The sequence below is a fragment of the Salmo salar genome, chromosome 09 (genome assembly GCF_965601325.2).
Source record: "Salmo salar chromosome 09, fSalSal1, whole genome shotgun sequence".
Lineage (NCBI taxonomy): Eukaryota > Metazoa > Chordata > Actinopteri > Salmoniformes > Salmonidae > Salmo > Salmo salar.
In genome coordinates this window covers 46,559,228-46,631,316 of record NC_138299.1, presented here as the reverse complement: position 1 = coordinate 46,631,316, position 72,089 = coordinate 46,559,228, and the positions used below count along the sequence as shown (strand labels likewise).

The 72,089-nt window shown below is 44.2% G+C and overlaps 3 protein-coding genes across 3 annotated transcripts in view; 1 reads left to right on the top strand and 2 right to left on the bottom strand.

Moving 5' to 3' along the window:
• The window catches only part of LOC106570739 (uncharacterized), a 37,776-nt gene extending 30,365 nt beyond the window's left edge, over positions 1–7,411 (top strand). The window contains exons 4-5 of the mRNA XM_045723714.2: positions 5,579–5,674; positions 5,877–7,411. Of these exons, the coding sequence (XP_045579670.1) occupies positions 5,579–5,674; positions 5,877–7,146 (1,366 nt within the window). The 3' untranslated portion in view covers positions 7,147–7,411. The remainder of the gene's footprint in view (positions 1–5,578; positions 5,675–5,876) is intronic.
• A 6,151-nt stretch (positions 7,412–13,562) lies between these two features.
• si:ch211-132f19.7 (adenylate cyclase type 8) lies at positions 13,563–35,489 on the bottom strand. Its single transcript, XM_082955496.1, has 20 exons — positions 35,287–35,489; positions 32,719–32,964; positions 29,120–29,348; positions 28,725–28,874; positions 28,430–28,560; positions 25,930–26,041; positions 25,677–25,804; positions 24,570–24,969; positions 23,893–24,081; positions 20,879–21,019; positions 20,035–20,214; positions 19,375–19,464; positions 19,122–19,288; positions 18,700–18,781; positions 17,997–18,155; positions 17,736–17,882; positions 17,460–17,552; positions 16,828–16,942; positions 16,626–16,750; positions 13,563–16,518 (listed from the first exon to the last, which is right to left on the bottom strand). The coding sequence occupies exons 1-20, from the start codon at positions 35,397–35,399 to the stop codon at positions 16,234–16,236; spliced, it is 3,282 nt and encodes a 1,093-aa protein (XP_082811622.1). The 5' UTR covers positions 35,400–35,489; the 3' UTR covers positions 13,563–16,233.
• A 10,125-nt stretch (positions 35,490–45,614) lies between these two features.
• On the bottom strand, positions 45,615–68,496 carry LOC106611405 (dnaJ homolog subfamily C member 27). The gene is made up of 7 exons (XM_082955807.1): positions 68,073–68,496; positions 62,118–62,200; positions 59,454–59,523; positions 56,713–56,877; positions 56,334–56,456; positions 52,788–52,948; positions 45,615–49,491 (listed from the first exon to the last, which is right to left on the bottom strand). The coding sequence occupies exons 1-7, from the start codon at positions 68,157–68,159 to the stop codon at positions 49,359–49,361; spliced, it is 822 nt and encodes a 273-aa protein (XP_082811933.1). The 5' UTR covers positions 68,160–68,496; the 3' UTR covers positions 45,615–49,358.
• Between the last annotated feature and the right edge of the window lie 3,593 nt (positions 68,497–72,089).

Here is a 72,089-nt window from a genome sequence, read left to right as displayed (position 1 = left end):
GGCTAGTTAGCTGCTGAACATAGTCCACCCAGGTGGATAGGGCTAGTTAGCTACTGATCATAGTCCACCCATGTGGATAGGGCTAGTTAGCTGCTGATCATAAGCCACCCAGGTGGATAGGGCTAGTTAGCTGCTGATCATAGGCCACCCAGGTGAATGTAGACTAGTTAGCTGCTGATCATAGGCCACCTAGGTGAATGTAGACTAGTTAGCTGCTGATCATAGTCCACCCAGGTGGATAGGGCTAGTTAGCTGCTGATCATAGTCCACCCAGGTGGATAGGGCTGGTTAGCTGCTGATCATAGGCCACCCAGGTGGATAGGGCTAGTTAGCTGCTGATCATAGGCCACCCAGGTGAATGTAGACTAGTTAGCTGCTGATCATAGGCCACCTAGGTGAATGTAGACTAGTTAGCTGCTGATCATAGTCCACCCAGGTGGATAGGGCTAGTTAGCTGCTGATCATAGTCCACCCAGGTGGATGTAGACTAGTTAGCTGCTGATCATAGTCCACCCAGGTGGATAGGGCTAGTTAGCTGCTGATCATAGTCCACCCAGGTGGATAGGGCTAGTTAGCTGCTGATCATAGTCCACCCAGGTGGATAGGGCTAGTTAGCTGCTGATCATAGTCCACCCAGGTGGATAGGGCTAGTTAGCTGCTGATCATAGTCCACGCAGGTGGATAGGGTTAGTTAGCTGCTGATCATAGTCCACCCAGGTGGATAGGGCTAGTTAGCTGCTGATCATAGGCCACCCAGGTGGATAGGGCTAGTTAGCTGCTGATCATAGTCCACCCAGGTGGATAGGGCTAGTTAGCTGCTGATCATAGGCCACCCAGGTGAATGTAGACTAGTTAGCTGCTGATCATAGTCCACCCAGGTGGATAGGGCTAGTTAGCTGCTGATCATAGTCCACCCAGGTGGATAGGGCTGGTTAGCTGCTGATCATAGGCCACCCAGGTGGATAGGGCTAGTTAGCTGCTGATCATAGGCCACCCAGGTGAATGTAGACTAGTTAGCTGCTGATCATAGGCCACCTAGGTGAATGTAGACTAGTTAGCTGCTGATCATAGTCCACCCAGGTGGATAGGGCTAGTTAGCTGCTGATCATAGTCCACCCAGGTGGATAGGACTAGTTAGCTGCTGATCATAGTCCACCCATTCGGATAGGGCTAGTTAGCTGCTGATCATAGTCCACCCAGGTGGATAGGGCTAGTTAGCTGCTGATCATAGTCCACCCAGGTGGATAGGGTTAGTTAGCTGCTGATCATAGTCCACCCAGGTGGATAGGGCTAGTTAGCTGCTGATCATAGGCCACCCAGGTGGATAGGGCTAGTTAGCTGCTGATCATAGTCCACCCAGGTGGATAGGGCTAGTTAGCTGCTGATCATAGGCCACCCAGGTGAATGTAGACTAGTTAGCTGCTGATCATAGTCCACCCAGGTGGATAGGGCTAGTTAGCTGCTGAACATAGTCCACCCAGGTGGATCGGGCTAGTTAGCTACTGATCATAGTCCACCCAGGTGGATAGGGCTAGTTAGCTGCTAATCATAGGCCACCCAGGTGGATAGGGCTAGTTAGCTGCTGATCATAGGCCACCCAGGTGAATGTAGACTAGTTAGCTGCTGATCATAGGCCACCCAGGTGGATAGGGCTAGTTAGCTGCTGATCTTAGTCCACCCAGGTGGATAGGGCTAGTTAGCTGCTGATCATAGGCCACCCAGGTGAATGTAGACTAGTTAGCTGCTGATCATAGTCCACCCAGGTGGATAGGGCTAGTTAGCTGCTGAACATAGTCCACCCAGGTGGATAGGGCTATTTAGCTACTGATCATAGTCCACCCATGTGGATAGGGCTAGTTAGCTGCTGATCATAAGCCACCCAGGTGGATAGGGCTAGTTAGCTGCTGATCATAGGCCACCCAGGTGAATGTAGACTAGTTAGCTGCTGATCATAGGCCACCTAGGTGAATGTAGACTAGTTAGCTGCTGATCATAGTCCACCCAGGTGGATAGGGCTAGTTAGCTGCTGATCATAGTCCACCCAGGTGGATAGGGCTGGTTAGCTGCTGATCATAGGCCACCCAGGTGGATAGGGCTAGTTAGCTGCTGATCATAGGCCACCTAGGTGAATGTAGACTAGTTAGCTGCTGATCATAGTCCACCCAGGTGGATAGGGCTAGTTAGCTGCTGATCATAGGCCACCCAGGTGAATGTAGACTAGTTAGCTGCTGATCATAGTCCACCCAGGTGGATAGGGCTAGTTAGCTGCTGAACATAGTCCACCCAGGTGGATAGGGCTAGTTAGCTACTGATCATAGTCCACCCAGGTGGATAGGGCTAGTTAGCTGCTAATCATAGGCCACCCAGGTGGATAGGGCTAGTTAGCTGCTGATCATAGGCCACCCAGGTGAATGTAGACTAGTTAGCTGCTGATCATAGGCCACCCAGGTGGATAAGGCTATTTAGCTGCTGATCATAGGCCACCCAGGTGGATGTAGACTAGTTAGCTGCTGATGATAGTCCACCCAGGTGGATAGGGCTAGTTAGCTGCTGATCATAGTCCACCCAGGTGGATAGGGCTGGTTAGCTGCTGATCATAGGCCACCCAGGTGGATAGGGCTAGTTAGCTGCTGATCATAGGCCACCCAGGTGAATGTAGACTAGTTAGCTGCTGATCATAGGCCACCTAGGTGAATGTAGACTAGTTAGCTGCTGATCATAGTCCACCCAGGTGGATAGGGCTAGTTAGCTGCTGATCATAGTCCACCCAGGTGGATGTAGACTAGTTAGCTGCTGATCATAGTCCACCCAGGTGGATAGGGCTAGTTAGCTGCTGATCATAGTCCACCCAGGTGGATAGGGCTAGTTAGCTTCTGATCATAGTCCACCCAGGTGGATAGGGCTAGTTAGCTGCTGATCATAGTCCACCCAGGTGGATAGGGCTAGTTAGCTGCTGATCATAGGCCACCCAGGTGGATAGGGCTAGTTAGCTGCTGATCATAGTCCACCCAGGTGGATAGGGCTAGTTAGCTGCTGATCATAGGCCACCCAGGTGAATGTAGACTAGTTAGCTGCTGATCATAGTCCACCCAGGTGGATAGGGCTAGTTAGCTGCTGATCATAGGCCACCCAGGTGAATGTAGACTAGTTAGCTGCTGATCATAGGCCACCTAGGTGAATGTAGACTAGTTAGCTGCTGATCATAGTCCACCCAGGTGGATAGGGCTAGTTAGCTGCTGATCATAGGCCACCCAGGTGAATGTAGACTAGTTAGCTGCTGATCATAGTCCACCCAGGTGGATAGGACTAGTTAGCTGCTGAACATAGTCCACCCAGGTGGATAGGGCTAGTTAGCTACTGATCATAGTCCACCCAGGTGGATAGGGCTAGTTAGCTGCTAATCATAGGCCACCCAGGTGGATAGGGCTAGTTAGCTGCTGATCATAGGCCACCTAGGTGAATGTAGACTAGTTAGCTGCTGATCATAGGCCACCCAGGTGGATAGGGCTAGTTAGCTGCTGATCATAGGCCACCCAGGTGGATAAGGCTATTTAGCTGCTGATCATAGGCCACCCAGGTGGATGTAGACTAGTTAGCTGCTGATCATAATCCACCCAGGTGGATAGGGCTAGTTACCTGCTGATCATAGGCCACCCAGGTGGATAGGGCTAGTTAGCTGCTGATCATAGTCCACCCAGGTGGATAGGGCTAGTTAGCTGCTGATCATAGGCCACCCAGGTGAATGTAGACTAGTTAGCTGCTGATCATAGTCCACCCAGGTGGATAGGGCTAGTTAGCTGCTGAACATAGTCCAACCAGGTGGATAGGGCTAGTTAGCTACTGATCATAGTCCACCCAGGTGGATAGGGCTAGTTAGCTGCTGATCATAGGCCACCCAGGTGGATAGGGCTAGTTAGCTGCTGATCATAGGCCACCCAGTTGAATGTAGACTAGTTAGCTGCTGATCATAGGCCACCTAGGTGAATGTAGACTAGTTAGCTGCTGATCATAGTCCACCCAGGTGGATAGGGCTAGTTAGCTGCTGATCATAGTTCACCCAGGTGGATACAGCTGGTTAGCTGCTGATCATAGGCCACCCAGGTGGATAGGGCTAGTTAGCTGCTGATCATAGGCCACCCAGGTGAATGTAGACTAGTTAGCTGCTGATCATAGGCCACCTAGGTGAATGTAGACTAGTTAGCTGCTGATCATAGTCCACCCAGGTGGATAGGGCTAGTTAGCTGCTGATCATAGTCCACCCAGGTGGATGTAGACTAGTTAGCTGCTGATCATAGTCCACACTGGTGGATAGGGCTAGTTAGCTGCTGATCATAGTCCACCCAGGTGGATAGGGCTAGTTAGCTGCTGATCATAGTCCACCCAGGTGGATAGGGCTAGTTAGCTGCTGATCATAGTCCACCCAGGTGGATAGGGCTAGTTAGCTGCTGATCATCCAGGTGGATAGGGCTAGTTAGCTGCTGATCATAGTCCACCCAGGTGGATAGGGCTAGTTAGCTGCTGATCATAGGCCACCCAGGTGGATAGGGCTAGTTAGCTGCTGATCATAGTCCACCCAGGTGGATAGGGCTAGTTAGCTGCTGATCATAGTCCACCCAGGTGGATAGGGCTAGTTAGCTGCTGAACATAGTCCACCCAGGTGGATAGGGCTAGTTAGCTACTGATCATAGGCCACCCAGGTGGATAGGGCTAGTTAGCTGCTAATCATAGGCCACCCAGGTGGATAGGGCTAGTTAGCTGCTGATCATAGGCCACCCAGGTGAATGTAGACTAGTTAGCTGCTGATCATAGGCCACCTAGGTGAATGTAGACTAGTTAGCTGCTGATCATAGTCCACCCAGGTGGATAGGGCTAGTTAGCTTCTGATCATAGTCCACCCAGGTGGATAGGGCTGGTTAGCTGCTGATCATAGGCCACCCAGGTGGATAGGGCTAGTTAGCTGCTGATCATAGGCCACCCAGGTGAATGTAGACTAGTTAGCTGCTGATCATAGGCCACCTAGGTGAATGTAGACTAGTTAGCTGCTGATCATAGTCCACCCAGGTGGATAGGGCTAGTTAGCTGCTGATCATAGTCCACCCAGGTGGATGTAGACTAGTTAGCTGCTGATCATAGTCCACACTGGTGGATAGGGCTAGTTAGCTGCTGATCATAGTCCACCCAGGTGGATAGGGCTAGTTAGCTGCTGATCATAGTCCACCCAGGTGGATAGGGCTAGTTAGCTGCTGATCATAGTCCACCCAGGTGGATAGGGCTAGTTAGCTGCTGATCATAGTCCACCCAGGTGGATAGGGCTAGTTAGCTTCTGATCATAGGCCACCCAGGTGGATGTAGACTAGTTAGCTGCTGATCATAGGCCGCCCAGGTGGATAGGGCTAGTTAGCTGCTAGCCATGTGTTTTCCATGTATTTGTTATGTCCTGCATTGGCCGACACCCAGGACCACATTGGAAATAAGTGTTTTTACACTTTCATGTGTCATCCTCTGGGTTCCTTTTGTACTTTTAAAACTGTATTTAAACCATTCTAATTGTTTTAACCCAAAAATAAATATCCATCAGGAACGCCCGACTGGCCCTGATCCTCACCTGGTGTCTGGCCCTACTCTCTGGTTCCATCCCTCTGATGGGCTGGCACGGATCACTGCCACCTTCTGGGTACGTATCATCATATTGTTGAACCTTTTTCATCTTTAAATCTGTATTTAAATGTTAATCTTACAATCTGTAACTACTTGGTTGTCACCAATATATGGTTTACTTGAACTTTCAAATTTAAATGATACGCTAACTAATTTCTATCAAAAATAATGTATTAAATTAAAATTAAAAGTGTAATGTCTTCACTATTTTTTTGCAGGGCCTGTCTGTTCCCTTGTGTGGTCGATTTGAGTTATATGGTCTACTTCAACTTCTTGGGCTGCGTGCTGGTTCCCCTGGTGGTTATGTTTATCATCTACGGTCACATCTTCCTCACGGTCAGACAGCAGCTCAGACGCATCGCAGCCGGAAGGGGACCAGCCAGGTCTGATACCAGGGATGGAGAGAGTGGACCAGCCAGGTCTGATACCAGGGATGGAGAGAGTGGACCAGCCAGGTCTGACACCAGGGATGGAGAGAGTGGACCAGCCAGGTCTGATACCAGGGATGGAGAGAGTGGACCAGCCAGGTCTGACACCAGGGATGGAGAGAGTGGACCAGCCAGGTCTGATACCAGGGATGGAGAGAGTGGACCAGCCAGGTCTGATACCAGGGATGGAGAGAGTGGACCAGCCAGGTCTGATACCAGGGATGGAGAGAGGGAACCAGCCAGGTCTGATACCAGGGATGGAGAGAGTGGACCAGCCAGGTCTGATACCAGGGAGGGAGAGAGTGGACCAGCCAGGGCTGATACCAGGGAGGAGGAGAGTGGGCCAGCCAGATCTGATACCAGGGATGGAGAGAGTGGACCAGCCAGGGCTGATACCAGGGATTGTGGGTCTGGGGCTGGGAGCAGAGAAGATGAGGCTGGGGCTGGAAAGAGGACTAGGGTTGAGTTTGGGTCTGGAAAGAGGACTAGGGTTGAGGCTGGGGCTGGAAAGAGGACTAGGGTTGAGGCTGGGGCTGGAAAGAGGACTAGGGTTGAGGCTGGGGCTGGAAAGAGGACTAGGGTTGAGGCTTGGGGTGTTAGTGGGGTAGCAGTGTGGGGAAGAGCTGGGAATAAATGGCCAGAGGGTGAGAGTTGGAGTGGAAATGCTGGGGAGATGACTAGCCATGCTAGTGGGTGTGTTAGAACTGATTCTGGGTCTGTGGTAGCCAGTGAATCCAAGTCTGAGTCTCGAGGTCCAGTAAAGGCCAGGTGTGGGTCCGGCGGCAGCGAGTATAAACGAGCGGTGCGTATGCGTCGTGAGGTGAGGAAGGCCACCTCTCTATTCCTGGTGTTGTTCCTGTTCATGCTGTGCTGGCTGCCTCTCCACTTCCTGAACTGTGTTACGTTGATGTGCCCGCGCTGTCACGTGCCCCTGCCCCTCACCCTGGCAGCCATACTGCTGTCCCACGCCAACTCTGCCCTTAACCCGCTGCTCTACGCCTATCGCATGAGGTCCTTCAGACACACACTGAGGGCGCTCTGCTGCACACACACTGCATGATACACACACACACACACACACACACACTTAGGGTGCTCTGCTGCACACACACTGTATGATACACACACACACTGAGGGCGCTCTGCTGCACACACACACACACACACTGCATGACACACACACTGCATGACACACACACACTTAATGACACACACACACAACATTACACAATCAGATACCTCATCCAGAGGATTGTAATGTTTATTTAGCAGACAAGCTCTGTACATTATGGCAAATTAAAATAAAAGCTAATTCTTCAATGACAACAACGCTTCATACTCTCTAATTTCTGTGTCAGTCTCATCAAGTAGTTGAATTATTCTGGGTCAGTCAAGTAGTAGTCTCTCGTTGCCATGTCGGGGGGGGGGGGGGGGTGACATTAACCAGGCCTCTCTCTCCCCCACAGAGGGGAGTGGGGGAGCTGCCGGATCATCGACCGTTCACACCCTATCGTATATTACAAGTGAGGGAGACTTTTTCTCTTTACCCTCCAGTATTGGCTCAAGGAATGTCCCTTGGATAATGGAACAATAACTCTAACATAAAGAATGTGGGGAATGGTCAGTGGGGAGATATGGAAAACTAATATAATATTGCTTTTCATTTTGAGATGTTATTAATAACTGTATGGATGAAAATACTGTAACTTAGAAAGAAAAACCCCTTTATCTGTCAAGTTTCCATCGAATACATTGTGCATAGAATATGAAAAATGATTCAAGCATTTTTGTTAAGGTAGGAATGTGATTTTATGAGGTATAAGAGAATCCATCTCCTATGAACTGTTCGTAAGTAAGTAGCCACGCCCCGAGTGAAGTTGGAGAGCGTGTCAGACGGACGGACGGAGCCGTCTCCTTTGATGAGAGTGCATAAGAAGCATTGCCCATGAAATTAACATTAGACCAGGAAACATGAGGCGGAGAGCTGCACGTTTTGAATGGTTGACGCTTTCAACCTCAACACGAGGTGAAGAAATTAACTCACCTTCCTTTGGATCAGAGAGACGAAGAGCTTCAGCTCATGTCCATCGTGGTCTGAATCCTGAATGCCAACATGAGGAGGAAGAGGCGAGAAGCTCACCTCAGACAATCACTGGTACAGCTGATTAGTTGTTCTGAGGAATGAACACCCATGGAGACCAGACAACTAAGAAGGAGGACATTGTGCCCTCTTGTGGACAATCAGAGCCTTACACCCACAGGAAACCCCACTAAAACCCTTTTCCAAGAAGGATTGGTTCCGAAAGTGATAAATGATGAACAAAGGCATTTCACACGTAAATACATTCATGATTTCTTACACCAAATGGGCAGCGGTTTATGTGCAAAGTGTATGATTCATGGGAGAATAGTTATAGAAAGTGTCCATAATAAGTGTCCCTTTTTCTCCCTCTCTCTTCTCCCCACCCCTCTTCATTCATTGTGTATAGCCACCATATTTTGTCAGTCCATTAGGGACCTTTGTCTCATGTAAGTGTGTGTGTGTATTCTGTATTATTATTTAGTTAGCTAGTAAATACACAATTAAACCAATTTGTGTGTACTGAATAATGAACAAGGCTGGGGGTTTTGCAAATCCAAAAAGGTTTCAACTGTTCAGAATGATATGATAAGAGATAATGATTAATCAGATTACTGTTCAGAATGATATGATAAGAGGTAATGATTAATCAGACTGTTCAGAATGATATAAGATGTAATGATTAATCACTGTTCCGAATGATATGATGAGGTAATGATTAATCAGACTGTTCAGAACGATATGATAAGAGGTAATGATTAATCAGACTGTTCAGAATGATATGAAAGGTGGTAATGATTAATCAGACGACTGTTTATCGATGTAATCGATATACACCTTATAGAGTTTAATTCAGGAGATAGTAACTTGTTAAACAACTTCCTCCGTGGTGCCACAAATCCTAATTTATTTTAATTTCACCTTTATTTAACCAGGTAGGCTAGTTGACAACAAGTTCTCATTTACAACTGTGACCTGGCCAAGATAAAGCAAAGCAGTGCGACACAAACAACAACACAGAGTTACACATGGAATAAACAAACATACAGTCAATAATACAATAGAGAAAAGTCTATATACAGTGTGTGCAAGTGAGGTAAAATAAGGGAGGTAAGGCAATAAATAGGCCATAATGGCGAAATAATAACAATATAGCAATTAAACACTGGAGTGATAGATGTGCAGAAGATGAACATGCAAGTAGAGATACTGGGGTGCAAAGGAGGGAAAAAATAAAGAACAGTATGAGGATGAGGCAGTTGGATGGGCTATTTACAGATGGGCTATGTACAGGTGCAATGACTGTGAGCTGCTCTGACACCTGGTGCTTAAAGTTAGTGAGGGAGATATGGGTCTCCAGCTTCAGGGATTTTTGCAATTCATTCCAGTCATTGGCAGCAGAGAACTGGAAGGAAATGCGGCTAAAGGAGGAATTGGCTTTGGGGGTGACCAGTGAAATATACCTGCTGGAGCGCGGGCTATGGTATGGGTGCTGCTTATGGTGACCAGTGAGCGAAGGTGGGGCTTTACCTAGCAAAGACTTATAGATGACCTGGAGCTAATGGGTTTGTGCGACAAATATGAAGCGAGGGCCAACCAATGAGAGCATACAGGTCGCAGTGGTGGGTAATTTGTAAGTCGCTCTGGATAAGAGCGTCTGCTAAATGACGTAAATGTAGTATATGGGGCTTTGGTGACAGAACGGATGGCACTGTGATAGACTGCATCAATTTGCTGAGTAGAGTGTTGGAGGCTATTTTGTAAATGACATCGCTGAAGTCAAGGATCGGCAGGATAGTCAGTTTTACAAGGGTATGTTTGGCAGCATGAGCAAAGGATGCTTTGTTGCGAAATAGGAAGCCGATTCTAGATTTAATTTTGGATTGGAGATGCTTAATGTGAGTCTGGAAGGAGAGTTTTTACAGTCTAACCAGACACCTAGGTATTTGTAGTTGTCCACATATTCTAAGTCAGAACCGCCAGAGTAGTGATGCTAGACGGGCGGGCAGGTGCGGGCAGCGATCGGTTGAAGAGCATGCATTTAGTTTTACTTGCATTTAAGAGCAGTTGGAGGCAATGGAAGGAGAGTTGTATGGCATTGAAGCTCATCTGGAGTTTAGTTAACGCAGTGTCCAAAGAAGGGCCAGAAGTATACAGAATGGTGTCGTCTGTGTAGAGGTGGATCGGAGAATCACCAGCAGCAAGAGCTACATCATTGATGTATACAGAGAAAAGAGTCGGCCCGAGAATTGAACCTTGTGGCACCCCCATAGAGACTGCCAGAGGTCTGGACAACAGGCCCTCTGATTTGACACACTGAACTCTGTCTGAGAAGTAGTTGGTGAACCAGGCGAGGAAGTCATTTGAGAAACCAAGGCTGTTGAGTCTGCAGATAAGAATGTGGTGATTGACAGAGTCAAAAGCCTTGGCCAGGTTGATGAATACAGCTGCACAGTATTGTCTCTTATCGATGGCGGTTATGATATCGTTTAGGACCTTGAGCGTGGCTGAGGTGCACCCATGACCAGCTCGGAAACCAGATTGCATAGTGGAGAAGGTACGGTGGGACTCGAAATGGTCGGTGATCTGTTTGTTAACTTGGCTTTCGAAGACCTTAGAAAGGCAGGGTAGGATAGATATAGGTCTGTAGCAGTTTGGGTCTAGAGTGTCTCCCCCTTTGAAGAGGAGGATGACCATGGCAGCTTTCCAATCTTTTGGTATCTCAGACAATACGAAAGAGAGGTTGAACAGGCTAGTAATAGGGGTTGCAACAATTTCGGCTGATAATTTTAGAAAGAGAGGTGTCCAGATTTTGCAGCTCTTTCAGAACATCAGCTATCTGGATTTGGGTGAAGGAGAAATGGGGGAGGTTTGGGCAAGTTGCCTTGGGGGGTGCAGGGCTGTTGACCAGGTGGAAAGCATGGCCAGAAGTAGAAAAATGCTTATTGAAATTCTCAATTATTGTAGATTTATTGGTGGTGACAGTAATTCCTAGCCTCAGTGCAGTGGGCAGCTGGAAGGATGTGCTCTTATTATCCATGGACTTTACAGTGTCCCAGAACTTTTTGGAGTTTATGCTGTAGGATGCAAATTTCTGTTTGAAAAAGCTAGCCTTTGCTTTCCTAACTGCCTGTGTATATTGGTTCCTGACTTCCCTGAAAGTTGCATATCGCGGGGGCTATTTGATGCTAATGCCGTACGCCACAGGATGTTTTGGTGCTGTTCAAGGGCAGTCAGGTCTGGAGTGAACCACGGGCTATATCTGTTCCTGGTTCAGATTTTTTGGAATGGGGCATGCTTATTTAAGATTGTGAGGAAAGCACTTTTAAAGAATAACCAGGCATCTTCTACTGACGGAATGAGGTCAATATTCTTCCAGGATACCCGGGCCAGGTCGATTAGGAAGGCCTGCTCGCTGAAGTGTTTTAGGGAGCGTTTGACAGTGATGAGGGGTTGTCGTTTGACCGCAGACCCATTATGGACGCAAGCAATGAGGCAGTGATCGCTGAGATCCTGGTTGAAGACAGCAGAGGTGTATTTGGAGGGCAGGTTGGTGAGGATGATATCTATGAGGGTGCGTGTGCTTACGGATTTGGGGTTGTACCTTGTAGGTTCATTGATAATTTGTGTGAGATTGAGGGCAACAAGCTTAGATTGTAGGATGGCCAGAGTGTTAAGCATGTCCCAGTTTAGGTCACCTAACAGCATGAGCTCTGAAGATAGATGGGGGCAATCAATTCACATATGGTGTCCAGGGCACAGCTGGGGGCAGAAGGTGGTCTATAGCAAGCGGCAACGGTGAGAGACTTGTTTCTGGAATGGTGGATTTTAAAAAGTAGAAGCTCAAATTGTTTGGGCACAGACCTGGATAGTAAGACAGAACCCTGCAGGCTATCTCTGCAGTAGATTGCAACTCCGCCCCCTTTGGCAGTTCTATCTTGTCTGAAAATGTTATAGTTAGGGATGGAAAGTTTGGGTTTTTTGGTGGCCTTCCCGGACATCCGGGTTGTCAGAGTGTGCTAAAGCAGTGAATAAAACAAAATTAGGGAGGAGGCTTCTACTGTTAACATGCATGAAACAAAGGCTTTTATGGTTACAGAAGTCAACAAATGAGAGCACCTGGGGAATAGGAGTGGAGCTAGGCACTGCAGGATGTGGATTAACCTCTACATCACCAGAGGAGCAGAGAAGGAGTAGGATAAGGGTACGGCTAAGGGCTATAAGAACTGGTCGTCTAGTACTTTCGGAACAGAGAGTAAAAGGAGCAGGTTTCTGGGCGCGGTAGAATAGATTCAATGCATAATGTACAGACAAAGGTATGGTAGGATGTGAATACAGTTGAGGTAAGCCTAGGCATTGAGTGACGATGAGAGAGGTTTTATCTCTATTGACATCAATTAAACCAGGTGAGGTCACCGCATGTGTGGGAGGTTGGACAAGAGGGTTAGCTGAGGCATATTGAGCAGGGCTGTGGTACTCTCCACTTTGGAGACTGGAAACAAAGGGTCATGTGCTCTGTCTGCACATGTAGAGCTCTGTCTATGCACGGTCCCTCTATATCTCTGTCTGTGCACGTGCATGGTCCCTCTATATCTCTGTCTGTCTCTGCACGTGCACGGTCTCTGTCTGTTTGTGCACGGTCCCTCTATATCTCTGTCTGTATGTGACTAGAAGCCAATGCTTGTGGTGATATAAGCATCATAAAATGAGAAATGTATGCTTCTGCTGGACACAGGTTGGCATTTACTGGGATGAATCCTGCCCTGGAGGCAGCTCTGCAGAGTGCTCACTAGACGGCACAGCCAACATGTAATTACAATCCTATTTTAAACCAAACCTTAACCCTAACCATACCGCAAACTCATATTTTTATGAATGTTTATGATATAGCTAATTTTGAATTTGTAGCTGGCTCATCTATCGGAAATCGCTAAATTCTGCCTCCAAGGCAAGATTCATGACAAGAAATGTAATTGGTATTTGTAGCACGGCATGCCCAAATTACGCATGCTGCCTTTCCTTCCGAATGTAGGCAATGCAATTTAAAACATAAAAAAAAGTTCATGATCCTCTGTCCTCATGCTTTAGTAGCCTATTTTGAATGATTTTATATATTTCTGTATAGACAGGAGTGGGCTAATTAGGTTTTATCATTTTGGCAATTAAATTGACTTTAGGGACAGCAGCTTAGTCTTATGGCTAACACTGAAAAGAGCTAGGCTTGGTGAGAGATGCCAATGGTAAGATTAAGATGAAGTAGAACATGGCGTATTCTTATAAATAGATGAGTGAGTGAATGAGTGAATGAATTAGTGAGTGAGTGAATTAATGAGTCATATGCCAAAAGAGAGAGTGAGAGTCAGCGACGTCAACATCATTTGTCAGACAGAGTGTGATAGTTTTAAAATTGTATTTAATAGATTTGTAGTTGTATCAAGAGTTACTGTTCATATGTACAAAAAATTCATGTAAATAAGTATACACATCTTAATTTGACCAGTTTCTCACAGCAGGGAAATAATCCTGCAGCAACAGGAAATGTACATTATTATGTAGGGGTTGATATATTTTTTTGTTAGAGCAAATCAAGTATGATATTTTAAAATGGATAATACAAACTTAACCATTTTTAAACCTTAAATACACTAAAAGTTAGCATTACTGCTGTGCAGGACATTTCCTGCAACAACAGGGTAATCAAATTAAGATTACAGTTACTTTAGTTCCTTCTCTAAGGCAATGCAAATCCACTTGTTACTCAAAGACAGAGGTCTAGGATCAGGGCTCGTTTCCACAAAGCATCTCAGAGTAAGAGTGCTGATCTAGGATCAGTTTAGCCTTTTAAATATGAACAAAAAAAGATTATAGACAGATCCTAGATCATAATGAATGAGGGTATATGGACAGATCCTAGATCATAATGAATGAGGGTATATGGATAGATTCTAGATCAGATTGAATGAGGGTATATGGACAGATCCTAGATCAGATTGAATGAGGGTATATGGACAGATCCTAGATCATAATGAATGAGGGTATATGGACAGATCCTAGATCAGATTGAATGAGGGTATATGGACAGATCCTAGATCAGATTGAATGAGGGTATATGGACAGATCCTAGATCATAATGAATGAGGGTATATGGACAGATTCTAGATCATAATGAATGAGGGTATATGGACAGATTCTAGATCATAATGAATGAGGGTATATGGACAGATCCTAGATCAGAATGAATGAGGGTGTATGGGCAGATCCTAGATCATAATGAATGAGGGTATATGGACAGATTCTAGATCAGAATGAATGAGGGTATATGGACAGATCCTAGATCATAATGAATGAGGGTATATGGACAGATTCTAGATCATAATGAATGAGGGTATATGGACAGATCCTAGATCAGATTGAATGAGGGTATATGGACAGATCCTAGATCAGCACTTCTACTCCAAGATGCTTTGTGAATATAGGCACAGTTGACCTTCCCCAGGTCCTAATTTATTCATAAACACAGATTTAGGGTCAGTTGACCTTCCCCAGGTCCTATCCTTAACAGACATACACAGTAAAGCTCTGACTGTAACCATTAAAGGGGGAAAAAAGCAACAAACACGAAAGCAGCAGTGCTTTAGAATGTCCTGGATAGATATGTCCCATCAGCCCTTGAGTTATTAAAGTCCATGCCGAGTAAATGCTAGAGATAGTTTATGACTGTTGAGGTTAATTAAAAGTAAATTCAAATCAAACTGTATTGCTGTTGGTGGCAGACGGTGGTATATAACCCACAGTATTGCTGTTGGTGTTCAAAACATTAAGAACACCTTCCTAATATTGAGTTTCCCCTCAAAACTTCCTCAATTCATCAGGACATGGACTCTACAAGGTGTCAAAAGCGTTCCACAGGGATGCTGGCCCATGTTGACTCCAATGCTTCCCGCAGTTGTGTCAAGTTGGCTGGATGTCCTTTGGGTGGTGGACCATTCTTGATACACACAGGAAACTGTTGAGCAAGAAAAACCCAGCAGCGTTGCAGTTCTTGACACAAACCGGTGCACCTGGACCCTACTACCATACCCCGTTCAAAGGCACTTAAATATGTTGTCTTCCCCATTCACCCTCTGAATGGCACATATACACTCTCAATTGTCTCATGGCTTAAAATCCGTCTTTAACCTGTCTGTGGATTTAACAGGTGACATCAATAAAGAGTCATAGCTTTCACCTGGTCAGTCTATGTCATGGAAAGAGCAGGTGTTCTTAATGTTTTGTACACTAAATATATAATCCACTGTATTTCTGTTGGTGTCAGACAGCAGTATATAATCCACTGTATTTCTGTTGGTGTCAGACAGCAGTATATAATCCACTGTATTTCTGTTGGTGGCAGACAGCAGTATATAATCCACTGTATTTCTGTTGGTGGCAGACAGCAGTATATAATCCACTGTATTTCTGTTGGTGGCAGACAGCAGTATATAATCCACTGTATTTCTGTTGGTGGCAGACAGCAGTATATAATCCACTGTATTTCTGTTGGTGGCAGACAGCAATATATAATCCACTGCATTTCTGTTGGTGGCAGACAGCAGTATATAATCCACTGTATTTCTGTTGGTGGCAGACAGCAGTATATAATCCACTGTATTTCTGTTGGTGGCAGACAGCAGTATATCCAACTGTCAACTGGTCCGTTTTCTGCTCTGTGCTGTCGTCCATGTGATTCCCAACCAGGGGGAACTTGGCCAATACACCGAGGGTACTTGAGAAGACCCATGACGTACTATAGGGGTACTTCGGGCAGAGCAAAATTCAGTTGGTCGGTACAGTAACAGAGAAAGGTTGGAAACCACTGCTATAGAGTACTCTGCTCTGTCCTGCCGTCCAGAAGAGGAGCTTCCGTTCCCCTCCTCTAGTGTCTCTCTTGTAGCCTGTACCCCCCCCCCCCCCCCCCTCCACTCTCCATTTTAGGTAATCCACCATAGAAAGCAGTTTTAATCCAACAAACGAGGAGAGGATATGCTGAATTGTCTCTCTTTCTCTATGTGATATACAGCCCCAGGTCTATGAGACCTCCAGCAGATGGAACCCTCCGTTAGCCTCTCGTTGTGTCTCTCTCTTCCTGGTCTGGACCAGGGTAAAGACCAGAGCAGACAGAGTGTTCCTTCCCAGGCCCAAACCCCCGCGGTTCACACTGCGTTCCACGTTGCTGGAACACGACTCGCGGCTCCTCACGAAGTACGTCTTGACGTTGCCCTGCCGCTCGCTCACACCTTTCACGTAGATCTCCCCCCTCAGCTCGCGAACAAAGCCGCGCTCCACCAGGACATGACTGGTACTCTCTGGGACCTGGGATACGCACACGCAAACACAAACACACACACAGCACCGCACATTAACCCACATATTAACACGCCAAAGCCAAACCTCTGTTACCCGCCCACACACAGGCCTACCTGTATGCGTCCACTGACCCCGGTGCTGTCCATACGGCTGGCCAGGTTGACGGTCATTCCCCAGATGTCATACTGAGGTTTAGTGGCCCCTATCACTCCAGCCACCACTGGACCATGGGCTATGCCTACACAAACAGGTCAGAGGTAAAGGTGTGTGTGTGTGTGTGTGTGTGTGTGTGTGTGTGTGTGTGTGTGTTCTCACCAACACGGAGCTGAAAGCTGTTTCCAGAGTGTGTGTTGATTCGTTTGAGCGTCTCCTGCATTTCCAGGGCAAACAGCACCAGCTCACTGAGGTGACGCCACTCATCACCACACTGCTACAACACACACACACACGCACACACACACACACACACACACACACACACACACACACACACACACACACACACACACACACACACACACACACACACACACACACACACACACACACACACACACACACACACACACACACACCATTTTACTATTCATACTTAATTCTACTCAAATGTAAAGTCAAAGTCCTACTTCGAACAGAATGAAGCCAGGTGAATAGAAGACACTAAACAGGTCGAATTGAAGGCAGTCTATTCAGGAAGTAAACTGAAATTCCAATTCAATAATTGAAAAAAGGACATTTATATTCAATAAACTGAAAACTACACTCTATTTCTGTATTTTAAATTCAAATCACTTTGAGCCCAACCCAGATGAGCCCAACCCAAAGGAGCCCAACCCAGATGAGCCCAACCCAGATGAGCCCAACCCAGATGAGCCCAACCCAAAGGAGCCCAACCCAAAGGAGCCCAACCCAAAGGAGCCCAACCCTGTGACACTAAGAGGGCTGACCTGTTGGTCAGGGGAGAGGCCAGAAGCAGCCATGTAACAGCTGCCAATGGTTTTGATTTTCTCAATGTCCTGGAAATATGTCTCATCTAATAACTAGATACAGAGAGACAGACAGAGACAGAAACAGAGAGAGAGAGAGACAGAAACAGAGAGAGAGAGAGGCAGTGAGAGACAGAAACAGAGAGAGACAGAGAGAGAGGTGGATATTAGAAAACAAAGTAATTGTACGCTGGTAACCTATCACAGAGAAACGGCGTGTGTAGATTTGATTCTAACCTCGTCGAAGTCAGCTATGATCTCATTGAGAAGCCGTAGACACTCCACATCCTGATGGATCAACTCTTTCTGTTCATAGTAGTCTGTAAACCCGGGGATGGACGCAAACAACACCCCCACACGCGCATAGGACTGGGAGTACAGATCCTACACACACACACACACACACACACACACACACACACACACACACACACACACGTTAACATCAAGATGGCCTGCTCTAGAACTGAAAACAGAGACTTAAACAAAACAAAACACCTCATTGTTGCGGTCTCTCTCTAGGAAGTGCTGTGCGACATGTGAAGGCAGAATGTTGAAGAGTAAACACTCATTATGTTCCCTCAACTCCTTCATGTCCTCTACTTCCTGTCTGGCCTGCAGACGCCACAGGAAGTCCAGCCGCGCCGTCGCCTCCAACTGGACAGGAGGGGAACAACAACCATCACATGCAGTAGTGTAGGTGAAGGGAGGGGTATGGAGGAGAGAGGAAGCGTAGGGAGGAGACAAGAGGAGGAGAGAAGAGGAGCGTAGAGGAAAGAAGATGAGTAGGAAGGTGTGAGGGAGAGGAGGAGAGGGGAGAGAGGAGGAGGAAGAGGAGTAGGGAGGAGAGAGGAGGAGGAGGAGGGATGAAGTGTAGGGAGGAGTAGGGAGGAGAGAAGAGGAGTAGGGAGGAGAGAGGAGAGAGTAGGAGTAGAGAGGAGAGAGGTGTAGGGAGGAGGAGAGAGGAGGGACGAGTAGGGAGGAGAGAGGAGGAGTAGAGCGGCGAGAGGGATTAGGAGGGAGGAGTAGTAGGGAGGAGAGAAGAGGAGTAGGGAGGAGAGAGAGGAGGGACGAGTAGGGAGGAGAGAGGAGGAGTAGAGCGGCGAGAGGGATTAGGAGGGAGGAGTATTAGGGAGGAGAGAAGAGGAGTAGGGAGGAGAGAGGGAAGATGGAGGAGTAGAGGACAGAGCCCATGTCCTACCTGTCTACTGTTGTAAATTACAGCCACCACAAACATGGCCATGAGCAGGACACACACATCCTTCCTCCTCAGGTACTGCTGCCTGCAAGGGACATACACAACCAGACAGTCACCACACACACTACACACATCCTTCCTCCTCAGGTACTGCTGCCTACAAGGGACATACACAACCAGACAGTCACCACACACACTACACACATCCTTCCTCCTCAGGTACTGCTGCCTGCAAGGGACATACACAACCAGACAGTCACCACACACACTACACACATCCTTCCTCCTCAGGTACTGCTGCCTACAAGGGACATTCACAACCAGACAGTCACCACACACACTACACACAACCAGACAGTCACCACAAACACACACGCACACTACACACAACCAAACGGTCACCAGTGTGTGTGTTTATTCAGTACCTGGTGTTTTCAGAGGTCTGGCGTATAAACAGCGAGTGGTAGCTGACTTCTATGAGGTACGTGTAGACAGTTATGGCCAGAAGTAACACAGCTAGCTTCAGTAGACAGTGCAGCCTGAAGAACACAGCACACGACACCATGGCAACCACCCCACTGAAAACCAGGAACTACAGAAGACAGAGACAGTCAGAAAATGGATCAAAACCTTCTTGACCAATCAAAATCTAAGCGTGTGTGTGTGTGTGTGTGTTACCTCAGGGTGTGTACAGATGTTGACAGGCCAGGTGTGCTGCTGGGAGCTGCTTCTGTTATTAGGGTCCATCTCAGACTCTACACACCACAGCTAGAACACACACACACACACACACACACACACACACACACACACACACACACACACACACACACACACACACACACACACACACACACACACACACACACACACACACACACACACACACACACACACACACACACAATCAAACCGCAGCTACTTCAAAACAAGTTTATAGCGCAGCAGAGAGGCAAACCTTCATGAAACAACAGATCGGATAATGGTTTGAGATTACAGAACATATTGGTCGTTGTGTGTTATCGTTGAGGATACAGAACATATTGGTCGTTGTGTGTTATTGTTGAGGATACAGAACATATTGGTCGTTGTGTGTTATCGTTGAGGATACAGAACATATTGGTCGTTGTGTGTTATCGTTGAGGGTACAGAACATATTGGTCATTGTGTGTTATCGTTGAGGATACAGAACATATTGGTCGTTGTGTGTTATCGTTGAGGGTACAGAACATATTGGTCATTGTGTGTTATCGTTGAGGATACAGAACATATTGGTCATTGTGTGTTATCGTTGAGGATACAGAACATATTGGTCATTGTGTATAACAATAAACTCACTATATCAGATGAGGCCACTCCAAAGTTGATGATAATGGCGGTGAGCGTGAGTAGTGTTCTGACAGTCTTGGTCTCGTTGATCCAGCAGCACAGGAACTGCAGCGCTAGAGGGCTCTGTTTAAACTCTTCAGCTAGGACCACCACCAGCAGCAACACATACACACACACACACACTCCAAACTGAACCAGCATAGGACACAGTCTGAGAGGGGGGTGAGTGTGTCGGTCGGAGAGATTGAGGATGGAGAGGGGAAGAGAGAAACAGGGAGGAGGAGGAGGAGAGGATCAGACGATGAAGAGAGAGAAACAGGGAGGAGGAGGAGGAGGAAAGGATCAGACGATGAAGAGAGAGAAACAGGGAGGAGGTAGAGGAGAGGATCAGACGATGAAGAGAGAAACAGGGAGGAGGAGGAGAGGATCAGATGATGAAGAGAGAGAAACAGGGAGGAGGAGGAGGAGGAGGAGAGGATCAGACAATGAAGAGAGAGAGAAACAGGGAGGAGAGGATCAGACGAAGAGAGAGAAACAGGGAGGAGGAGAAGATCAGACAGTGACGAGAGAGAAACAGGGAGGAGGAGGAGGAGAGGATCAGACAATGAAGAGAGAGAAACACGGAGGAGGTGGAGGAGGAGAGGATCAGATGAAGAAGAGAGAGAAACAGGGAGGAGGAGGAGGAGAGGATCAGACGATGAAGAGAGAGAAACAGGAGGAGGAGGAGGAGAGGATCAGACGATGAATAGAGAGAAACAGGGAGGAGGAGGAGGAGAGGATCAGATGAAGAAGAGAGAGAGAAGCATGTGAGCGGTTGAGAAAGATTACTCTAAATATCTTTAATAAATGAAGTAAAAGATAATCTCATACTTCTAATTAAATAAAGAACACACCTTGCGGCGGGGACGAGGGTCTGTGCACCCATGAGGCAGAGGAGCATGATGAAGGAGCAGACCAGGTTTGACTTGAACATCTCATCACGCATCTGGGAAAACTGAGAAGAGAGAAACATTCCTCAATTATACCACCCATCATCCCACCTTCCCACCCACCCATCAACCCACCTCCCCACCCACCCATCAACCCACCTCTACCTAGGAGTGGCCGTCCTGCAAAGATGACTACAAGAGCACAGCTCAGAATGCTCAACGAGGTTAAGAATAATCCTAGAGTATCAGCTAAAGATTTACAGAAATCTCTGGAACATGCTAACATCTCTGTTGACGGGTCTACGATACGTAAAACACTAAACAAGAATGGTGTTAAATGGGAGGACACCACAGAAGAAGCCATTGCTGTCCAAATAAAACATTGCTGCAAGTCTGAAGTTCGTAAAAGAGCACCTGGATGTTCCAGTAGCACTGGCAAAATATTCTGTGGACAGATGAAACTACAGTTGAGTTGTTTGGAAGGAACACACAACACACACAACACTATGTGTGGAGAAAAAAGGCACAGCACAGCAACATCAAAACCGCATCCCAATTGTAAAGTCATCGATGGGGAAAAATGAATTCCCAAGTTTATCAAGACATTTTGCAAGAGAATGTAAGGCCATCTGTCCATCAATTGAGTGTGTGTGGGCCCCTACCTTGCCCTCTGTATGTGCTTCTGTTGCGGGCCCCTACAGTGGTTCCCCCTTTAAAAGTTGCGTCATACTGCAGCACACCTTGCGGGCTGCCGCAGAATTCTATGGCAAGTTATTTAATTGTCACCCATTGTTGCCATTAATGCTAGTTTGACCACCAGAGGGCATTTTTGAGAAGCATTTGATAGCCTTACATTTTTTGTAAGAACATAGTATATGAGATTGATTTTGCTTAATTAATTTGCTTAATATTATGTTTCTATTCCAAGAAAAACGACACCCTTAGGGTTTCCGTTAGGATTGAATGGAAAATATGGCGCTCTACAACGTGACGGTCGGGAGTAGGCTACAGTACTAAGAGGATAACATCTCCACACCCTAATTGTAGTCTAACCAATACCCAAATGGTGATTCAGTGAAAATAAAAATCTCATTGATTTATCAAGACCAGTCCCCAGCTTGTCTCAGAGCAGCGCGAAACGGCGCTGAAATAGTTGACCACAGCGGGTATTGCTTCTAACTTCAATATGCTTTTTAAATAAATAAGACCTACACCACTTTTAACAGCACATTACTCCACACTAGTGAGACTCATGTCTCCTACAGTAGACCTACAGTATGTCGAAAAAGATTATTTTCAATAACGTGACTCTCCGCCAATAATTACATTTACAGGATTGGAGGATTCTAATATTAATATCTAAGGGGAATTTTAGCATCTGAGAGAATATCTAAGGGGCTTTTATATCATTCTAAATGAATTAATAATAATAATCGCTTTGTTAAAAAAAAACTATATTATGGAGATTTCGTTTTCATTTAACCAAGAGTGAGTGAGAAAAGGCCATTCTTGAACATGGGGTGAGACATTCTCACTAATTTGTAAATAAAGCTAGTTTGTTATTTAGAATGATATATTTCTGTTTTTAGAGGGAGAGAAACCAAAAGCCACCTCATGGGTCTTCCGGTGGTGGCCGGCACGGGTATCGAACCGGCATCTGCGATGCAGTGTCTTAGACCGCTGCACCACTCGGGCACTGTACAACGTGACCGGTCGGGAGTAGGCTATAGGACTACAGTAAGAGCAAAATAATCCTAACATTTCCACACCCTAATTGCAGTCTAAGTTTCTCTTAGAATAAAAACCTTAGTGTAACAACAGTTTTAGTAAGTAATACTGAAGTCGTGTACAATTATCAGTCTTATTTGGTTTATGTCGCCCATTCATTGTCAGTTAGAGACAGAGTAGTGCCTTGGGACCCAAAATCATAATTAGTTCTCTAACTCCCCCCCTTGCGCTTGTCTGGAGCAATGAAGTACATTTACGCCATTTAGCAGACGCTCTTATCCAGAGCGACTTACAAATTGGTGCATTCACCTTATGATATCCAGTGGAACAACCACTTTACAATAGTGCATCTAAATATTTTTTGTGGGGGGGGGTTAGAAGGATTACTATATCCTATCCCAGGTATTCCTTAAAGAGGTGGGGTTTCAGGTGTCTACGGAAGGTGGTGATTGACTCCGCTGTCCTGGCGTCGTGAGGGAGCTTGTTCCACCATTGGGGTGCCAGGGCAGCGAACAGTTTTGACTGGGCTGAGCGGGAACTGTGCTACCGCAGAGGTAGGGAGGCCAGCAGGCCAGAGGTGGATGAACGCAGTGCCCTTGTTTGGGTGTAGGGCCTGATCAGAGCCTGAAGGTATGGAGGTGCCGTTCCCTTCACAGCTCCGTAGGCAAGCACCATGTTCTTGTAGCAGATGCGAGCTTCAACTGGAAGCCAGTGGAGTGTGCGGAGAAGCGGGGTGACGTGAGAGAACTTGGGAAGGTTGAACACCAGACGGGCTGCGGCGTTCTGGATGAGTTCTAGGGGTTTAATGGCACAGGCAGGGAGCCCAGCCAACAGCGAGTTGCAGTAATCCAGATGGGAGATGACAAGTGCCTGGATTAGGACCTGCGCCACTTCCTGTGTAAGGCAGGGTCGTACTCTGCGAATGTTGTATAGCATGAACCTACAGGATCGGGTCACCGCCTTGATGTTAGCGGAGAACGACAGGGTGTTGTCCAGGGTCATGCCGAGGCTCTTAGCACAGGGTAACGTACTAAACCACAAATTACCTCTAAGTCCCGCAGCATAATCGCAAAACTTTTAGTAGAGCAACCACTGTACCTTGCCCTCTGTATGCGTTTCTGTTGTGGGCCCCTACCTTGCCTCTGTGTGTGTTTCTGTTGTGGGCCCCTACCTTGCCCTCGATGTGTGTGTTTCTGTTGTGGGCCCCTACCTTGCCCTCGATGTGTGTGTCCTTGAACTCCTGTGTGAAGGTGGTGATGTGTTCCTGTCTCATGCGTTCGCTGCTCCGGACCTCGATGGCCCGGCGGATCCTCTTGTTGACTTCACGCGTCCCCGTCCGCTGAGCCGCCAGCTGGTTAGGTAACTGGGCCAGAGAGCCGTTACTGAAGGTCGCCAGGATCTGGTCAGGGGTGAGAGGTTAGGGGTCAAAGGTTAGGTAAAGGCCAGACAAAGAGGATCTATAACTGACAATAGACTCTCTAACAATGAGAATAAATGTCAGCAAAGGCGGAAGGCAGGTGGGAAGAGGCTGGAGGCAGGTGGGAAAATTCTAGCCAATGAGCATCCAGGCACAAAATTGCTTTTCTCAAAGTTTCCAGGATGCCACATGCGTCCACGTACAGTACATCAGTCCAGTCGTCATAACCTAAGAATTATAAAACTTCTACTGGATCAAATAAGCCTCACATAATTAGCAATTTGAGTATATGTTGACCAAATTCGACACTCTCTCATTGTTCTCCATACCAACAATCCCCCAATTCAAACTTCTTAGCTCTTCATTTTTGCACTGACAGATTTTGGGGTCGCACTCAGCCCTCTCGCTTTGCCTCTTCCGCTCTGAGGTAGAGGGTAAAGGTTAGGAGGCAGAGGTTAGAGGTCACCTACACAGTTCATTCCGATGATGTTTCCAAACGGCAGCTCAGTACTCCAGCCAGCATGAATGGTGTCATCTCGACTGGGCCGGCGAGCATTCTTGGCAGGAGCCTCCTCCGTGGGCGCGTGGCGAATCAGGAACGTGTCGATTTTGTGTTTCCGTAGAAACTCGTTCCTCTCGTGGCCACGCCCCTCTTCCGTCTCATAGACCCCGCCCAGACAGTCCAGCGTTGCCCGGGAGATGTGGATACGACCCGGCACCCCTCCTACCTCCAGCATGTTAGCGATGTCCACATCCCAGGACCACACGTCAAACTGCCACTTCTGCAGCCCCAGCACCCCACACAGCACTGAGCCAGAGTGGACACCGATACGCATGTCCACCTCATGTTTCAGCTCCCTTCGTACATACCTACAGGTCAGCAAGGAGAGACAGACTGTTGAAAACACAATCTACTAGGAACAATATATTATAACAATATTGATGAATTCCAGATTAAAGTTGGGGTGAAAAGTTTTGATCATGACTAGTGTGTGTGGTTGTGTGAGTGGTTTTGTGTGTGGTTGTGTGTGTGTGGTTGTGTGTGTGTGTATGTGTGGTTGTGTGTGTGTGTGTGGTTGTGTGTTTGTGCTTGTGTGTGTGGTTGTGGTTGTGTGTATACATAGTTGGTTGTGTGTGTGTGTGTGTGTGTGTGTATACATAGTTGGTTGTGTGTGTGTGTGTGTGTGTGTGTGTGTGTGTGTGTGTGTCTGTGTGTGTGTGTATACATAGTTGGTTGTGTGTGTGTGTGTGTATACATAGTTGGTTGTGTGTGTGTGTATACATAGTTGGTTGTGTGTGTGTGTGTGTGTGTGTGTGTGTATACATAGTTGGTTGTGTGTGTGTGTGTGTGTGTGTGTGTGTGTGTGTGTGTGTGTGTGTGTGTGTGTGTGTGTGTGTGTGTGTGTGTGTGTGTCTGTGTGTGTGTGTATACATAGTTGGTTGTGTGTGTGTGTGTGTGTGTGTGTATACATAGTTGGTTGTGTGTGTGTGTGTGTGTGTGTGTATACATAGTTGGTTGTGTGTGTGTGTGTGTGTGTGTGTATACATAGTTGGTTGTGTGTGTGTGTGTGTTGTACTTTATGGTGCTGATCATGGAGAGGCCCATCTCAACACAGCAGCGGGCGTGAGCCGTCTCTGGCTCTGGGACTCCAGATACACAGTAGTAACAGTCCCCAAGGATCTTGATACGCATGCAGTGGTGCTCCTACACACACACACACACACACACACACACACACACACACACACACACAAACAAATGAAACATACTCTGATTGAATTTCATGAATTGCTTACTGAGTTCAGGATAACATGACCGTACAGTCTCACCTCAGCCAGGCGGTCGAAGCGTCGAAACAGCTCATTGAGCGTCCGGACCAATTCCTGAGCCGACAGGACCATGGACAGAGATGTGAAGCCTTTTATATCAGCAAACAGAATACTGCAGAGAAAGAGATAAATATATTACACAGGGCAGACAAAACCCAGACAAGGTCTAGTACTGGAATGAAAAACAGCTTTCAATGGAGAAGATTCAATGCTTTTCAGTCCAGGACTTGAAAACCAGCTTAACAAGCTTTCTGGACCTGGATCAAGCCTGTGTGTGTTTACTGTAGATGTGTGCTTACTGTAGATGTGTGTGTTTACTGTAGATGTGTGTGTTTACTGTAGATGTGTGTGTGTGTGTGTGTGTGTGTGTGTGTTTACTGTAGATGTGTGTTTACTGTAGATGTGTGTGGGCTTACTGTAGATGTGTGTGTTTACTGTAGATGTGTGTGTGTGTTTACTGTAGATGTGTGTGTGTGTGTGTGTGTGTGTGTGTTTACTGTAGATGTGTGTACAGTAGATGTGTTTGTACAGTAGATGTGTGTGTGTACAGTAGATGTGTGTGTGTTTACAGTAGATTTGTTTGTACAGTAGATGTGTGTGTGTGTGTGTGTGTGTACAGTAGATGTGTGTGTGTTTACAGTAGATTTGTTTGTACAGTAGATGTGTGTGTGTTTACTGTAGATGTGTGTGTGTTTACTGTAGATGTGTGTGTGTGTGTTTACTGTAGATGTGTGTGTGTGTGTTTACTGTAGATGTGTGTGTGTGTGTGTTTACTGTAGATGTGTGTGTGTTTCTGTAGATGTGTGTTTACTGTAGATGTGTGTGTGCTTACTGTAGATGTGTGTGTGTGTGTGTGTGTGTGTGTTTACTGTAGATGTGTGTGTGTGTGTGTGTGTGTGTGTTTACTGTAGATATGTGTGTTTACTGTAGATGTGTTTGTACAGTAGATGTGTGTGTGTTTACTGTAGATGTGTGTGTGTGTGTGTGTGTACAGTAGATGTGTGTGTGTTTACTGTAGATGTGTGTTTACTGTAGATGTGTGTGTGTGTGTGTGTGTGTGTGTTTACTGTAGATGTGTGTGTGTTTACAGTAGATGTGTGTGTACAGTAGATGTGTTTGTACAGTAGATGTGTGTGTGTTTACAGTAGATGTGTGTGTGTGTACAGTAGATGTGTGTGTGTTTACTGTAGATGTGTGTTTACTGTAGATGTGTGTGTGTACAGTAGATGTGTGTGTGTGTGTGTGTGTGTGTGTGTGTGTTTACTGTAGATGTGTGTGTGTGTGTGTTTACTGTAGATGTGTGTGTGTTTCTGTAGATGTGTGTTTACTGTAGATGTGTGTGTGCTTACTGTAGATGTGTGTGTGTGTGTGTTTACTGTAGATGTGTGTGGTGTGTGTGTGTGTGTGTGTGTGTGGGACTGTAGATATGTGTGTTTACTGTAGATGTGTTTGTACAGTAGATGTGTGTGTGTTTACTGTAGATGTGTGTGTGTGTGTGTGTACAGTAGATGTGTGTGTGTTTACTGTAGATGTGTGTTTACTGTAGATGTGTGTGTGTGTGTGTGTGTGTTTACTGTAGATGTGTGTGTGTTTACAGTAGATGTGTGTGTACAGTAGATGTGTTTGTACAGTAGATGTGTGTGTGTTTACAGTAGATGTGTGTGTGTGTACAGTAGATGTGTGTGTGTTTACTGTAGATGTGTGTTTACTGTAGATGTGTGTGTGTACAGTAGATGTGTGTGTGTGTGTGTGTGTGTGTGTGTGTGTGTGTTTACTGTAGATGTGTGTGTGTTTACTGTAGATGTGTGTGTGTTTACTGTAGATGTGTGTTTACTGTAGATGTGTGTGTGCTTACTGTAGATGTGTGTGTGTGTGTGTGTTTACTGTAGATGTGTGTGTGTGTTTACTGTAGATGTGTGTGTGTGTGTTTACTGTAGATATGTGTTTGTACAGTAGATGTGTGTGTGTTTACAGTAGATGTGTGTGTGTTTACTGTAGATGTGTGTGTGTTTACTGTAGATGTGTGTGTGTGTGTGTTTACTGTAGATGTGTGTGTACAGTAGATGTGTGTGTACAGTAGATGTGTGTGTGTTTACAGTAGATGTGTGTGTGTTTACTGTAGATGTGTGTGTGTTTACAGTAGATGTGTGTGTGTTTACTGTAGATGTGTGTGTGTTTACTGTAGATGTGTGTGTGTGTGTGTTTACTGTAGATGTGTGTGTACAGTAGATGTGTGTGTGTTTACAGTAGATGTGTGTGTGTTTACTGTAGATGTGTGTGTGTTTACAGTAGATGTGTGTGTGTTTACAGTAGATGTGTGTGTACAGTAGATGTGTTTGTACAGTAGATGTGTCTGTGTTTACAGTAGATGTGTGTGTGTTTACAGTAGATGTGTGTGTGTGTACAGTAGATGTGTTTGTACAGTAGATGTATGTGTGTTTACTGTAGATGTGTGTTTACTGTAGATGTGTGTGTGTACAGTAGATGTGTGTGTGTTTACCTGACGTCTTTGTACTGGTGAATATAAATCTTGTGGAACTGCTGTGACAACAGGTCATCATCCATGTTGGACATGTCAGCGATCATCTCCAAGGCAACGAACCGCGGAATGATGGAGTTCACCAAGCGCTCCTGAGGAGGACAGATACCGTGTGACTCACTCACATGCCTGGTAAACAACAGGTGTAGAGAATAACAGTGAAATGCTTACTAACGGGCCCTTCCCAACAATCAGTCAATCACCCTGTGATATTGTTTGTCTGTCTGTCAGTCACACGGTCTCTCTCTCTCTCTACCTGTCTCTGGTTCTCCCTCTCCAGGCGTACTCGTCCCTCAATGCAGCGTCGTGTCTCCAGGAAGGCTTGTCTCTGTGTGTGGTCTGACAGGTAGTGGATGAACAAACCTGCTGTGTTCATACCCAGGTACAACAAGCCCTTCGCCAGAACCTACACACACACACACACACACACACACACACACACACACACACACACACACACACACACACACACCCCCCCCCCCCCCCCCCCGGTTAGTACACACTAATCACACCTGAGACCAAACACACACACACACACAAAAAGGAGGAGGAAGAGGAAAATGAGGAGGAAGAAGAGGAGGAGGAGAAGCATGAAAGATAGTCAGGAAGAGAGAGGAAGGCAGAGGGAGGGAGTCTGAGTTGACCTCTGACCTTTCTGTAGAGCGCGGTGTCGTCGTAGTGGTGAACGGTTTCCACCAGGAGGTGCAGCGTGGCGGTGAGCAGGCCGGTGGAGAGGGACCAGAGCAAGGGGAGGGGCAGGAGGGTGTAGGTAGAGAACAGCGTGAAGAGGACGTACCAGGCCTGGTCCTTCTCCAACCCCCCCACCACACCTCCCAACACCTGCACTGTCTGGGACAACCAGCTGGCTACAGCCATGTACCTAGGACCACATACAGTTGAAGTTCGGAAGTTTACATACACGTAGTCTGGAGTCATTAAAACTCGTTTTTAAACCACTCCACACATTTCTTGTTAACAAACTATAGTTTTGGCAAGTCGGTTAGGACATCTACTTTGTGCATGATAAGTCATTTTTCCAACAATTGTTTAAAGACAGATTATTTCACTTATAATTCACTGTATCACAATTCCAGTGGGTCAGAAGTTTACATACACTAAGTTGACTGTGCCTTTAAACAGCTTGGAAAATTCCAGAAAATTATGTCATGGCTTTAGAAGCTTCTGATAGGATAATTGACATCATTTGAGTCAATTGGAGGTGTACCTGTGGATGCATTTCAAGGCCTACCTTCAAACTCAGTGCCTCTTTGCTTGACATCATGTGAAAATAAAAATAAAATCAGCCAAAACCTCAGAAAAAAAAGGGTAGACCTCCACAAGTCTGGTTCATCCTTGGGAGCAATTTCCAAATGCCTGAAGGTACCATGTTCATCTGTACAAACAATAGTCGCAAGTATAAACACCATGGGACCACGCAGCCATCATACCGCTCAGGAAGGAGACACGTTCTGTCTCCTAGAGATTAACGTACTTTGGTGCGAAAAGTGAAAATCAATCCCAGAACAACAGCAAAGGACCTTGTGAAGATGCTGGAGGATACAGCTACACAATTATCTATATCCACAGTAAACCGAGTCCTATATCAACATAACCTGAAAGGCCGCTCAGCAAGGAAGAAGCCACTGCTCCAAAACCATCATAAAAAAAGCCAGACTACGGTTTGCAACTGCACATGGGGACAAAGACCGTACTTTTTGGAGAAATGTCCTCTGGTCTGATGAAACAAAAATATAACTATTTGGCCATAATGACCATCGTTATGTTTGGAGGGAAAAGGAGGATGCTTGCAAGTCAAAGAACACCATCCCAACCGTGAAGCACGGGGGTGGCAGCATCATGTTGTGGGGGTGCTTTGCTGCAGGAGGGACTGGTGCACTTCACAAAATAGATGGCATGATGAAGATGGAATATTACCTCAATCCTATAGAACATTTGTGGGCAGAACTGAAAAAAGCGTGTGCGAGCAAGGAGGAGGCCTACAAGCCTGACTCAGTTACACCAGCTTCGTCAGGAGGAATGGGTAAAAAAATTCACCCAACTTATTGTGGGAAGCTTGTGGAAGGCTTCCTGAAACGTTTGACCCAAGTTAAACAATTTAAAGGCAATGCTACCAAATACTAATTGAGAGTATGTAAACTTCTGACGCACTGGGAATGTGATGAAAGAAATAAAAGCTGAATTAAATCATTCTCTGTACTATTATTATGACATTTCACATTCTTAAAATAAAGTGGTGATCCTAACTGACCTAAGACAGGGAATTTTTACTAGGATTAAATGTCAGGAATTGTGAAACACTGAGATTAAATGTATTTGGCTAAGGAGTATGTAAACTTCCGACTTCAACTGTACATACATACATACAGTGCCTTGCAAAAGTATTCACCCCTCTTGGCGTTTTTCCTATTTTGTTGCATTACAACCTGTAATTTAAATGTATTTTTATTTGGATTTCATGTAATGGACGTACACAAAAGTCAAAATTGGTGAAGTGAAATTAAAAAATAAATAAAAGTGGTGCGTGCATATGTATTCACCCACTTTGCTATGAAGACCCTAAATAAGATCTGGTGCAGCCAATTACCTTCAGATGCCACATAATTGGTTAAATAAAGTCCACCCGTGTGCAATCTAAGTGTCACATGATCTGTCACATGATCTCAGTATATATACACCTGTTCTGAAAGGCCCCAGAGTCTACAACACCACTAAGCAAGGGGCACCACCAAGCAAGTGACACTATGAAGACCAAGGAGCTCTCCAAACAGGTCAGGGACAAAGTTGTGGAGAAATACAGATCAGGGTTGGACTATAAAAAAATATCAGAAACTTTGAACATCCCACGGAGCACCATTAAATCCATTATTAAAACATGGAAAGATATAGCACCACAGCAGACCTGCCAAGAGAGGACCGCCCACCAAAACTCACGGACCAGGCATTAATCAGAGAGGCAACAAAGAGAACTAAGACAACCCTGAAGGAGCTGCTAAGCTCCACAGCGGAGATTGGAGTATCTGTCCATGGGATCAGTTTAAGCCGTACAATCCACAGAGCTGGGCTTTACGGAAGAGTGGCCAGAAAAAAAGCCATTGCTTAAAGAAAGAAATAAGCAAACACATTTGGTGTTGGACAAAAGACATGTGGGAGACTCCCCAAACATATGAAGGAAGGTGCTCTGGTCAGATGAGACTAAAATTGATATTTTTGGCTATCAAGGAAAAGGCTATGTCTGGCACAAACCCAACACCTCGCATCACCCCAAGAACACCATCCCCACAGTGAAGCATGGTGGTGGCAGCATCATGTTGTGGGGATGTTTTTCCTTTGGCCGGGACTGGAAAACAGGTCAGAATTGAAGGAATGATGAATGGTGCTAAATACAGGGAAATTCTTGAGGGAAACTTGTTTTAGTCTTCCAGAGATTTGAGACTGGGAAGGAGGTCCACCTTCCAGCAGGACAATGACCCTAAGAATACTGCTAAAGCAACACTTGAGTGGTTTAAGGGGAAACATTTAATTGTCTTGGAATGGCCTAGTCAAAGCGAATACCTCAATCCAATTGAGAATCTGTGGTATGACTTAAAGATTGCTGTACACCAGTGGAACCCATCCAACTTGAAGGAGCTGGAGCAGTTTTGCCTTGAAGAATGGGCAAAAATGGCTAGATGTGCCAAGCTTATAGAGACATACCCCAAGAGACTTGGTGGCTCTACAAAGTATTGACTTTGGGGGAGGGGGTGAATAGTTATGCACGCTCAAGTTCTGTTTTTTTGTCTTATTTCTTGTTTGTTCACAATCAAAAATATTTTGTATCTTCATAGTGGTAGGCATGTTGTGTGAATCAAATGATGCAAACCCCCAAAAATCAATTTTAATTCCAGGTTGTAAGGCAACAATATAGGAAAAATGCCAAGGGGGTTGAATACTTTCGCAAGCCACTGTACATACATACATACATGAACACAAAGCATGGTTGCAAAATCTAATTTTCCCAACATTCAAAAGAGATCCCAACAGACCCATATATTTAGAGAGTTGGGACGTTGAGCTATAAATTATGCATTTATGTGACACTACAACATTCTATGGCAGCCATGTTGGCTCCTCATTAACATAACATGGGGAATATTTAAACAATGCTATGTAACTGAATGTCTGGAATTAGAACAATATAAAATCGGGGTCCCAATACTGGAGTAGACGACCATCTTAAACACCTGTCGCACCTCAACCACTCTGGCGATGACATCATCCCCTTAGAACAGAGCACCAGCACGCAGAGTCCAGCCCCCAGAGCGATGAACAGGCCGACCAGCCAACCATTGGCTGTGTCCAGGCTCTGAGGCCCCGCCCATAGGGTCAGACCCAGGATGTGTAGTTTGGTGATGATGTCGATAACATTAGTGAAAACCAGAGAGGTTATCCTCTGGCTTGATGCATGCTGCTGGTACAACTTCTCCAGGTCGGGAGACCTACACACACACACACACACACACACACACACACACAGAGACACACAAACGTACGCAGGCACACATCAAACAAATCATCAAACAATCGAATCCACTGGCTCTGACGCTCGTCGGATTTGGCAGGGCTTGCAAACTATCACAGACTACAAAAGGGAAACCCAGCCCTGAGCTGTCCAGTGACGCCAGCCTACCAGACGAGCTAAATACCTTCTATGCTCGATCCGAGGCTAGCAACACTGAACCATGCATGAGAGCACCAGCTGTTCCGGACGGCTGTGTGAGTAAGGCTATAACGTAACAATATGTGTAAAAAGTCAAGGGGTCTGAATACTTTCCGAACGTACTGTACATACCTACTTCACACTCCTGCACATAGAATCGGTACTGGTACACTGTGTATATAGCCATCTCATTGTGTATCTATTCCTTGTGTTATTTTTTCAATTTGTTGTGACAAGGGCCCATGAGGAGGCCATGCGCAATGGGGGTGATTTACAATTACACATTAAAACAGGATCCAGGGTCACCCGTCCCACTCTTGAGTGTGTTACAAGAGCCAATGGAATGTGCTTCATTATATGACAGGGCCATAAAGGCCACCAGAGACCAAAGCTCATCTGTTCACCCCCTTTCTTTAAGACCCTGAGTGCCCCGTGGTAAGAAAACGAGACAAAATGCAGAGTCAAAAACATCTCTGTGTGAACAAAGAGATAAAAGGGAGCCAAAAGTGCCAGAACACATTAACCATGTAAACTGAGAAGCTCACAACATGTTCTGGTTTGAACCCAATATACATTGTGATATTTTTCCTCTGCTTTTAAAAAAGTAGAATATGCATTTCACTATAACATAAAATCTTATTCAAATCATGTTTCGAATCTATGGATTGCTTGTTTCTTTTTAAGATTGTGAAATTATTCTCTGTACAGGAAAAAATAACATCTGTGAACACTTATGAGGAAATCTCAGGTTTATCTCATACAGGTTTATCTCATATAGGTTTATCTCATATGAACATTAAATCAACAAGGCGTTCCCAATGTCACATTGTCCAGCCAATAAAGGCCGCCTTCTGTGAGCTTCCCTATAAATTAGAGGACTTACTAAACAGGAATTAGATGGAGGAGAATCAAAGGAGTTCAAATTCCACTAGACGAGGTCATGCCCGTTGGACGAATGATCCCATCTCCTTGGAAATGCAGTTTAAAACTCAGCTGAGAGACAGACAGGAGAAAACCGGTCTAAGTTGGGTCCCCAACTACACAGACGAATGGAAAATGTAATCGACTTGGGAGGAGAAAGAGACTTGTCTTGCAGGAGGGAGAGAGGAGAGTAGGCATGACTAAGAGTTGTCAATCTTGGACTGAAACAGAACTTTAGGAAATGACCTCTGAACTCAGAGAGACACATCTTCCTCACGGAGACGGAACACTGACAAGGTATGAAGAAAAATGGACAGCCAATTTGCTGAAGAATCAATGGCCCACAAGAGGTGGGGTGTTGGACAACTTTATACTGTGTGCTGCAACACAAAGCTGACTGCACCAATAGATGGTAACGACACGGGTTGAAGGGGGGAAGAGCGAGAGAGAGATCCTGACCAGTGACTCAGTAAATATGGCAGCATTCTCTGTGTTCCATCCTTGACTATTCAACATCGCTAAATTATAATCTCAATAGATCAATCATAATATTTATTTTTATTGTGTGTTTTTTGGCATAGTAATAAATCCTATCTTCATAAATAAGTTTTCCCTTGCTTTGACAAATGCTCTAAGACAACCTAACGTATCCTTTAAGATTGTTGATATGAGACTTGTTGAACGGAGGCTAAACTACTAACTAGAGGTTCAAGTTAATTGTACTCCTTGAATACAAAATGATTACTGGTGTCCTTATACAATGGTATTCATTTGAAATAGTAGACAGATTAACCAATTATTAGACCACTAAAGTCCCTTCATATCTTGTTTTCTCTCTGCATCGTTAAGCAAGACACACAGAGAGAAAGACAGAGAGACACACACACAGAGGGAGAGAAACAAAAAGAGAGAGAGAGAGAGAGAAAGACACAGAGACAGCGAGAGAGAGAAAATATCACAGGGTGATTGTCTGATTGTTGGAAGGGCCCGTTAGTAAGCATTTCACCTGTTGTTTACCAAGTATGCGACAAATACAATTTGATTTTGTTTGACAAACACACACGAACGCACACACACCTTAGTGTACCTGCGTACATGCGTGTGTGTCCTACCTGAAGGTGTGTGTGTGCGTGTATTTCCTACTTGAAAGTTTGTGTGTGTGCGTGATCGCGTGTCCTACTTGAAGGTGTGATGAAGGGCAGGCAGGAAGACCCCTCTCACTGTAGACCCCCAGGAGACAAAGTAGTCAGCATCACTGAGGGAGTCGCTGCTCTTCTGGGTCACCGTGGACATTCGGTCCTGATTGGCTGGGTGGATACGAGCTACAGATGAACGCCGCTTATGTCCCACTCCACCCCGAGACGCCTTGTTGCGGATCTGCCTGTTGATCAATCACTATATGATTATAAGTATATTATAAGTAAGTACATAATAAGTATTCCTGAATGTGCTTCCTCCAAGTATATTGAACACATGAGACACACAGTATATTGTATAAAAACTCAGCAAAAAAAGGAAACGTCCTCTCACTGTCAACTGCGTTATTTTCAGCAAACTTAACATGTGTAAATATTTCAATGACCATAACAAGATTCAACAACTGAGACATAAACTGAACAAGTTCCACAGACATGTGACTAATAGAAATTGAATAATGTGTCCCTGAACAAAGGGGGGAGGTCAAAATCAAAAGTAACAGTCAGTATCTGGTGTGGCCAAAAGCTACATTAAGTACTGCAGTGCATCTCCTCCTCATGGACCACCAGATTTGCCAGTTCTTGCTGTGAGATGTTACCCCACTCTTCCACCAAGGCACCTGCAAGTTCCCGGATATTTTGGGGGGGAATGGCCCTAGCCCTCACCCTCCGATCCAACAGGTCCCAGACGTGCTCAAAGGGATTGAGATCCAAGCTCTTCGCTGGCCATGGCAGAACACTGACATTCCTGTCTTGCAGGAAATCAGCCATACTGCTCGTTCTGTGCGTGGTGGCATTGTCACGCTTGAGGGTCATGTCAGGATGAGCCTGCAGTAAGGGTACCACATGAGGGAGGAGGATGTCTTCCCTTTAACTTCTCTAGGGTAGGGGGCAGTATTTTGACTTCCGGATGAAAGGTGTGCCCAAATTAAACTGCCTGCTACTCAGGCTCAGAAGGTAGGATATGCATATTATTATTAGATTTGTATAGAAAACACTCTGAAGTTTCTAAAACTGTTTGAATGATGTCTGTGAGTATAACAGAACTCATATGGCAGGCAAAACCCAACCAGGAAGTTGAAAATCTGAGGCTTGTAGTTTTTTCAATTGATTCCCTATTCAAACTACAGTGACTTAGGGGTCATTTTGCAGTTCCTAAGGCTTCCACTAGATGTCAACAGTCTTTAGAACGTTGTTACAGGCTTCTACTGTGAACTGGAAGGGAATGACAGTCATTTCAACCAGGTGTCTGGCTGAGTGCCATTAGATCATTCATGCGCGTGGCCGTCAGAGGGAGGTGATTTCTTTTTCCTTTCTGAAGACAAAGGATTTGTCCGGTTGGAATATTATCGAAGATATGATAAAAACATCCTAAAGATTGATGCTATACATCGTTTGACATGTTTCTACAAACTGTAGTATAACTTTTTGGACTTTTCGTCTCAACAAAATGCGCGAGCATGGCGCATTTGGATAACTCGACTGAACGCGCGAACAAAAATTAGGTATTTGGACATAAATATGGAGTTTATTTCTTGTGGAAGTGGGAGTCCTGGGAGTGCATTCCGACGAAGATCAGCAAAGGTAAGTGAAGATTTATAATACTATTTCTGACTTTCTTTGAGTCCAGAACTTGGCGGGTAACTGTATAGCTTGCTTTTGATGGCTGAGCTCTGTACTCAGAATATTGAAAAATGTGCTTTCGCCGTAAAGCTATTTTGAAATCTGACACAGCGGTTGCATTAAGGAGAAGTGTATCTATAATTATTTCATTAACTGTTGTAAAGTTTATCAACGTTTATGATGAGTATTTTTGTAAATTGATGTGCTCATTCACCGGATATTTTGGAGGCAATACATTTTCTGAACATCACGCGCCAATGTAATTTTTTATTTTTTTTATATAAATATGAACTTCATCGAGCAAAACATACATGTATTGTGTAACATGAAGTCCTATGAGTGCCATCTGATGAAGATCATCAAAGGTTAGTGATTCATTTTAGCTGTATTTCTGGTTTTTGTGACGCCTCTCCTTACTTGGAAAATGGCTGTGTGGTTTTTCTTGTCACTGTGATGTGCTAACATAATCTAATCCTATGCTTTCGACGTAAAGCATTTTTGAAATCGGACAATGTGGTTGGATTAAGGAGCGGTGTATCTTTAAAACGGGATATAATAGCTGTATTTTTGAGAAATTTGAATTATGAGATTTTTGTTGTTTTGAATTTGGCGCTATTTCACTGGCTGATGAATAGTGTGTCCCGCAGGAGGGAAGGTCACGTCCCACATACCCAAGAGAGGTTAACGCACAGAGTTGAGATTTCCTGCAATGACAACAAGATCAGTCCGATGATGCTGTGACACACCGCCCCAGACCATGACAGACCCTCCACCTCCAAATCGATCCCGCTCCAGAGTACAGGCCTCGGTGTAACGCTCATTCCTTCGACAATAAACGCGAATCCGACCATCACCCCTGGTGAGACAAAACCACGACTTGTCAGTGAAGAGCACTTTTTGCCAGTCCTGTCTGGTCCAGCAACGGTGGGTTTGTGCCAATCGGCGACGTTGTTGCCGGTGATGTCTGGTGAGGACCTGCCTTACAATAGGCCTACAAGCCCTCAGTCCAGCCTCTCTCAGCCTATTGCGGACAGTCTGAGCACTGATGGAGGGATTGTGCGTTCCTGGTGTAACTCGGACAGTTGTTGTTGCCATCCCGTTCCTGTCCCGCAGGTGTGATGTTCGGATGTACCGATCCTGTGCAGGTGTTGTTACACGTGGTCTGCCACTTACGAGGACGATCAGCTGTCCGTCCTGTCTCCCTGTAGCGCTGTCTTAGGCATCTCACAGTACAGACATTGTAATTTATTGCCTTGGCCACATCTGTAGTCCTCATGCCTCCTTGCAGCATGCCCAAGGCACGTTCACGCAGATGAACAGGGCCCTGAGCATCTTTCTTTTGGTGTTTTTCAGAGTCAGTAGAAAGGCCTCTTTAGTGTCCTAGGTTTTCATAACTGTGACCTTAATTGCCTACCGTCTGTAAGCTGTTAGTGTCTTAACGACCATTCCACGGGTGTATGTTCATTAATTGTTTATTGAACAACCATGGGAAACAGTGTTTAAACCCTTTACAATGAAGATCTGTGAAGTTATTTGGATTTTTACGAATTGTCTTTGAAAGACAGGGTCCTGAAAAAGGAACGTTTCTTTTTTGGCTGAGTTTACATAGTGGCATATACAGTGCCTTACGAAAGTATTCACCCCCTTTGGCATTTTTCCTATTTTGTTTTCTTACAACCTGGAATTAAAATTGATTATTGAGGGGTTTGTATAATTTGATTTACACAACATGCTTACCACTTTCAAGATGCAAAATATTTTTTTTTATTGTGAAACAAACAAGAAATGAGACAAAAAAACTTGAGCGTGCATAACTATTCACTCCCCCAAAGTCAATACTTTGTAGAGCCACCTTTTGCAGCAATTACAGCTGCAAGTCTCTTGGGGTATGTCTCCATAAGCTTGGCACATCTAGCCACTGGGATTTTTGCCCATTCTTCAAGGCAAAACTGCTCCAGCTCCTTCAAGTTGGATGGGTTCCGCTGGTGTACAGCAATCTTTAAGTCATACCACAGATTCTCAATTGGATTGAGGTCTGGGCTTTGACTAGGCCATTCCAAGACATTTAAATGTTTCCACTTAAACCACTCGAGTGTTGCTTTAGCAGTATGCTTAGGGTCATTGTCCTGCTGGAAGGTGAACCCCCGTCCCAGTCTCAAATCTCTGGACAACTGAAACAGGTTTCCCTTAAGAATTTCCCTCTATTAGCGCCATCCATCATTCCTTCAATTCCGACCAGTTTCCCAGTCCCTGCCAATGAAAAACATCCCCACAGCATGGTGTTCTCGGGGTGATGAGAGGAGTTGGGTTTGCGCCAGACAAGCTCAATTTTAGACTCATATGACCAGAGTACCTTCTTCCATATGTGTTGGAGCCTTTTGGCGAACACCAAATGTGTTTGTATATTTTTTTTCTTTAATTGCTTTTCTGTTGGCACTCTTCCGTAAAGCCCAGCTCTGTGGAGTGTACGGCTTAAAGTGGTCCTATGGACAGATACTCCAATCTCCGCTGTGGAGCTTTGCAGCTCCTTCAGGATTATCTTTGGTCTCTTTGTTGCCTCTCTGATTAATGCCCTCCTTGCCTGGTCCGTGAGTTTTGGTGGGCGGCCCTCTCTTGGCAGATTTGTTGTGGTGCCATTTTCTTTCCATTTTTTAATAATGGATTTAATGGTGCTCCGTGGGATGTTCAAAGTTTTTTTTTAATAACCCAACCCTGATCTGTACTTCACCACAACTTTGTCCCTGACCTGTTTGGAGAGCTCCTTGGTCTTCATGGTGTCTCTTGCTTGGTGGTGCCCCTTGCTTAGTGGTGTTGCAGACTCTGGGGCCTTTCAGAACAGATGTATATATACTGAGATCATGTGACAGATCATGTGATATTTAGATTGCACACAGGTGGAATTTATTTAAGTAATTATGTGACTTCTGAAGGTAATTGGTTGCACCAGATCTTATTTAGGGTCTTCATAGCAAAGGGGTGAATACATATGCAAGCACCACTTTTCAATTTTCTTTTTTTTTAAACAAATTCATTTCACTTCACCAATTTGGACTATTTTGTGTATGTCCATTACATGATATCCAAATAAAAATACATTTAAATTACAGGTTGTAACGCAACAAAATAGGAAAAATGCCAAGGGGGATGAAAACTTTTGAAAGGCACTGTACCGTTAAACACATACAGTACATACAGTTGAAGTCAGAAGTTTACATACACCTTAGCGAAATACATTTCAACTCAGTTTTTCACAATTCCTGACATTTAATCCTAGTTAAAATTCCCTGTCTCAGGTCAGTTAGAATCACCACTTTATTTTAATAATGTGAAATGTCAAAATAATAGTAGAGAGTATGATTTATTTCAGCTTTTATTTATTTCATCACATTCCCAGAGGGTCAGAAATTTACATACACTCAATTAGTATTTGGTAGCATTGCCGTTAAATTGTTTAACTTGGGTCAAACATTTTGGGTAGCCTTCCACAAGTTTCCCTCAATAAGTTGGGTGAATTTTGACCCATTCCTCCTGACAGAGCTGGTGTAAATGAGTCAGGTTTGTAGGCCTCCTTGCTTGCACACGCTTTTTCAGTTCTGCCCACAAATTTTATAAAGGGTTGAGGTCAGGGTTTTGTGATGACCATTCTAATACCTTGACTTTGTTGTCCTTAAGCCATTTTGCCACAACTTTGGAAGTATGCTTGGGGTCATTGTTCATTTGGAAGACCCATTTGCGACCAAGCTTTAACTTCCTGACTGATGTCTTCAGATGTTGCTTTAATATATCCACATAATTTTCCTGCCTCATGATGTCATCTATTTTGTGAAGTGCATCAGTCCCTCCTGCAGCAAAGCACCCCCACAACATGATGCTGCCACCCCCGTGCTTCACGGTCGGCTGGCAAGCCCCCCCCCTTTTCCCCTCAAACATAACGATGGTCATTATGGCCAAACTATTTTATTTTTGTTTCATCAGACCAGAGGACATTTCTCCAAAAAGTACAATCTTAGTCCCCATGTGCAGTTGCAAACCGTAGTCTGGCTTTATTATGATGGTTTTGGAGCAGTGGCTTCTTCCTTGCTGAGCGGCCTTTCAGGTTATGTCGATATAGGACTCGTTTTACTGTGGATAAAGACACTTTTGTACCTGTTTCCTCCAGCATCTTCACAAGGTCCTTTGCTGTTGTTCTGGGATTGATTTTCACTTTTCGCACCAAAGTATGTTAATCTCTAGGAGACAGAACACGTCTCCTTCCTGAGCGGTATGACGGCTGCGTGGTCCCATGGTGTTTATACTTGCGTACTATTGTTTGTACAGATGAACGTGGTACCTTCAGGTATATGGAAATTGCTCCCAAGGATGAACCAGACTTGTGGAGGTCTACAATTTGTTTTCTGAGGTCTTGGCTGATTTCTTTTGATTTTCACATGATGTCAATCAAAGAGGCACTGAGTTTGAAGGTAGGCCTTGAAATACATCCACAGGTACACCTCAAATTGACTCAATTGATATCAATTAGCCTATCAGAAGCTTCTAAAGCCATGACATCATTTTATGGATTTTTCAAGCTGTTTAAAGGCACAGTTAACTTAGTGTATGTAAACTTCTGACCCACTGGAATTGTGATACAGTGAATTATAAGTGAAATAATCTGTCTGTAAACAATTGTTGGAAAAATTACTTGTGTCATGCACAAAGTAGATGTCCTAACCGACTTGCCAAAACTATAGTTTGTTAACAAGAAATGTGTGGAGTGGTTGAAAAACGAGTTTTAATGACTCCAACCTCAGTATATGTAAACTTCCGACTTCAACTGTATAGTGGCATATACCACTAAACCCATACAGTATACATTGTTGTAAAGTACTTAAGTAAAAATACTTGAAAGTACTACGTAAGTAATTTTTGGGGGTATTTATATTTTTGACAACTTTTACTCCACAATATTCCTAAAGAAAATAATGCACTTTCTACACTCAAAAGTATTTGTTACATTTTGAAAGCTTACCAGGACAGGAAAATGGTCAAATTGCAGCCCTTATCAAGAGAACATCCCTGGTAATCCCTACAGCCTCTGATCTGGCGGACTAATTAAACACGCATGCTTAATTTGTGAATTATGTCTGAGTGTTGGAGTGTGTCCCTGGCTTTACGTAAATGAATTAAAAAAATTAAATGGTGACGTCTCGTTTGAAATTATTTAAACATTTACTTTTGATACTTAAGTATATTTAAAACCAAATACTTTTAGACTTTCACTCAAGTAGTATTTTACTGGGTGACCTTCACTTTTACTTGAGTCATTTTCTATTAAGGTATCTTTCCTTTTACTCATATATGACAATTGGGTACATATATATACACACAGTGTATTCAGAGAGTATTCAGACATATTGACTTTTTCCACATTTTGTTACATTACAGCCTTATTCTAAAATGTATTAAATAGTTTTTTCCCCCACTCATCAATCTACACACAATAGCCCACAATGACAAAAATTGTAAATTTATAAAAAATTAAATATCACATTTACATAAGTATTCAGACCCTTTATTCAGCACTTTGCAATGATTACAGACTAATTTAATCAATTTTAGAATAAGGCTGTAATGTAACAAAATGTGGAAAAAGTCAAGGGGTCTGAATACTTTTACAGTGGCATACACCGCTAAACACATGCAGTATATATGGTTTATAGTTTAGGTGCACAGCTTCCAACACTGGGTGATGCACGGCTGCCATTTTCTACCCACCTGTTGATGTCGTTGATGTAAGCGTCTGTGAGCACTATGCGAGTCCCTGCTCCCCCTGTCCCTCTCTCAAGATCAGAGGTTGGAGGGTAGAGGTCGTGCCGGTCGATGACGTGCCGCATGGCGCTCTGCCACATCAGCCGTTTCCTCCGCAGGCTCGGGGAAATGGCAGGACTGATGTGAACAGAAAGGACTGGCGGCTGCAGCGTGACGTCACTGGAGCGCCGTGGCTCGCACCTGCTGTCCTCCACCTCACAGGTAGCCATGGCTACGCCGTTCTGGACCGCCACGTTGAGGTGATTTGGTCCAGGTGTAGGGGATCAGAATGTCCAAGGACGTGTCAGAGACTGAGAGTGCAAACACATCGGCCTACGAAGAAAGAGCGTATAGAAAGAGTTCAAGGAGAATTTATCCCATTTCTGAAGTAAATCTCTATTTGTTATGTAAATGGAGTGTTCCAGAAAAGTCCAGACACTTTGTGATTTGGCTTGTCTTTGAGAAACTTACCTCAGCAGCAATTCACTTACTCATTGCTCGTTGTGCAGTATTATTCAGGCCCAAATTAACCCTGAACCCCTCATTCAAGCCCAAATTAACCCTGACCCTACCCACCCATTCAGGCCCATGTTAACCCTGACCCTCCCATTCAGGCCCATATTAACCCTGACCCTCCCATTCAGGCCCATATTAACCCTGACCCTCCCATTCAGGCCCATATTAACCCTGACCCTCCCATTCAGGCCCATATTTACCCTGACCCTCCCATTCAGGCCCATATTAACCCTGACCATCCCATCCAGGCCCATATTAACCCTGACCCTCCCATTCAGGCCCATATTAACCCTGACCCTCCCATTCAGGCCCATATTAACCCTGACCCTCCCATTCAGGCCCATATTAACCCTGACCCTCCCATTCAGGCCCATATTAACCCTGACCATCTCATTCAGGCCCATAGCCTCTTCAGAATGTAGATCCCCCCCCCAGCAGCCGACACACTGATCAATGACACAATTTACTGGCTTTTAGTGCAGGGAAAACTAAGTCGACACTTTACTCCACAGATGATAATGAAGATAATGATGATGAAGGGACATGCCTTGATGTGTTTTACATGGTGGAGAGTGTGTGGCTACTCTCCTACAGACTACCGATACACAGATACAGCACCACAGACAGTTAGCGTGTGGAATTACAACCTCTTCTCTACCGATCATACTTAAAAGTATAAATCTGTGAGGTTAAATGTTATGTATGTGTCATGTGGAAAAGCGGGTGTAACTTACCATAGTGGATGATTTGGGGTGGTGATGAGGCGTGTACACCCAGCCACTGAGCGTGTTGTCTCCTCATGAGATCTAGAATTCAGCGTGGTAGTTCTATGGAACGACATGACTCTCCCATCAGACACCAGTTAACCTGCTCCTGCTCAGAACAACATCCTTTTTGTCTCTCATGTTATTGTTAAATACACCACTTCAGAAGTCTTCCAGTCTTCTTCTGCAGTCCTCTTTCTCCTCTATCCTCTTCTCTTCTCTTCCTGTTTCTCTGCTAACCCACTTAGCGATCAGTTAACCGTCTCCTTCTCACAATCTTCTATCCTGTCAGATATATTTTACATCCAGAGCATAATAACCTCCTTAAAAGATTCAGCTTGGGGCAAAAAGCCAAACAGAGCCAGTCCAGTCCAGTGGATAGATAAGTAAGTGTAATGTATTAAAGTAAGGTTAGGTAAAGGACAGGCTGTCACTGGCATCCCGTCACAGAGTGGAAAGGGTTTAGTGGTGCTGCTCTTAGCCCTGAGCCAAGGTAATGAGCTAAACAGATGGGCCCAAAGCTCCCTGACCTTTCCTGACCTGCTCTGCTTTTGGCCTGGCTGGGCGTGTACTGCACCACGACTTTGGCTCCACTAATCCACAGAGAGCCAATATAGGACATAGGAACAAAGAGAAAGGAGAGATGGAGAGTCATCTCAGTTGTCCAGTCATGGCTAGACTGAGTCCAAGTGAAGTCACCTGTGTGTGTGTGTGTGTGTGTGTGTGTGTGTGTGTGTGTGTGTGTGTGTGTGTGTGTGTGTGTGTGTGTGTGTGTATATAATCATATGGCAGTGTGCCTGACGTGCTTTAATCAGCCTGGTCAGCCTTTTATCCAGATTATACCCAGCATGCCATGAGGTCAGGGACCATCCAATCACATCCTGCCACCAAGAGGCCAGCCTAGGAATGCCAGAAAGATCCTCAAGGACCTCAGCCACCTGAGCCATGGCCTGTTCACCCCACTATAATCCAGAAGGCGAGGTCAGTACAGGTGCATCAAAGCTGGAACCGAGAGACTGAAAAACAGCTTTTATCTCAAGGCCATCAGACTGTTAAATAGCCATCAATAGCCTCCACCCAGAATTCTGCCCTGAACTTTAGTCACGGTCACTAGCCAGGCTACCACCTGGTTACCCTATCCTGCACCTTAGATACTGCAACAGGACAACGACTCTAAGCACACAGCCAAGACATCGCAGGAGTGGCTTCGGGACAAGTCTCTGAATGTCCTTGAGTGGCCCAGCCAGAGTCCGGACTTGAACCCGATCAAACATCTCTGGAGAGACCTAAAATAGCTGTGCAGCAACGCTCCCATTCAACCTGTCAGAGCTTGAGAGGATCTGCAGAGAAGAATGGGAGAAACTCACCAAATACAGGTGTGAAAAGCTTATAGTGTCATACCCAAGAAGACTCAAGGCTGGGGCTCCCGAGTGGTGCAGCGGTCTAAGACACTGCATCTCAGTGCAAGAGCTGACACTAGAGTCCCTGGTTCGAATCCAGCCTGAATCACATAGGGCGGCGCACAATTGGCCCAGTGTCGTCCGGGTTTGGCCGGTGTAGGCCGTCATTGTAAATAAGATTATTATATATTTTTTTTAAATAGTCATAGAATCACTAGTCACTTTAGTAATGGAACACTGGTCACTTTAATAATGTTTACATATTGGGCAAAATGTTGAAAAATACTGTTATTAACTGTAATACGGAAGCCTCCTGTAAAATTACTCTAACATACTATTTCTTTACAGTAATAGGATCAACGTTAGCTGTTACAAAAGCAGCAACTACACTTCCCGGGGTCCACACAAAACATGAAATGAATAGACAAAATATTAATTGACGCCACTAACTGACAGTCAACCCAGCCAGTCACACGGCTGGAGACAAGGTACCTCCCCCAACCCAGCCAGTCACACAGCTGGAGACAAGGTACCTCCCCCAACCCAGCCAATCACACAGCTGGAGACAAGGTATCACGCCCCCCCCCAGTCACGTCTTAACACTTACTAATATGTCAACACTAACACATCATAACTCCCTGTTATTCATTCACACAGTCTCTCACAGAGCTAATCAAGGTAAACACACCGTATCTACCACACGGTATCGAAGCTAGTGATCACTCACTCTGTTGTCATTGTTCACTCACTGTGCTCTGCTCTGCCTGGTTCAAAACATGCTTCACAGTAACAATTCAGTTCAATAAATATCCTCTTATCAAATAGATAAATCATCACCATAAATATTCACATATATAAACATACTATACATGATGAAAGAAACAAATCATAGTTCAATACATATTACACAGGTCTGGAAGTACCACTACCTATCTTTATAGTCATACAGTATATGTTCACTCTTCTGGTGGTGATATAAAAATATAAATAGTATGGATTTCATATACACATCTGTCTGCGTGTTTAAATACCATGCTCACTACTCAGGCTAAATCATCCATCTTCTCATGTCTTAGTTGTACCTTAAAAGGCCCAGTGCAGTCAAAAACGTGATTTTTCTGTGTTTTATATATATTTCCACACTATGGAGGTTGGAATAATACTGTGAAATTGTGAAAATGATGATACTGCCCTTTTAGTGTAAGAGCTGTTTGAAAAGAACGCCTGAAATTTCAGCCTGTTTTGGTGGGATGGAGTTTTGGCCTGCCTGGTGACGTCACCGGGCGGTGAATTAGGTAATAGACCAATAAGAGAGTTCCAAACCTCTCTGCCAATAACAGATAGTTTTCCATTTTACCTTCCCCACTCAGACTATTCCCACAGTGAAATTAAGAAATTGCTCTTTGCTAATAAGCTATTTTTGTTTCTTTTTGACCATTTGAATTAAAAACAAATCACATTAAGGTACTTAATTTTTACCCAGAAATGATTTGATATGGAGATAAACATGTCTGCATTGGACCTTTAACATGTCAGTCACTTGGACCAATAGGAGCCGTAAACAAACACCTCAGTCAAGTTTGTCTAAAATACCCAGTGGGCCGTATCAGAAAACACATTCACTAAGTTAACCTGCTCCCTTTTACATTTGCTCCCTTTTACAAGCTGCTCCCTTATTACAAGCTGCTCCCTTTTACAACCTGCTCCCTTTTACAAGCTGCTCCCTTATTACAAGCTGCTCCCTTTTACAACCTGCTCCCTTTTACAACCTGCTCCCTTTTACAAGCTGCTCCCTTTTACAAGCTTCTCCCTTTTACAACCTGCTCCCTTTTACAACCTGCTCCCTTTAACAAGCTGCTCCCTACTACAAGCTGCTCCCTTTTACAAACTGCTCCCTTTTACAAACTTCTCCCTTATACAAGCTGCTCCCTTTTACAACCTGCTCCCTTTTACAAGCTGCTCCCTTTTACAATCTGCTCCCTTTTACAACCTGCTCCCTTTTACATGCCTCCGCTCCCTTTTACAACCTGCTCCCTTTTACAACCTGCTCCCTTTTACAACCTGCTCCATTTTACAAACTGCTCCCTTTTACAAGCTGCTCCCTTTTACAAGCTGCTCAATTATCTTATTATTCTTACATTTTTATTTAAAAAACTTGGATTATGGGTTGTTGTGTTAATTATAAGATGCCATTTTCAAAATGTATCTTCTTAAACATATGAAGTTATTGAAGAAAATGTAGGTCAGGTGAGCAGGTTTAACTAATTGATTGTGCTTGGTAACATAATTTCCTATTCCAGGTTCTCACAGACATACAATCTATAGAACGGGCCTCCCCATTCAAGTCAATAGGATCAGAGGCTCCAAAACCCTTTCTATAGATTGTATTCTATGATTACAATCTCTATCATCATCATCATGTAAACACCAATGTTAGGGTTTGGCACTGCTGATGTCATAGCTCTACCCACCAATCAGGTGCTCTGTCAGCTATGAAGTCATCAGCAGACATTTCAGTAAACGTTTTTTGAAGGTGGAATGATGACATTGATTGGAACAATATGTCGTCATTATCAACTACAACAATATAGGAATAGAAAAGATATATCGGGGGGGGGGTATCTAACACATTTTGGATGAGTAACAGGATGTGACTGATGATCCAGAGTATTATAGCCAAACAGGGTTTTGGTTTGGTCTACTGAGAGCTGGGGCTCTGTAGTGGGGGATGGTGGATCTACATGTGATTCTCTAGAGCCAAGGTTGGCACTTCCTTAAGAGGTTTGTTTGGTGCAGTTTCCCCATCTCTCAGTTAGTTACTACACCCCTCGGTGAATCTGTGGCTGTGGAGACACAAAATGTCTTGAGGAAGGAAACACAGCATACGCTGTGAACACCGAGTTATACTGTATGGGGTTGGCTGGGGTAAGTATTTATAAGGATGAGGCCAAACTTGTCCAGAGGGCAGAGTAGGGACTGTAGTCTAGTATAGACCAGTGCTTCTCAAACCCGTTTAAACATTAAGAAAAATGGTCCATTAGTCACATCCCTGCAAGATGACAGACCAACATTTCTGACGTCAGAAAATTATAAAATCGGGTCATCCGACGAGGGTCTGGAAAATGGAACAGCCATCATCGGTGTGTTCTCGACCCGCTCAAACTACGAGTCCCGACGTAGTGATCCTAGTCCACGTTCATAGGATTTCAGGAAAATTTGTCTGGGACAGCAAAAAAAGGTGCCGAATATGTTTTAGCATTACCCACCTTATTACAACCATTCATGTTTACAGCACCTATAGCTCTTATCCAGGGTGTTACGTGTGTGCAGCTTGCTGATGTTGAGCCTTCCTTAGCTCTGGACCAGAGCTAACAACATCTGGTTAGTAGAAATTGATACAGTCACATATCGGGATATAATTTTTTGACAATATTGCAATATAATTCTTGTTGGCTGCACCAACATTTATCCTTCATAGCTTGTTCTCCATCTCCTTTTTAAATAGGGAACAAATTCATTTTCAGCACTTTTTTTCTCCCCATGACTGATCAAAACTTGTTTCCATATCATATCGGCACCTAAGTATTGTGACCAATATCGTATCGTGAGGTCCCTGGCAATTCCCCGCCTTACTGGTTAGGACCAAGTTAATGACTTACCAGGACTTCCATTGACTTCTCTCTGCAGTGTTTGAAAGATGACAGTTTAAAGCATTGATAGTCTTCCTTACAGAGAGACAGAGTTGCTGTGGCACATTATCAGTAGCGACTTTATAAAACACTGTTGTAGCTAAATGTAATGGCACCTGGTGGGAGGGGTGGAGAGCAGGGAGGGGGATGGGAGAGGGGGATGGGGATGGGAGAGGGTAGAAAAGGCTAATGACGGTCTGGGGCGAGGGGACAGGGTGCCCATGTGAAGTGTAGATCATTGACCGGAGTCCCTAGCTGGCGTTGGTTGGTGGAGTGTCTACTTGATGTTCTTGAGCAAGGAGGTGCGAGCGTTCACCACGGCCTTGAAAGCATCCTCGCTGCCCGGGGCAACGCACTTATCCGGATGGAGCAGCACAGCCAGCTTCCTGTATGCCTTGTTAACCTCCTCCCTGGAAACACAAACAGGAACCAAAGTTAGACCAGGAGGAAGGCACTGCTGAAGCCGCCGTGTGTGTGGAAGAAGTTGATTGTCAGGTGGACGGAGTAATGAGTAATGAGATTCTCCACTGTCTTCTAATCCCCTCGCTAAATCCAAGCCCCCAATCCCCTCCACACACACACACCTAGCTGCCTCATATCAGGGAAGATAGAAATTACTAAGAGAAGTCTGTTTTTTGAGAGTGCGAGAGAGAGAGTAGGGAGAGTGCGAGAGAGAGGGAGAGAGAAAGAGAGTGAGAAAGAGAGAGGCAGCGAGAGAAAGAGAGAGCGGTAGAGAGAGGTAAAGAGAGAAAGAGAGAGAGGTAAAGAGGTAAAGAGAGAGTTCGTCCCATATAAATATAATCTCATTCTAGTTCTGCTGTTACTCTCTCTCTCTGGTCTGGATAGTCCAGATAGTCCAATATAGAGGCTCTACAGATGATCATACTATCAACAAACTATCTATTGATAAGCAACCGCTTGCTAAGGCTACGGTTAGGTTTAGAATTAGGGTTAGAATAAGGGTTAGAACAAGGGTTAGGGCTAGGGTTAAAATAAGGGCTAGGGTTAAGATAAGGGCTAGGGTTAAAATAAGGGCTAGGGTTAAGATAAGGGCTAGGGTTAAAATAAGGGTTAGAATAAGGGTTAGAATAATGGTTAGGGCTAGGGTTAAAATAAGGGCTAGGGTTAAGATAAGGGCTAGGGTTAAAATAAGGGTTAGAATAAGGGTTAGAATAAGGGTTAGGGCTAGGTTTTAAAATAAGGGCTAGGGTTAAAATAAGGGTTAGAATAAGGGTTAGAACAAGGGTTAGGGTTAAGATAAGGATTAGAATAAGGGTTAGAATAAGGGTTAGGGTTAGAATAAGGGTTAGAATAAGGGTTAGGGTTAGAATAAGGGTTAGGGCTAGAATAAGGGTTAAAATAAGGGCTAGGGATAGAATAAGGGTTAGAATAAGGGTTAGGGTAAGGGTTAAGTTTAGGGTTAAGGTTAGAACTAGGGTTAGTAGATAGGTTAAACATTGCTGATAGTCAGTCCATCTGTAGATGCTCTACAGACTATCCAAATAAAGTGTTCTCTCTCCTTTTGCCAACATGAACCTGTCATGTCAATAAACACATTTCATTTAATTGAGTGCTGATCAGATTGTGGAGGATGAATTGACAGAGTAGAGGATAGGATAGCGTGACTGAGTGGGCTGTTGGAGTGGGACTGCATGGTAACATGGCAACAGGGTCTAATTGCAGTAATAGACAGGAAGGGGTTAAGAAGAGATGATCTTTCCTCCTCCTGATCTTCTTAAGCCCCTGTTGTCATAACAACCTCTAGCCCCTAGACACTTATCTAAGAGCGATTGGACAGGTCATTGTGTCATTCTGAGCGATTGGACAGGTCATTGTGTCATTCTGAGCGATTGGACAGGTCATTGTGTCATTCTGAGCGATTGGACAGGTCATTGTGTTATTCTGAGCGATTGGACAGGTCATTGTGTCATTCTGAGCGATTGGACAGGTTTGGTGTCATTCTGAGCGATTGGACAGGTCATTGTGTCATTGGAGCTATTCCAAGTGTCTAGGGCACAGGGGTCAACTTCAGTGCAAGTGTCTTGGGCAAAGGGGTCACATTCATTCCAAGTGTCCAGGGAACAGGGGTCAAACTCAATCCATGGAGGGCTGAGTGTCTGCATCAGTCCTCCCTTCACTGATCAATTAAGGTCATTGGTTAGTTAGGAATTCTCCTCACCTGGTTGTCAAGGTCTCAATTGGTTAGTTAGGAACTCCCCTCACCTGGTTGTCTAGGTCTCAATTTGTTAGTTAGGAATTCTCCTCACCTGGTTGTCTAGGTCTCAATTGGTTAGTTAGGAACTCCCCTCACCTGGTTGTTTAGGTCTCAATTGGTTAGTTAGGAATTCTCCTCACCTGGTTGTCTAGGTCTCAATTGGTTAGTTAGGAACTTCCCTCACCTGGTTGTCTAGGTCTCAATGGGTTAGTTAGGAACTCCCCTCACCTGGTTGTCTAGGTCTCAATTGGTTAGTTAGGAATTCTCCTCACCTGGTTGTCTAGGTCTCAATTGGTTAGTTAGGAACTCCTCTCACCTGGTTGTTTAGGTCTCAATTGGTTAGTTAGGAACTCCCCTAACCTGGTTGTCTAGGTCTCAATTGGTTAGTTAGGAACTCTCCTCACCTGGTTGTCTAGGTCTCAATTGGTTAGTTAGGAACTACCCTCACCTGGTTGTCTAGGTCTCAATTGGTTAGTTAGGAATTCTCCTCACCTGGTTGTCTAGGTCTCAATTGGTTAGTTAGGAACTCCCCTCACCTGGTTGTCTAGGTCTCAATTGGTTAGTTAGGAACTCCCCTCACCTGGTTGTCTAGGTCTCAATTGGTTAGTTAGGAACTCCCCTCACCTGGTTGTCTAGGTCTCAATTGGTTAGTTAGGAATTCTCCTCACCTGGTTGTCTAGGTCTCAATTGGTTAGTTAGAAACTCCCCTCACCTGGTTGTCTAGGTCTCAATTGGTTAGTTAGGAACTCCCCTCACCTGGTTGTCTAGGTCTCAATTGGTTAGTTAGGAATTCTCCTCACCTGGTTGTCTAGGTCTCAATGGGTTAGTTAGGAACTCCCCTCACCTGGTTGTCTAGGTCTCAATTGGTTAGTTAGGAACTCCCCTCACCTGGTTGTCTAGGTCTCAATTGGTTAGTTAGGAACTCCCCTCACCTGGTTGTCTAGGTCTCAATTGGTTAGTTAGGAACTCCCCTCACCTGGTTGTCTAGGTCTCAATTGGTTAGTTAGGAACTCTACTCACCTGGTTGTCTAGGTCTCAATTGGTTAGTTAGGAACTCCCCTCACCTGGTTGTCTAGGTCTCAATTGGTTAGTTAGGAATTCTCCTCACCTGGTTGTCTAGGTCTCAATGGGTTAGTTAGGAACTCCCCTCACCTGGTTGTCTAGGTCTCAATTGGTTAGTTAGGAACTCCCCTCACCTGGTTGTCTAGGTCTCAATTGGTTAGTTAGGAACTCCCCTCACCTGGTTGTCTAGGTCTCAATTGGTTAGTTAGGAACTCTACTCACCTGGTTGTCTAGGTCTCAATTGGTTAGTTAGGAACTCCCCTCACCTGGTTGTCTAGGTCTTAATTGGCCACAAATTTAAAGGAAATAACAAAAACCAGCAGAGACTCGGCCCTCCATGGAATGACTTAAGACACCCCTGGTAAGGGGATCAGGGGTTTCTGGACTGGGCCTGAGGCTCCATGTTGGACTCCTGACCCCTGCTCTTACCGTGTGGCTCCAGGTTTTACCCCAAGCATATCCCAGGAGTCCTTGCTGTTGCGTATGCGTCGGATGGTGTCGGCCTGCTCCTTGGTGAAGCCGACAGTGACCTCCGCAACCGGGCGCTTCCCGCCATTCTCACACATGTCCGTTATGGAGGAGAAAAACGCCTGGAGAACACACACACACACACAAAGATCACTACAATCTATCATCTAGCTACAGTTGAAGTAGGAAGTTTACTTAGGTTGGAGTCATTAAAACTCGTTTTTCAACCACTCCACAAACTTCTTGTTAACAAACTATAGTTTTGGCAAGTCAGTTAGGACATCTACTTTGTGCATGACAAGTAATTTACCAACAATTGTTTACAGACAGATTGTTTCACTTATAATTCACTGTATCACAATTCCAGTGGGTCAGGAGTTTACATACACTAAGTTGACTGTGCCTTTAAACAGCTTGGAAAATTCCAGAAAATGATGTCATGGCTTTAGAAGCTTCTGACATCATTTGAGTCAATTGGAGGTGTACCTGTGGATGTATTTCAAGGCCTACTCTTTGCTTGACATCATGCGGAAATCAAAAGAAATCAGCCAAGATCTCAGAAAAAAATTGTAGACCTCCACAAGTTTGGTTCATCCTTAGGAACAATTTCCAAACGCCTGAAGGTACCACGTTCATCTGTACAAACAATAGTACGCAAGTATAAACACCATGGGACCACGCAGTCGTCATACCACTCAAGAAGGAGACGCATTCTGTCTCCTAGAGACGAACATACTTTGGTACGAAAAGTGCAAAACAATCCCAGAACAACAGCAAAGGACCTTGTGAAGATGCTATAGGAAACAGGTACAAAAGTATCGATATCCACAGTAAAACGAGTCCTATATCGACATAACCTGAAAGGTCGCTCAGCAAGGAAGAAGCCACTGCTCCAAAACCACCATAAAAAAGACAGACTACGGTTTGCAACTGCACATGGGGACAAAGATCGTACTTTTTGGACAAATGTCCTCTGGTCTGATGAAACAAAAATAGAACTGTTTGGCCATAATGACCATCGTTATATTTGGAGGAAAAACGGGGAGTCTTGCAAGTTTAAGAACACCATCCCAACCGTGAAGCATGGGGGTGGCAGCATCATGTTGTGGGGGTGCTTTGCTGCAAGAGGGACTGGTGCACTTCACAAAATACATGGCATCATGAGGAAGAAAAATTATGTGGATATATTGAAGCAACATCTCAAGACATCAGTCAGTAAGTTAAAGCTTGGTGGCAAATGGGTCTTCCAAATGGACAATGACCCCAAACATACTTCCAAAGTTGTGGCAAAATGGCTTAAGGACAACAAAGTCAAGGTATTGGAGTGGCCATCACAAAGCCCTGACCTCAATCCCATAGAAAATTTGTGGGCAGAACTGAAAAAGCATGTGCAAGCAAGGAGGCCTACAAACCTGACTCAGTTACACCAGCTCTGTCTGGAGGAATGGGCCAAAATTCACCCAACTTATTGTGGGAAGGTTGTGGAAGGCTTCCCAAAACGTTTGACCCAAGTTAAACAATTTAAAGGCAATGCTACCAAATACTATTTGAGTGTATGTAAACTTCTGACCCACTGGGAATGTGATGAAAGAAATAAAAGCTGAAATAAATCTCTGTACTATTATTCTGACATTTCGCATTCTTAAAATAAAGTGCTGATCCTAACTGACCGAAGACAGGGAATTTTTACTAGGATAAAATGTCAGGAATTGTGAAAAACTGAGTTGAAATGTATTTATCTAAGGTGTATGTAAACATCTGACTTTAACTGCATCTATCATCTACCTACAGTATCTATCTATAAAGGAGACTAGACATCTACCACCCCACTAACACTATCAGATTAGAGTCATAAAGGAGACTAGACATCTACCACTATCAGATTAGAGCCATAAAGGAGACTAGGCATCTACCACCAATCAGATTAGAGCCATAAAGGAGACTAGACATCTACCACCCACTACCACTATCAGATTAGAGTCATAAAGGAGACTAGACATCTACCACCCACTAACACTATCAGATTAGAGCCATAAAGGAGACTAGACATCTACCACCCCACTACCACTATCAGATTAGAGACATAAAGGAGACTAGACATCTACCACCCCACTAACACTATCAGATTAGAGTCATAAAGGAGACTAGACATCTACCACCCCACTAACACTATCAGATTAGAGTCATAAAGGAGACTAGACATCTACCACCCCACTACCACTATCAGATTAGGAGGCAATTTAGCCTGTTTTTTGCCCCCCCCACTTTGGTTCTGAAATCACCCACTAATTCACTTATAATTTTTGCAGATGAAGTGTTTGAGCTAATAATGTATCGATATTTAGCGTTTACAAATGAGCTATGACATAGCCAATCAATATATAGCACAACGTTGGACTTCAAAATCGAATGCAGTGCGCAGTGCGCCTCGCAAAAAGTGATTGGTGTCCCTCGTTATGAAATGATTAACTTGACCGTGTATATCTAAAAAATGACCATGTATGATTGTTTAAAGCAGAACTACCAAAACTATTGCTGATGGTGAATCTGAACGATCAAAATAAAATATATTGTAAACCCCATTCAGCAGCTAATTTGTATTCCCGGTAAAAACACACATTTTCAACAGCGCATAGATAACAATAACCTAGAAAATGACATAGGCTGTCACTCAACTAATGAAGCCATTTTAGCATTTGAATGCTGAAGGTGCCACAGATGTTCAAGATCAGAAACAGGCTGCCTGGTGTACAAAGCTGGTCACAGTGCTGTTTGACTAGGCTACTGATATTCCCTGGGGTTGCTCAGTATTCACAATGACTTGTAGATCAATGACTGTCAACACAGTTACATGCAGTTAGACCCTGATGGGGCGAGGGCTGACGGAGAGAGGGCTGACCGAGAGAGGGCTGACGGAGAGAGGGCTGAAGGAGAAAGGAGAGAGGGCTGAAGGAGAAAGGGCTGACGGAGCGAGGGCTGACGGAGCGAGGGCTGACTGAGCGAGGGCTGACGGAGCGAGGGCGGACGGAGAGAGGGAAGATGGAGCGAGGGCGGACGGAGCGAGGGCGGACGGAGAGAGGGAAGATGGAGCGAGGGCGGACGGAGCGAGGGCGGACGGAGAGAGGGAAGACAGAGAGAGGGTTGACGGAGCGAGGGCAGACGGAAAGAGGGAAGACAGAGAGGGAAGACGGAGCGAGGGCAGACGGAAAGAGGGAAGACAGAGAGGGAAGACGGAGCGAGGGCAGATGGAGCGAGGGCGGACGGAGAGAGGGAAGACAGAGAGGTCTGACGGAGCGAGGGCTGACGGAGCGAGGGCTGACAGAGAGAGGGAAGACAGAGAGAGGGAAGACAGAGAGAAGGAAGACCGATGCATGCTACATTTAGATCGGTTATGGGTCCGCAGACCGATGCACTTGTATCTTAAACATTTGAATAGGGAAAACGATGCGTATCGGTGATTCGTTATCCATCCATCTATGAGGTAACCAGCTGTGTGTGTATACATACCTGGAACATCTCACTGATGCCCTCTCCGCTCTGTGCTGATGTCTCAAAGTAGTGGAACCCTCTAGACTCTGCCCATAGCCTGCCCACTCCCTCGTCTACTACACGACGCTTAGTCAGATCCACCTGGCGGCCACACACACACACGTACACGGTATTAAGTCCAATGAACCTTGTTATTGATTAGCATTGTTGGGTTTTGAGTTTGTAAGAAAGGCATTTCACTGTACTCCTGCATGTGACATTAAAACTTGAAAAACACACACACACACACACACACACACACACACACACACACACACACACACACACACACACACACACACACACACACACACACACACACACACACACACACACACACACACACACCCACACACACCTTGTTGGCACACACAACGAAAACGATGCTCTCCATGTTAACCATGGAACCCATCTCCTGTTTCATCTCCCCCAGCCAGCTGTCCAACGCATCGAAACTCTCCCTCAGACCTACATCATACACCAACACCACCCCCTGGCTGTCCTTATAGAACTCATTACGAACCTGCAGAGAGAGAGAAAGAGAAAGAGACAGAGAGACAGAGAGATAGAGAGAAAGAGAGATAGAGAGAGACAGAGATAGAGAGAGAGACAGAGAGATAGAGAGAGACAGAGAGGCAGAGAGAGACAGAAAGACAGAGAGATAGAGAGACAGCGATAGAGAGAGATAGAGAGAAAGAGAGATAGAGAGAGACAGAGATAGAGAGAGAAAGAGAGAGAGACAGAGAGAGACAGAGGCAGAGAGAGACAGAAAGACAGAGAGATAGAGAGACAGCGATAGAGAGAGACAGAGAGATAGAGAGACAGAGAGACAGAGAGATAGAGACAGAGAGAGACGGCGAGATAGAGAGACAGAGAGACAGAGAGAGAGAAAAGAGAGAGACAGAGAGACAGAGTGATAGAGAGAGAGAGAGAGACAGAGAGACAGAGATATAGAGAGATAGAGAGACAGAGAGATAGAGAGAGACAGAGAGAGATAGAGAGAGAGACAGAGCGATAGAGAGAGACAGAGAGATAGAGAGACAGAGCGATAGAGAGAGACAGAGAGATAGAGAGACAGAGAGTAGAGAGACAGAGAGAGATAGAGAGAGACAGAGAGATATAGAGACAGAGAGAGACAGAGAGACAGAGAGACAGAGACAGAGAGACAGAGAGACAGACAGAGAGAGAGAAAGACAGAGAGACAGAGAGATAGAGAGAGACAGAGATATAGAGAGATAGAGAGACAGAGAGATAGAGAGAGACAGAGATATGGAGAGATAGAGAGACAGAGAGATAGAGAGAGACAGAGATATGGAGAGATAGAGAGACAGAGAGACAGAGAATAACAACATGTGTGACCTGTTGCCTGTTAAAAGGGTAACCAGTGGAGTATAAACACCATTGTAAATACAACCTATATTTATTTATTTCCCCTTTTGCCACAGACTAAACATTTTGCCACAGACTAAACATTTTGCCACAGACTAAACATTTTGCAACAGACTAAACATTTTGCAACAGAATCTGCGTAATGAGGGTTAAGCGCAGATTCTGTTGCAAAACGTTAGGTCTGTGGCAAAACATTTTGCAACAGAAACCGACAGAGTTTCTCCAAACGGGATTATCTACATTTTAGTCATTTAACAGATGCTCTTATCCAGAGCGACTTACAGCAACAATTAGGGTTTAGTGCCTTGCTCAAGGGCACGTCGACAGATTTTTCTTCTAGTCGGCTTGGGGATTCGAACCAGTGACCTTTCGTTTACTAGGCTACCTGCCGCTCTCTTTTCTATTGGACAGATGCAGGTAGGATCCTTCCCTGTTTCATTCTGTTTGCTATCGTTTGGTTCTTAAACAATAACCGGTTTCCATAATGAATATACCCATGCTGTTCCTGTGAAGCAATTTATTATTACACCAGTAAGAGGTGCTGTTGTTACACAAATCATCATTGAGTCAAACGCAGTAGTGAAGTGCATCTCATGTTTTCATTCAGTATAGAAACAGCAGAAAATCCACAGTCAACACACAGACAGCGTGTCTGGACATGAAAGTGTAGATGTTTTTCTGGTCAGACGTGTAAAAGTATTTTCCAGTATGCTAGAAGGATAACAGGACCATGATTCACGTTTTAAATATGTCTTTGAATTCAACTTTATGTTCCACTACTTTGGCCAGGTCTCTCTTGAAAAATAGATTTGTAATCTAACCGGATAAAATAAACGTCAGATAAATCTAATTTATTTTTTTATTTAACTAGGCAAGTCAGTTAAGAACAAATTCTTATTCACAATGATGGCCTACCCGGGCCAAACTCTAACCCGGACGAAGCTGGGACAATTGTGCGCCGCCCTATGGGACTCCCAATCACTGCCGGTTGTGATACAGCCTGGAATCGAACCAGGGTCTGTAGTGACGCCGAGATGCAGTGCCTTAGACCGCTGCGCTACTCGGGAGCCCATAAGGTGGTAAGGTGCTCACTGACCTCAGAAGATCAATAAGGCATTAAGGTACTCACTGACCTCATATAAGATCAATAGGGTACTCACTGACCTCATAGAAAATTAATAAGGCAGTAAGGTACTCACTGACCTTATAAAAGATCCATAAGGAAGGAAGGTACTCACTGACCTCATAGAAGCTCAATAAAGCAGTAAGGTAGTCACTGACCTCATAGAAAATTAATAAGGCAGTAAGGTAGTCACTGACCTCATAGAAAATGAATAAGGCAGTAAAGTAGTCACTGACCTCATAGAAGCTCAATAAAGCAGTAAGGTAGTCACTGACCTCATAGAAAATGAATAAGGCAGTAAGGTAGTCACTGACCTCATAGAAAATGAATAAGGCAGTAAGGTAGTCACTGACCTCATAGAAAATGAATAAGGCAGTAAGGTAGTCACTGACCTCATAGAAAATGAATAAGGCAGTAAGGTAGTCACTGACCTCATAGAAAATGAATAAGGCAGTAAGGTAGTCACTGACCTCATAGAAAATGAATAAGGCAGTAAGGTAGTCACTGACCTCATAGAAAATGAATAAGGCAGTAAGGTAGTCACTGACCTCATAGAAAATTAATAAGGCAGTAAGGTAGTCACTGACCTCATAGAAGAAGGGGTGTCCTGCCATGTCAAAGATGTTCACTTTGATCTCTCTGTCACGCACCTGGACTCTGATGGAGATAAAGAAAACACCCAATCAGTCAGACTTCAGTAGTCTCTACAGCAGTGGTTCTCAACAATGGGTACTAGTAGGCTTACTGGTAAAATGCACACATCGGGGTACTAGTAGGCTGACTGGTAAAATGCACACATCGGGGTACTAGTAGGCTTACTGGTAAAATGCACACATCAGGGGTACTAGTGGGCTTACTGGTAAAATGCACACATCGGGGTAGTAGTAGGCTGACTGGTAAAATGCACACATCGGGGTACTAGTAGACTTACTGGTAAAATGCACACATCGGGGTACTAGTAGGCTTACTGGTAAAATGCACACATCGGGGTAGTAGTAGGCTTAATGGTAAAATGCACACATCAGGGGTAGTAGTAGGCTTACTGGTAAAATGCACACATCAGGAGTACTAGTAGGCTTACTGGTAAAATGCACACATCAGGGGTACTAGTAGGCTTACTGGTAAAATGCACACATCAGGAGTACTAGTAGGCTTACTGGTAAAATGCACACATCAGGGGTACTAGTAGGCTTACTGGTAAAATGCACACATCAGGGGTACTAGTAGGCTTACTGGTAAAATGCACACATCAGGAGTACTAGTAGGCTTACTGGTAAAATGCACACATCAGGGGTACTAGTAGGCTTACTGGTAAAATGCACACATCGGGGTAGTAGTAGGCTTACTGGTAAAATGCACACATCGGGGTAGTAGTAGGCTTAATGGTAAAATGCACACATCAGGAGTACTAGTAGGCTTACTGGTAAAATGCACACATCAGGAGTACTAGTAGGCTTACTGGTAAAATGCACACATCAGGAGTACTAGTAGGCTGACTGGTAAAATGCACACATCAGGAGTACTAGTAGGCTTACTGGTAAAATGCACACATCAGGAGTACTAGTAGGCTTACTGGTAAAATGCACACATCAGGGGTACTAGTAGGCTTACTGGTAAAATGCACACATCAGGGGTACTAGTAGGCTTACTGGTAAAATGCACACATCAGGAGTACTAGTAGGCTTACTGGTAAAATGCACACATCAGGGGTACTAGTAGGCTTACTGGTAAAATGCACACATCAGGGGTACTTCATGCAGAGCAGGGATTTCGTTAATTATCGTTTACACAATTATTATTGCATTCCTAGTGTTGATCAAAGCTCAGAACGTTTATATTCTTGTTCTGAGTTCTAAACACGCCTGCCTCTTTGCGAACAAGTGGAATCATAAACAGTTGCTTGTTCGTTATGTTTGCCTGCCTCCTCCTGATTGCCCCCCCTCAGATTAGCACATTCACCACTCTCTCAAATGGCTAAGTACATCCTGTCGGGTCACAGGCCGATGGCCAGACTACTCCAGCTCAGAGTCGGTAGGGAACTAAAGATGCTGCTGACAGTGGATTTAAACATGCCGGACAGATATGATTTTTTGGTTTTGTTTAATCGTCCACGACTCCTGCCATGTCTGCAGGTATTCCTCCAAACAAAGAAAACCAGACTCTTGGAGAATAAGTGCACAACTGGTAAATAGTCACTTGTAGCTAGATATATATGTCAGTCAGTTAGGTGGCTAGCTGCCGGCAGAGACTTCTATTGCAGTAATGAATGGTAAAGGGCTTTGGCTAGAAAGATGAAGCGAAAAGCTTACATTAAATGGACGTCAGCAGTTCTCATCCCAACTTTCCAGAGTCTACTGAGACAGACAGTGGTGTTGTGCTCTGTGGTGAGGCTGAGGCAGGCTGCAAAACGCATGCAGGAGGAATTTATTTAATTTAATTTAACCTTTAAATTTAACTAGGCAAGTCAGTTAAGAACAAATTCTTATTTTACAATGACGGCCGCTACCCCACCGGCCAAATCCTCCCCTAACCGGGACGACTCTGGGCCAATTGTGCGCCGCCCTATCACACTCCGGATCACAGCCGGTTGTGACACAGCCCGGGAACGAACCAGGGTCTGTAGTGATGCCTCTAGAAACGCAATGCAGTGTCTTAGACTGCTGCGCCACTTGTTTTTTTTTACCACTAAATCACCGACGCAGAGCTGTAAATGTACATGATAGTAACAGTAACCAAAGGAGATGGAGATCCTAGAGAAAAAAGATGACCACTATGGTGTGTGATCATCCACACAGTACTACAGTCCACTTGTCTCCTTTACTTAAAACGATCTGACAGTAACGGAACTGAGCTGTGCATCTGGTCTACAAATGATAGAAATACACTTGAGTGTACAAAACATTAAGAAACCCAGCAGCGTTGCAGTTCATGACACAAACCGGTTCCTGGACCCTACTACCATACCCCGTTAAAAGGCACTTAAATCTGTTGTCTTGCCCATTCACACTCTGAATGACACACAGACACAATCCATGTCTCAATTGTCTCAACGCTTAAAAATCCTTCTTTAACCTGTCTCCTCCCCTTCATCTAAGTGGATTTAACAGGTGGCATCAATAAGGGATCCTAGCTTTCACCTGGATTCACCTAATCAGTCTATGTCATGGAAAGAGCAGGTGTTCATAATGTTTTGTAAACTCAGTATATGCCTCTTACTGCTACAACATGTGTCATCATTGGGGACAACTTACTTGGTGACCCCATAGTCAATCCCTATGGTGGCCAGATACTTGGGCACAAACCTCTTCTCACAGTATCGCTTGATGATGCAGCTCTGTAATCAAGAAAAAGTAGTAGAGGTGTATAAAGTAACAAATATAATACATATATAGAGCACATTACACATGGAAACTATATTTCATTCAATGCAGCAATTGCCATGTAAGCATGGATGATCAGTGGTCGTGATGGTATTGATGCATTCTGCGATAGGCTACCCTAGCTGGCTGGCATGCTTTAGAGGGGGACATCATCTCATTGTTGAATATTGACTTAAATGATTTACATGCATCTGTTCAGCGGAGGTTTTTTGCTCCATTGTAAAATGTGATCCAAATTCATCTCATTCCATCTTCTTCCACTGCCGGCCACTGGGCTTCCTTTCATCACCATATTTAATGGTGAGTGGAAATGTTTCAGATGTATAAAACTGGTAAAACATCTGGCTCATTGTTCTATCTGTGTAGTAACAAAGTGTAGTAACAAAGTGTAGTAACAAAGTGTAGTAACAAAGTGGAGTAACAAAGTAGCAAAGATCCTGATAACCAGGGGTTGGATCTGGTTCAGGGAACAGAACCGAAAACGAAAGTGATCTATACTGTTCAGAAACAGAACCGTTGTTTTAAAAGCATGGGAACCGGGTTAATAACGTTATTTTATGCCCCACATTTCTGTCAATCAGAAACTTCTTCCAGCTGTCTGTCTGTCTGTCTGTCTGTCTGTCTGTCTGTCTGTCTGTCTGTCTGTCTGTCTGCCAGCCTGTCTGTCTGCCTGCCAGCCTGTCTGCCTGCCAGCCTGTCTGTCTGTCTGTCTGACTGCCAGCCTGTCTGTCTGCCAGCTGAACATCTTGGCCAGTGTGTGTAGGCTACCTGTCTCACCGTTCTTATTATACCTTAGTGGTCTCCTGTTGTATGTTTCACAGCTTCTATGGCCTTGAGAAGGTATCTACTGGAGCCACAACCTATAGATCAACACTGTGAGGTGTGGCTTAAAGTGACCACACCCCCGAGTAGGGTATTGTCTTTACTCCCAAGTTAAATTGCCTCCTCTACTCATAACCCGCCAACTAGGGATGCACGATATATCGGTGAACATATCGGAATCGGACGATATTAGCTAAAAATGCCAATATCGGTATCGGCCCGATGTCTAGTTTAACGCCGATGTGCAAAACCGATGTCAAAGCTGATGTGCATACCTCTATAACGTAGTTAGATGAGGTCCATACCTCTATAACGTAGGTAGATGAGGTCCATACCTATATAACGTAGGTAGATGAGGTCCATACCTCTATAACGTAGTTAGATGAGGTCCATACCTATATAACGTAGGTAGATGAGGTCCATACCTATATAACGTAGGTAGATGAGGTCCATACCTCTATAACGTAGGTAGATGAGGTCCATACCTATATAACGTAGGTAGATGAGGTCCATACCTATATAACGTAGGTAGATGAGGTCCATACCTCTATAACGTAGGTAGATGAGGTCCATACCTATATAACGTAGGTAGATGAGGTCCATACCTATATAACGTAGGTAGATGAGGTCCATACCTATATAACGTAGGTAGATTAGGTCCATACCTATATAACGTAGGTAGATGAGGTCCATACCTCTATAACGTAGGTAGATGAGGTCCATACCTATAGAACGTAGGTAGATGAGGTCCATACCTATAGAACGTAGGTAGAGGTACATACCTCTATAAAGTAGGTAGATGAGGTCCATACCTCTTTAACGTAGGTAGATGAGGTCCATACCTACATAGCATAGTTAGATGAGGTCCATACCTCTTTAACGTAGGTAGATGAGGTCCATACCTATATAGCATAGTTAGATGAGGTACATACCTCTATAACGTAGGTAGATTAGGTCCATACCTATAGAACGTAGGTAGATGAGGTACATACCTCTATAACGTAGGTAGATTAGGTCCATACCTCTATAACGTAGGTCGATTAGGTCCATACCTCTATAACGTAGGTCGATTAGGTCCATACCTCTATAACGTAGGTAGATGAGGTCCATACCTATATAGCATAGTTAGATGAGGTACATACCTCTATAACGTAGGTAGATGAGGTACATACCTCTATAACGTAGGTAGATTAGGTCCATACCTATATAACGTAGGTACATGACGTAATGACGACGCGTAAAATTTTGCTCTTCACGTGCAACACAGTATTTCTAACCTTGCCCACAATGTCTGTTGTGTGGACCGAGCAGTCAACAAGTCGAGAAGTCATTTGAAAGAGTAAGAACATTTTCAGCGAGACAACTCAAAAAGACGAAATCCATTAACGCCAGGATAATGGAATTCATTGCCCTTGACAATCAACCGTTCTCTGTCGTGTGTGATGTTGGCTTTCGCCGACTGGTCGAGAACCGGTACACACTACCAAGTGCGCTATTTTTCAGATGTTGCCCTACCGGAGTTACACAGTAATAGCATCACTGCTATTAGCTTCACGACATACATACATACAAAATATACACTAGCACTGTCAAAGCTGTACAAAAAAGTCTGCAAACAAGCAAACACCGGCCACAAACAACGTGTTTACAATACCACGTTGGCAATAAAGAATTATTTGTTTGACCGCAACTTCTGGGGTAGCTACTTTTAGCTTGGTACCTAGCTAGCACCAATACAACCAGCCTGAAAACAATGACCAGTAGAAACTGCAGTCATTTTCATTATGCTTAACAATGATTTAGGAATCCTTGTGAGTAAGTATTAGCTAGGTAGCCACTTGTTGTTTGCCTATTGAAATTGAACTTCAGTTCATGAAAATAAATAGCTAGCCATAGCTGAAGTTATAAGCAGCCAGCTAGTTTAATCTGGCTAGTGATGCTCGACCGGACCGGGTTATGTGTTGTGAAGCTAGCCACAATAAGGATTAGGCACAACAGTGGAATTTGTGGTTTACCTTCAAAATAAAAGTACCTCTTTGAAAGTGATGCAGAAGGCTACAATTGGTGGAATCATGCCATATTTAGACTAGATAATGTTAAACAAGGTTGGAATGTGAAGTAATGAAATCAGTCTACTCGGTAACACCCACAGAACACAACTGTGAAGAGTTTACGCAAATATTAGCATTGTAGCTCTTATTGTGGGACTGTGACTGTGTGAAATCACCTCCCCAGTCAGCCTATTGTGTGTATTGACATTCCTATCGCACAGCTTTACCTAAGGATTGGGGATCAATGAAATGGGGTATCAGTCTACTCAATACCCAAGATATTTTCTTCCCAACGTCCTCCTCAGAGTTATCAGACTCCAGAACATCCACACAGTATTGTTTTTCCTCTGGAATAGTGTTCAATACACAGGTTGACAATAAATGTGGTTCAATTCACAGTTGTTTCAGAGTCCCACAATAACAGCTATGACGCTAATGTTCTCTGGGTGTCACTGAGTAGACTGATTCCCCATGTCATTGATCCACAATCCATAGGTAAGGCCGTACAGTGAAATAAGTAAGCCCCCAATGCAATTCTAAAGTACAATACATCCAGTGTGATTTCAACAGCTTTTTGTCAAATTAACAAATTATTGTATTTTGTTGATTTTATATAAAAACATTTCAAACTCGTTTAGCACAATCTATTCAATTATGGCATAATTCTACTATTTGTATTCATTTGCATCACTGTCAACGACATACTTTTATTTTGAAGGCTAACCGCAAAGTCCACTATTGTGGCTAATCTTTATTGTGGCTAGCTTCACATAGATGTGTCCGACCAGCATTAATCAAATAAGACCTGTCTTATAAATTAGGGTTATTTTAGATGATGAGACCTACCTATAAAGCTAACTATAGCTACTGAAACAGATTATGTTGTTTTGCTATGTTTTTGGGGAAGAACATTGTTTGTATCCATGAGCTAGCTAGCTTGTTTTATGACCAGCACTGTAGGTGCGAGACGCAACTTTACCAGCATCATAGCATACGTATCAATGAATCGTTGTGACATGAAATACAAGTGGAAGTGCAATCAATGTGTAATAACTACATAAAAAAATATATAAATGCGTTAAATTATTATGTGACGTGCAGTCATATTCAGGTCCTGATTGGTCACCAAGCTTATTTGACACGTCAAATAGTGTTATCTTTTTTGACACGCAAACACCCAAACGGCGTTCCATAGAAATCCTGGTTGAGAATGAAACGACTGAACAAATGAACAACGAAACAGCACAGCAAGTTAGTGAAAGAAATAGGTTTGATTATGTTTTACTGGTAATGGAGACATACGTAAATGTCAACAAAATAACTTTTTGGTCAGTGTGGTGTGTGTAACCTTTATTTAACTAGGCAAGTCAGTTAAGAACAAATTCTTATTTACAATGACGGCCTACCCCGACCAAACCCAATTGTGCGCCGCCCTATGGGACTCCCAATCACGGCCGGATATAACACAGCCTGGATTCGAATCAGGGACTGTAGTGACGCGTCTTGCACTGAGATGCAGTGCCTTAGACTGCTGCGACCATGTGTGTGTGTGTTAACTATTTAACTGTAGTAGAAAGCTTTAAAGGTCGGTAAAATAAAAATATTGGATATCGGTATCAGACAAAAATGTCATATTTTTGTGTTGCATCACTACCAACAACGGCTGTTTTATTTGTTTTGATCATTCAATAAATATTTGGGATATGCTTGGTTGGTCATTTTTAACATACTTCCATGTTGTTTTATTCAAAAAACTACATAATACCTAAAAACACTTTGATTTTAAGTGTAAAAATGTACATCTGTTCATGCTAACATTCCATGCGACAGTCTGCCACGATTATCAGCTAAAGAGCCGATTCCAATGGGCTTTCTTTAGCTAGCTAAGGTTAGCTAACTAACCCTGCTTTTATAGCTAAAATGATGAAAAGCTGTTGCGTACCGTTTTGTTTGAACAACAGTAGGAGGAAAGACTACCAACTTAAGTTTCATCAAGGACCAGGTAAGACGAACCGCATGGTTTCAGGCTATACGCCACGATGATTGACATTTTAGTTATTTTGCAGATGCTCTTAATCTAGAGAGACTTACAGTAGTAAATGCTGTATTTCAAATGGCACCTTCTGGGCCCGTGGGAATCGAACCCAATACACTGGCGTTGCAAGTGTCTTGCTCTACCAACTGAGCCACACAGGACCGTGTGTGCTCCCGAGTGGCGTAGCGGTCTAAGGCACTGCATTTCAGTGCAGGAGGCGTCATTACAGACACCCTGGTTCGATTCCAGGCTGGATCACAACCGGCAGTGATTGGGAGTCCCATAGGGCGGTACACAATTGGCCCAGGATTGGCCGGTGTAGGCTGTCATTGTAAATAATAATTTGTTCTTTACTGACTTGCCTAATTAAATAACAGTTAAATAAATACATTTAAAAAATGATGGAAAGTCGCTAGCTAACACTTGTTTGTATCTAACAGGCTATGTGTATTGCCTGTGTAAACCTGGAGATATTGCCTTAGGCTACTTTGGGCCATATGATAGGTTTGTCTGCACAGCTGGTTTCCGGTGAGGTAAGTATAATGCGACAGTGTATTTTATTGAAATGACATTACATTGGAGTAATGATTTTATTGAAATGGCATTACATTGGAGTAATGATTTTATTGAAATGACATTACATTGGAGTAATGAGAGTACCTACCCTACTCCGGCGTGGTCACGTTAATCCACGCCTTGCCGTGTGTATCAATTGGAAATATTTTTTATTTTATGAAAAACTGACGTGGGAGCTCCAGTTCACACACACTGGTCGCCGTTCAACTCCATCGTAAATTGTAGAGTTGAGTTTAGTCGTCTAGCTAGTTACCTGTCTTCTTACATGTATCTGTACAGTTGCTGTCATGTTAACGTTGTTAGGAAAGAAAATAAATCATCTAATTTAGCTAGGTGACTCACCTTGCCCACCTCGGCATTGCCAAGGCTGATCACTTTCACACGGAGTGATTTCTTGTTCTCACGTCTCTTCTGCACATTTGAGTCCATGCTAATGAGATTCACCAAGTATTTAAAATATGTTATTTACGTCTTCGATGAAGGCTGTCAAAACACCTGGAATTACAATGCTAGCTAGCTAGCTTAGCACGCCCCTTAACGTTAGCTGGCTAGCAGACATTTACTCCCATCGTTTACGACAGTATACACCCCTGCATCGTTATTTCATCTAAAATATTATCTAGACTCGTTGAATTCTGGACAAGTGTAATATGCATCGGATGGGATAGGTATCTTGCTGTGCTAGCCAGCTCTGCTGTTTTACACAGCGGCAGCAGATGCATTATGAAGTCAGCGTTGGCAAAACCCATAGTCATCCACGTTGATGTCATAACCCTCAATATACCAGCATTGGGTGGAAAATGGGAGCCATATTGGTCAGGGACAAAATCCAACCCAATCTAATTGGAATAAATGGCAGTAAAGGAATAATCCTGATTTTACTTATGCAGGGAAATAAAAGTAAGGTATGTGATTGTATCAGCAATTGTGAATATATAATTATTGTCAACCTAAAATACAGTCATATAATTATAAATACAGTTTCTAGTGTATTTCTTTTTAAATGTCTACATTAGTGTTTTCTTGGAAAGCTTTGGATGTTATTACATGATACAATATCAGTACTTTTTGCATTTACAACATGTGTATTGTGTATGGCTGGATTGATTGCTTTGTTTCAATGGAATGTTGGCATATTGACAGTTAATTTGGGTGAAAAGTGGCTGGCTAGCTAACAAACATACATTGCCGATAAATTCTTAAGATATTGTGTAAAATAATGAATTTTATCACAGGACTGGCAAGCCATGGTTGACCAACTTTCTGACTAAAATGGCGGACTTTTATACCAGAAGGGTTTACCACTCTAGTATTCTAATTCCTAATTACAGTGGGGGGGGGAAAGTATTTAGTCAGCCACCAATTGTGCAAGTTTTCCCACTTAAAAAGATGAGAGAGGCCTGTAATTTTTATCATAGGTACACCGCAGCTATGACAGACAAAATGAGAAAAAAAATCCAGAAAATCACATTGTAGGATTTTTAATGAATTTATTTGCAAATTATGGTGGAAAATAAGTTTTTGGTCACCTACAAACAAGCAAGATTTCTGGCTCTCACAGACCTGTAACTTCTTCTTTAAGAGGCTCCTCTGTCCTCCACTCGTTACCTGTATTAATGGCACTCGTTTGAACTTGTTATCAGTATAAAAGACACCTGTCCACAACCTCAAACAGTCACACTCCAAACTCCACTATGGCCAAGACCAAAGAGCTGTCAAAGAACACCAGAAACAAAATTGTAGACCTGCACCAGGCTGGGAAGACTGAATCTGCAATAGGTAAGCAGCTTGGTTTGAAGAAATCAACTGTGGGAGCAATTATTAGGAAATGGAAGACATACAAGACCACTGATAATCTCCCTCGATCTGGGGCTCCACGCAAGATCTCACCCCGTGGGGTAAAAATTATCACAAGAACGGTGAGCAAAAATCTCAGAACCACACGGGGGGACCTAGTGAATGACCTGCAGAGAGCTGGGACCAAAGTAACAAAGCCTACCATCAGTAACACACTACGCCGCCAGGGACTCAAATCCTGCAGTGCCAGACGTGTCCCCCTGCTTAACCCAGTACATGTCCAGGCCTGTCTGAAGTTTGCTAGAGAGCATTTGGATGATCCAGAACAGGATTGGGAGAATGTCATATGGTCAGATGAAACCAAAATATAACTTTTTGGTAAAAACTCACCTCGTCGTGTTTGGAGGACAAAGAATGCTGAGTTGCATCCAAAGAACACCATACCTACTGTGAAGCATGGGGGTGGAAACATCATGCTTTGTGGCTGTTTTTCTGCAAAGGGACCAGGACGACTGATCCGTGTAAAGGAAAGAATGAATGGGGCCATGTATCGTGAGATTTTGAGTGAAAACCTCCTTCCATCAGCAAGGGCATTGAAGATGAAACATGGCTGGGTCTTTCAGCATGACAATGATCCCAAACACACTGCCCGGGCAACAAAGGAGTGGCTTCGTAAGAAGCATTTCAAGGTCCTGGAGTGGCCTAGCCAGTCTCCAGATCTCAACCCCATAGAACATCTTTGGAGGGAGTTGAAAGTCAGTGTTGCCCAGCGACAGCCCCAAAACATCACTGCTCTAGAGGAGATCTGCAATGGCGGAATGGGCCAAAATACCAGCAACAGTGTGTGAAAACCTTGTGAAGACTTACAGAAAACGTTTGACCTGTGTCATTGCCAACAAAGGGTATATACAAAGTATTGAGATAGACTTTTGTTATTTACCAAATACTTATTTTCCACCATAATTTGCAAATAAATTAATTAAAAATCCTACAATGTGATTTTCAGGATTTTCTTTCTCATTTTGTCTGTCATCGTTGAAGTGTACCTATGATGGAAATTACAGGCCTCTCTCATCTTTTTAAGTGGGAGAACTTGCACAATTGGTGGCTGACTAAATACTTTTTTCCCCCACTGTATATGACCCAAATTATTTCTGTTATATTTAGGTATACATTTAAGAATCAAACCAGCTGTATGTAACAAGAAAAAGTATATTATTTACAGCTAGTTATCTTCATATAGATTTTTGTTAATGTTGTTTAAAACTGGAAGCAGTTTCTATGGCAACAGCGAGAAACGACTGCAGATGATAGAAAAACATTTTTTTTTAATCCATTAATGGCATACCCCTGTAAACTGTATTAGAGGTTTGTTAGCTAGTAGCCTACTTTGGCACACAAGCAGGCACACGAGTGCCCTAACTTTACATAGCAGTATGGCACTGAATCAGTGTTGGAGTATGTTTTTCTGTGTCATGATTAGGGCATTGGACAAATCGTCTTTATAGTGTAGGCAGTTTCAGTAGGTTACACTTAATACATCTGAATTAATTTTAGATATGGATTATGGGAAGATAGGGATCATGTGATGGGCTTTAGAAGGAAAACGTAGGCCTAAACTCCATAAACCATGTTGTTCACTAACTTGTGATGGATGCATTGATTGGCCAAATAAAGATTATGATGTTTCATGTACAGTGCCTTGCAAAAGTATTCATCCCCCTTGGTGTTTTTACTATTTTGTGGCATTACAACCTGTAACTTAAATAGATTTTTATGTGGATTTCATGTAATGGACATACACAAAATAGTCCAAATTGGTGAAGTGAAATGAAAAAAATAACTTGATTAAAAAAAAAATCAAAAAAATTGAAAAGTGGTGCAGGCATATGTATTCACCCCCTTTGCTATGAATTCCCTAACTAAGATATGGTGCAACCAATTACCTTCAGAAGTCACATAATTAGTTAAATAAAGTCCACCTGTGTGCAATCTAAGTGTCACATGATCTGTTACATGATCTCCATATATACACCTATTCAGAAAGGCCCCAGTGTCTGCAACACCACTAAGCAAGGAGCACCACCAAGCAAGCGGCACCATGAAGACCAAGGAGCTCTCCAAACAGGTCAGGGACAAAGTTGTGGAGAAGTACAGTTCAGGGTTATAAAAAAATATCAGAAACTTTGAACATCCCACGGAGCACCATTATAACAAAATTAAAAGAACATGGCACCACAACAAACCTGCCAAGAGAGGGCCGCCCACCAAAACTCACGGACCAGGCAAGGAGGGTGTTAATCAGAGGCAACAAAGAGACCACAGCGGAGATTGGAGTATCTGTCCATAGGACCATTTTAAGCCGTACACTCCACAGAGCTGGGCTTTACGGAAGAGTGGCCAGAAAAAAAGCCATTGCTTAAAGAAAAAAATAAGCAAACATGTTTGGTGTTTGCCAAAAGGCATGTGGGAGACTCCCCAAACATATGGAAGAAGGTACTCTGGTCAGATGAGATAAAATTGATATTTTTGGCCATCAAGGAAAACGCTATGTCTGGCACA

Excerpts from the sequence above, each read along its gene's own strand:
- si:ch211-132f19.7 (XM_082955496.1), bottom strand. The coding sequence starts at position 35,399 with ATGTCCACGGTGACCCAGAAGAGCAGCGACTCCCTCAGTGATGCTGAC. Across the intron at positions 21,020-23,892 it reads ACACACACATCGAGGGCAAG|TTTTCCCAGATGCGTGATGA; the intron begins GTAGGGGCCCAC and ends CTCTCTTCTCAG. Across the intron at positions 18,782-19,121 it reads CAGACCTCTGAAAACACCAG|GCAGCAGTACCTGAGGAGGA; the intron begins GTACTGAATAAA and ends TGTCCCTTGCAG.
- LOC106611405 (XM_082955807.1), bottom strand. The coding sequence starts at position 68,159 with ATGGACTCAAATGTGCAGAAGAGACGTGAGAACAAGAAATCACTCCGT. Across the intron at positions 59,524-62,117 it reads ATTGACTATGGGGTCACCAA|AGTCCAGGTGCGTGACAGAG; the intron begins GTAAGTTGTCCC and ends TATCTCCATCAG. Across the intron at positions 56,457-56,712 it reads TCGTTGTGTGTGCCAACAAG|GTGGATCTGACTAAGCGTCG; the intron begins GTGTGTGTGGGT and ends TGTGGCCGCCAG.